Source organism: Enhydra lutris, unplaced genomic scaffold (assembly GCF_002288905.1).
Source record: "Enhydra lutris kenyoni isolate GAN:26980312 unplaced genomic scaffold, ASM228890v2 scaffoldscaffold43, whole genome shotgun sequence".
In the NCBI taxonomy this organism is placed as follows: Eukaryota; Metazoa; Chordata; class Mammalia; order Carnivora; family Mustelidae; genus Enhydra; species Enhydra lutris.
In genome coordinates, this window is record NW_019154127.1 from 7,877,739 (window position 1) to 7,949,827 (window position 72,089).

Below are 72,089 nucleotides of genomic sequence, written 5' to 3' on the forward strand. Positions count from 1 at the left end.
CCTACCTTCAGACAATTTCAGGCAAAGCAGAAGAAACGGCCCCCCTTACCTGTCCTCCCCGCTAGGCTGAGAGGCTTCCTGTGGACATAGGCTCTCCTGCCTGGTGTGGACTGGACCAGTGGTTACAGGTTTAGGGGCAATGGCCTAGGCCTAGGCACTGGAGGGCTATCCTTGAGTCCCCCCAAGGGCTCTCAGGGGTGAATAATCTGGGTTGGGTTTTTTTTTTTTGAGTCTCACTCATTTTTCTTGCTCTTTGTTTTTTAAGTGCTCTCTGAGCCTTTACCCCATTTTTTAAAAAATTAATTATTTTGAGAGAGAGAGGGTGAGCAGGGGGGAGAGCACAGGGAGAGGGACAAGCAGACTCCGTGCTGAGCACGGAGCCCAATACGGGGCTTGATCCCATGACTTTGAGGTCATGACCTGAGTCAAACCCAAGAGCTGAACGCTTGACTGAGGCACCCCTACTCCATTTCCTCATGTTTCAGTTTTATGTACATCCCAGGAAGAACTGTGTATGTTGGTAAAGACTTAATTTCCTCTGTAATGTGAACACTATCACAGCGTACTTTCTTTACCTTAAACAAATTTTTGGGCGTCTCCATTGGGTAACAGTCTGCCTTCGGCTCAGGTCATGATACCAGGGATCAAGCCCCACAAAACGCTCCCTGCTCAGCGGGAAACCGGCTTCCCCCTCCTTCCCTTCCTCTCCGCCCCTGCTCCTGCTGTCTCTCTCTTGCTATTTCAATCTCTCTCAAATAAATAAAATCTTTAAAAAATTTTTCTGGAGGTTTTTTTTTTTTTTTCCTTAATCTGTGTCATATACATATTTGCATTTCTGTGTACATATATGTACATATACATACACCAATTTACAGTCCCACCAGCAGGGCGTGAGAACACATCATATATTTAAAATGTTTTAATTGAGTTTGTTTTAAAAATTTTTAAAAATCTGGGTAAGGAAAACTTCAAATACTACAGAAAGTAAGACAACTAAAAGTAAGAATCTGTTCTTCCATCTCTCTACCCTGAACCCCTGTCCAGGGAATCCACTACCAAAAGTTTATTGTGGCTACTTCCATATCCGTTTCACAGAAGATAATGTGCACCGTTTTCAAAGCTACACAAATGGGACAATTCTATACCTACTATTGTATACCTTGCTTCTCTCACTTTATAATATATATGATTTTTCCAAATATAGATACATACAAATTACCTTATCCAATTTAACAACTCTAGCGTTATTATCAATATCGATGTAACAAAATCTATTGAACTACTTCAATATTCATCAACTTTGGAAATTTTTCAGTCATTATTCAGGCAAACATTTTTCTGCAGTCAACCCTTTTTTCCAGAATTTCAGTGATAAGCAGGATATCCCACTTGACATCATCCTACAGGTCATGAGGGTCCTTCTTCATTTCCTTTCCCTCTGTTTCTTCCTTTTTCTTTTCTTTCCTTTTTTTTCCCTTTTCTTTCTTTCTTTTTCCTGAAGATGTAACTTCAGAAGTAGTTTTCAGTTATTCAGTACTTTTCCAGTTTTTTCAATGTATTTTTCCAGTATTTCCAGTTTATTCAATGATCCACAAATCAGACAGCCTCCTTTCTAGTAAACAGGTAGGTGCTCCCCATTTGATTCTTTTTTTTTTTTTTTTAAGATTTTATTTAGTTATTTGACAGAGAGAGAGAGCGAGCAAGTGCACAAACAGGGGGAGGAGCAGAGGGGAAAGGAGAAGCAGGCTCCCCACTGAGCGGGGAGCCTGGTGGGGGCTCAATCCCAGGACCCTGGGATCATCACCTGAGCCAAAGGCAGATGCTCAAAAGACTGAGTCACCCAAGAACCCCCATTTGATTCTTTTTTATGTCTTCAATTTCTTTTCTCATGTTATATTTCTCATAAATGTTCCAGCATATTTTAAATAGCTATTTAAAATTCCTTATCTACTGGACACTTGGGTGGCTCAGTCATTAAGCATCTGCATTTGGCTCAGGTCCTGGTCCCAGGGTCTTGGGATTGAGTCCCACATCGGGCTCCCTGCTCACTGGGGAGCCTGCTTCTCCCTCACCCTCTGTCTGCGGCTCACCCTGTTTTTGTGCTCTCTTTCTCTGTCAAATAAATAAAATCTTAAAAAAATAAATTTCTTGTTTGCTAATTTGACCTTTTCTGCCAATTCTAGATCTCTGGATTTTGACCATGTTTTCTCTTGTTTATGGATCCCATTCTTCTGCTTCTTGGAGTGTCTAGTAATTTTGATTGGGTACTAGATATTGTGTATCATACGACTGAGGGTCTAGAGTCTGTGGCTTCCTTTAAAGAGTGTTGAGTTTGTTTTGGCTGACAGTTAAACTGCTTGAATATCAACTTGAACTCTTTAAGACTCATTTTTAAGCTTTGTTGGGATGGGTTTAGAGTAGCCCTGCTAATGATGCATGACTCTTCTGGAATCTTTACTCTGGCTGGTTGGAATTCACATACACTGTGTCAGCTCTGGAAACATTTTTACATACAGATACCTGGTATTTCCTTGCCTTTCGGAGTTTCACTGTACATGCATATGGTTAAGTTTCAGCAACAGATTCAAGGGGACTCTTCAGATTTCTAGAGTTCTTTCTCTATGTATCTTTCTCCTCTCCAATATTCTAAATCTCATATTCCAGCCAATTTTATTTTGTTCAATTTTCTATTTGTTTATGAAAGGAAGGCAAGTCTGGTACCAATTGCCCCCTTCATGGATACGAGTAGAAGTTCCTAAACACTATTTTAAAAATTTGCATCTTTCATTATCTGTAATTATAAACCCTATGAGGACATACATGTTGATCTGTAAACAAAAATCTGAGATATGTTTAGGCTTAATGTGTAAAACACTTTAATTTCTTTTTTTTTAAAAAGATTATTTATTTATTTGAGAGAGAGAAAACACGAGTTGGGAGGGGAGGGGCAGAAGAAGAGGGAGAACCAGACTCCTGGCTGAACAGGGTTTGTTGTTCAATACAGGGTTTGATCCCAAGACCCTCAGATCATGACCTGAGCTGAAGGCAGGTAGACGCTTAACCAAGTGGGCCACCCAGGCACCCCTACAACACTTTAATTTCTTTATAATATGTCTATTATACTTTAGAAAAAGGGAGATGATAAATCACGGAAACGATCACAGAAAAATGGAAGCTTAATGGAGACCAAAGAAAGCATGAGAAAAAATGTGATTTCATTTATAATTGAGGTGAAAATAACAAACATACAGGGGCACCTGGATGGCTCAGTTGGTTAAGTGTCTGCCTCTGGCTCAGGTCATTATCCCAGAGTCCTGGGATCGAGCCCCACATTGGGCTCCCTGTTCAGTGTGGAGTCGGCTTCTCTCTCTCCCTCTGCCCCTCCCCCCCACTCATATTCTTTCTCTCTTTCTCTAATAAATAAATAAAATCTTTAGAAAAAGAAAATAACGAACATACAATTCACAAATGAACACTACCTTATTTATATTTTCTTAAATTTAAAATGTGAAAAAAACAAATTTTCTTATGTCAAGCAATTGATTTAAGTCAAGAGGTTAAAGAATACATGGCAGGTGTTTAAAGATTATTTGTTATTTTGTAATACTGCTTAGCAAAAAGGCGCACCACAGAAAATTTAGTTATGATGGAGCCAAGCCAGGTTTTAGGCTTACTTAGTGTTCCTTGCTTGTTTCAACCTGATTCATGGACAACAAGTTCTTTGTTTATCTTCCTGAGTCATAAATATTTTGTATCCTTAGCTTCTATTGCGAGGAAAGAACAGAAATTGGTAACATGGAGCCTGAACAAGCAAAGGATTATTAGACCATGTGATTGGCATTACCGTTTTTCTTTAAATGAAAAGATTCCCACATATCTGATTTCATTCATTTCTGAATCATAGAAAACTTATATAATTTTGTTCCCACATTTCTCCTTTTTTAGATTTGTATTTTATTGCTTTTCTGTTTTCTTATTTTTTTTATTTTTTAGTTTTTTTCTGTGCTCCCAGATTCATTGTTTATAGACCACAATTCTCTTAATACAGAGAACTTAAGACCCTTTAGCTTTCATAGACGCTATGCTTTTTACCCTTTTCACTACGTATCTTAAAACAATGGCTTATAAGTAGTATTTCTTAATAGAAATGTTTCATAAATGAAGAAACTAAGGAGGCTGACTTTTTTTTTTTTTTTTTTTCCATGAGTTTACTGGCTACATGCTTTTTTTCCTTTGGTGAATTGTCTATTCAGATGACCTATTTTCTTTTGGGGTGTTCATATTTTTTTTTTTTTTACTGATCTGTAGGAGTATTCTATATGTTAATGATATTAATACATTTCAAGTCACTATGTCATAAATATTTTTCCTAATCTGTCTTTTCTCTTTTAACTTTCAGAAAATTTTTATGTACTGAAGGTTTTTATCATTAATATTTTTCCTGATGACTTTTGTCCCTGCTGTTATATTGTAAAAGTTTCACCATATGCAAGTTCTATTTTATCTATATCTCCTTTTTTAAAGGTTTTAACTTAAATTTCAGTGAATTAACATACAGTGTGGTAGTAGTTTCATGTGTGGGTTTTTCACTTAGTATATCTTGTGGTATTATTAGGTCATTATTTACTTTCACATTTTTATACCTTTGGAATTTACTTCCCTTTGAGGCGACTAGTGGCAATATAATCTTTAACACAACGTAAAATTTTCATTTCTTTTGCATCCGGTTTGAAGTGACATTTTTACTTAGTGTTCCTTGCTTATCTCATAAACTAAATTATTTATACACCTGAGTCCAATTATGGCTTTTATATTTGTTAAATTGACTCTTAAAAATTATTTATTTGATTTTAAAGATTTTATTTATTTATTTGAGACAGAGAGATACATAGAAAAGATGAGCAAGGGAGGGGAGGGAAAGGGAGAAACAGACTCCCTGCTGAACTGGGAGCCCGACATGGGGCTTGATTCCAGGACCTGGAGAACATGACCTGAGCCAAAGGCAGACGTTTAACCACCTGAGCCAACCAGGTGCCCAGACCTGTCATTTTTGACATAACTACCGTGCTGTTATAAGTTTTATACTTTTATTTTTTTAAGATTTTATTTATTTATTTGACAGACAGAGATCACAAGTAGGCAGAGAGGCAGACAGAGAGAGAGGGAAGCACGCTCCCTGCTGAGCAGAGAGCCCGATGTGGGGCTCAATCCCAGGACCCTGAGATCATGACCTGAGCCGAAGGCAGAGGCCCAACCCACTGAGCCACCCTGGTGCCCCAGTTTTATACTTTTGAATACGATTTATTATCTGGTTTGGTATTACCTTTTATTTTTTCCTTCATTTAAAAAATGTTACTGAATATTCTAGCATACTTATTCTTCCATATGAACTTAAGAGCCAAAGAAAATATTACATTAAGATTTATATTAGAATAATGGGATGCCTGGGTGGCTCAGTTGGTTAAACATCTGCCTTAGGCCCAGGTCGTGATCCAGGATCATGATGCTGAGAAGGAGTCCTGCTTCGAGCTCCTTGCTCAGTGGGGAGCCTGCTTCTCCCTCTGCCTGCTGCTCCTGCTGCTTGTGCACTCTCTCTCTCTCACACAAATAACTAAATAAAATATTAAAAACATTGTATTAGAATAAGGTTGAGTATTAAAATTTTTAAATTAATTTGGTAGCTGATATTTTTACAACTGAGACTTTCTATATGTTATAATTTTAAGAAGTATTCCTAAATAATGTTCCATAGATTTCTTTAAAAATGTCTTACATGTGTCTTATTAATAATTTAATTTTGTCAATGTTTACCTCTATTTTTTTGGAAAGCTATCTTTGTCTATTTGTAATGGGCTATCTTATTGAATTGCCTTTACAATTATAATCTTTTTAAATTCAGTTGATCTTCTGGGATTTCCAGGGTTTTTTAAAATAATGTCTGCTAATAATGATAACTTTATTTTTCCTTTGCAGTGTTCATACCTAGTGCAAGGAACAGAAACTCAGATTAGCCCAAGTAGAAAACAAAGTAATTTTTTAAAAAGATTTTATTTATTTATTTGACAGAGAGAGAGAGAGAGTACAAGTAGGCAGAGTGGAAGGCAGCGGAAGAGGGAGAAGCAGGCTCCCTGCCAAGCAGGGAACCCGACATGGGGCTTGATCCCAGGACCCTGGGATCATGACCCAAACTGAAGGCAGCCACTCAACTGACTGAGCCATCCAGGCACCCCAAAAACAAAGTAATTTGTAAGAATACATTCAGACAGGAAGGCAAAAGCTATTTGGATCCAAGGAAGTCTAGAGACTCCTATCTTCTGTGCCCACTCCCTCAGTCCCCTTGGTCTCCTGTGGGCTGTGCAAATGTGTCTACATCCCTTTCCCTAAGCATGAACCTACAGAAGGGCTCTGGCATTAACTTAATACCAAGTCACCTGGAACTGCCCTCCTGGGCTTTCCTAGTTCAAGTACCTGGTCCAATCAGTTCAATCCAGATTAAAAGGGGTTGTTTTGTTATAAGCACATATAACCATCACTAAGAGGCTTCCTAGTCTATCTAGTGAACAACTCCTTTTTAAAAAAATCTTACTGCATTGGCCAAAACTTCAACAGAAAATTTGAATAATTACTTGGAAAAAAGATACCCTCTTGCTCTAAAAATTATCAAGATATCCCCAACACTTTGTTATACAGAGTATTTCCTATTCATTTTTATAAATCAATTTAATTACATTTTTAGAATTCTATATTTCCCTAGTTTAAAAAGTTTTAAAAATCAAAATAGATGTCTTGAACAACTGGTCTTTTGAATATATGAATATAGACACAAAAATCCTGAGCAGAATACTATCAAACCAAATCCAGCAACATATGAAAAGGATTGTACACCTCTGACAAGTGAAACTTGTCCCAAGGCTGGCTTAATATTTGAAAATCAATTAATGTAATATACTTTAGTAATAGAATAAAGGGCATTTCCCACAAGATCATTTAAACAGATGCATAAAAATCATCAGACAAAATACAACACCCTTGCATAATAAAAATACTCAACAAACTAGCTTTATCAGGGAACTTCCTCAAGCCCATGAGAGTATCTATGAAAACCCCACATTTTAACATCATACTTAATGGTGAAAGACTGAAATGTTTCTCCCAAGATCAGGAACAAGACAAGGATGTCTACTCTCATTATGTGTATTCAACATTTACTAGAGGAGCTAGCCAAGGCAATTAGGTAAGAAAAAGAAATAAAAAGACAAAATTTGAAAGGAAAAAGTAAAACTATTTGCAGATGTCATGATCTTGTATCTAGAAAATCCCAGGGAATCTACAAAAAAAAAAAAAACCAAAAACAAAAACCTCACAAACGTATTAGCATTTAATTAGCCTATTTTAGTAATTAACCTATTAGTAAATAATGTCAGCAAGGTTGCTGGATACAAAACAATATATAGAAACCAACCATATTCTATACATTAGTAATGAACAACCTGATATTAGGAAAACAATTCCACTTACAATAGCATCAAACATAATGAAATATTGGGGAACCTGTGTAACTCATTTGGTTGGGTGTCTGACTCTTGATTTCAGCTCAGATCATGATCTCAGGGTGGTGAGATCAAATCCTGTGTCAGGCTTCCTACCCTCAGCAGAGAGTCTTTTTCCCTCCTTTGCCTCTCCCTTTGGCCCTCCCTGCACTCACACTCTCTCTAAAATAAATAAATAAAATTTTTAAAAAAGATTTTTATTTATTTATTTATTTGACAGAGAGAGAGAGAGAGAGAGAGAGATCGCAAGTAGGCAGAGAGGCAGGCCGGGGGGGGGGGGGGGGGGGGGGGGGGGGGGGGAAGCAGGCTCCCCGATGAGCAGAGAGCCCAATGCGGGGCTAGATCCCAGGACCCTGGGATCATGACCTGAGCTGAAGGCAGAGGCTTTAACCCACTGAGCCACCCAGGCACCCCAATAAATAAATCTTTAAAAAATAATGAAATACTTAGAAATAAATTTAACAAAAGAAAAGGAAGACTTGTATAATGAAAAGTATAAAGCATTGTTGAAAGAAAAACGGGGTCTAAATCAATGCAAACACATCTCATGGTCATGGATAGGAAAACTTGATATTATTATGACGATAATACTCCCAAAACTGATCTACAGATTCAATGTAATTCTTACCAAAAAAATTAACTCAAAATTGTTCAGAGACATAAATCTAACAGCTAAAACTATACGTGTCTTGGGGAAAAAAGCCACTGGAGTAAATCTTCATGGCCTTTGGATCCCAGGCAGTAGGTAGGTCCTTAGATATGACACAAAAAACTCAAGCAAGAGAAGAAAAAACAAACTGGACTACGTCAAATTTTAAAACTTTAATGCTGCAAATTATGTATTAAGATGGTGAAAACACAACCCACAGAATGGGGGAAAATACTTGCAAACCATATATCTGAAAAGGGATTTGTAAACAATGTACAAAGAACTCTCATAACTCAATAAGAAATATAATCCAATTAAAAATGGGCAAAAGATCTGAATAGACATTTCTCCAAAGATGACATACAAATGAACACTAAGCACATGAAAAGATGCTCAATATCATTTGTCTTTAGGGAAATGAAAACCAACATCAAAATGAGATACCACTTCACACCCACTTGGATGAGTACAATAAAAGAGACATACCATAGTGAGTGGTGATGAAGATGTGGAGAAATCAGAACCCTGATGGGATTACTGGTGGGAATGTAAGATGGTGCAGCTGCTTGGGAAACAGTCTGGCAGTTCCTCAAAAGATTAAACAGAGTCATATGACCCTGAACTTCTATCCCTGGACGATCTAAGAAGAGTAGAAACACATGTCCACACAGAAGTATGCATGCATATGAGTGTTCATAGAAGCATTTTTCTTAACTGCCAGAAAGTAGAAACAGTTCAAATGCTTGTCAACCGATGAATAAACACAATATGGTATAGCCATGCAATAAAATGATATTGGGCAATAAAAAGTAATGAGCTACTGACCCACATTGCAATATGGATGGACCTCAACTACATTATGTGAAGTCCAAGAAGTCAGTCATGAAAGGCCACATAATAAATGATTCTATTTATACGAAATGTCCAGAATAGGCAAACATATGGAGACAGAAGGTAGATTACTGGCTTCACGGGGCTGAAATTGACTGACTGCTCATAGGTTCAGGGTTTCTACTTAGATTGAAGCAATGTCCTGAATTTAGATTGTGGTGATGGTTCCACAATTCTGTGAGTATACTAACAACTGTGAAATCGTACAGTGTGAATGGATCAATTTTATGGTAAATTATATCTCAATAAAGATGTTAACAAAAAGAATACATATCTTTTGGATATGACATAATCTATGTGATTCTCTCCTTTTGTATTTGTTGGAAATTTCCAAAATAAAAAGTTAAAATATATGCCCTATGGCATCCATCAAGATGGTTTCCTTCAGGGAGCCTGGGTGGTTCAGCATCTGTGGCTCAGGTCATGGTCTCAATGTCCTGGAATTGAGTCCCGCATTGGGCTCTCTGCTCAGTAGAGAGCCTGATTCCCCCGCACCCCCGCCTGCCTCTCTGCCTACTTGGATCTCTCTCTGTCAAATAATGGTTTCCTTCAACCCACTAATGTGATAAGATTTCCTAGCGTTGAACTGCCTTTTCTTACCCCGCTTTCCACCACTTTATGGTCATGATATGTTGGTTTTTTAATATAATGAGAAATCAACTTGTATTGGTAAGTGATATAGGTTTATGGGCTTTTTCCTGCTGTTAATGTTCAGTTTTCCCTTCTTGTAAAACTTCTGGTATTTCTCAGTTAGCTACATGACCACACAGAATAATATTTCTTGTTTCTCTGCCGCTATTTGTGGCCACATGTTTCTGATTATCAGATATAGGCAGAAGTGTCATATGGCAGTTCTAGAAACCATACTTAATAGAGCTAGCACCTGGCCTTTGCCTTTTCTCACCCTTCCCTCCATCCTGCTTGCTGGGATACAGAATAATGGCTGCAGCTAGCTGTTGCTGCTTTACACGGTGAAGACATGGTAGCATCACAAGCCAGAAGTAGCCCGGATCATTGAGGCCATCATGGCTCTGTGCTGACCTGCCAGCTCTGGGCTACCTGCCTGCGGACATTTACGAGTCTTATTTAAGTCCCTTCAACCGTGGGTCTCCCTCCCTCACAGCTAAATCTAATTCCACCTGCTAGGTTGGATTTTGATATTAGGGCTACACTGGCTTCATAAGATACACTGGGAGCTTTTCAACTTTAGCAGCAACAAAGAGCAGAACTATTCGATCCTTGAAGCTGGGATAGAAACCCAGTATACAACCATCTCAGCCCGGCACCTTTTTAGTGCCATTTCTTTGCCAACTTTTTCTCAGTTTCTTCCCAAGGCTGTCGTTTTATTCAGGTAGCCTATATTTTCTGGAGCCACTTTGCATTTTAAAAAAGTTTGCAAATTTTTTAACACGGGAGGTACATACTGCAATATAACTTATCAGGCTTTTTATCTGACATAGTTCCTGGTGTTATGTATTTCTTTTTCTCTCCTTGTGTTTAGTTTGTTCTATTAAAGATGTGTCAACTGATGGGGTCCCTGGATGGCTCAGTGGGTTGAAGCCTCTGCCTTCGGCTCGGGTCATGGTCTCGGGGTCCTGGGATCGAGCCCCGCATCAGGCTCTCTGCTCGGTGGGGAGACTGCTTCCCCCTCTCCCTCTCTGCCTGCCTCTCTGCCTACTTGTGATCTCTCTCTGTGTGTGTCAAATAAATAAAATCTTAAAAAAAAAAAAAAAAGATGTGTCAACTGAACCAGTCTTTTCAAAGTACCAACTCATGGACTTACAAATTTTCCAACAGTTTTGCTTTCATATCAGTTAATTACTGATTTTATCGTCATTCTTATTTTGTTATACTTTTCTAGACATTTGGGGTGCCCAGCTCATTAGTTTTCATTCTCTCCAGTATGGTAATAAAAACACGTAAGACTATGAATTAGCCTCTGACTGCAGTACTGGCCACAGCACAAAGCTCTTTGCCATATATGTTCATTTTCATCAAATTTTAAAAGGTCTGCAATGAAGTTTTGGTTTCCTTTTTGAAGAATGTTATAAAATTTAAGTGGGCAGGGGGCACCTGGGTGGCTCAGTCAGTTAAACGTCTGCCTTCAGCTCAGGTCATGATCCCAGGGTCCTGGGATTCAGTCCCATTTTGGGCTCCCTGCTCTGTGGTGGGGAGTCTGCTTCTCCCTCTGCCTCTCTCTCTCTCATGAATAAATAAAAGCTTTAAAAAAAAACTTACAAGTGGTTATACTGAATTTGATTTTCCCTTTGGTATTAATTTCTTATCTTATTGCAATATGGTAGACTCTGTGGCTTGGGCAGTTTCTACTTGTTAAAATTTTACTGAGATTGTCTTTCTTTTTCAGAAGAACATATAACTGATTTTTGCAAATTTTCCATGGATTAAAAAATATATGTATTTTCTATAAGATATAAAGGAAGACGGTGGTAAACACTTTAGGAAGTAAATGCTCATCTCTTAACATGTTTCTGTTTTTATGTACTGGGTTTTAAATTTGGGTTTTAATACACACTGAAAACTATTTTAAAACCGAAATGAATACTTGATTTTATTTTTCTGCTTTTTTCCTACCATCTTCCCACAACTAAGCATAAGCCCATCCTTTTCTCAGTGCATCAGGATACAGTATGTCGAGGGTGCTGGCCCAGCCTCCAAGTGGCCCAGTCAGTGGTTGCTCATCTGAAAAAGGAAGCTGGTCCCATCCCATCACTTAAGACCCAGAGGTGATGGTTTCAAAGCTCCAGTCCTTGTCCACCAAATGGCAACCCCCAAGAAAAGAAGTGACTACATCTCACCTCGTGGGGCCCTCACTGAACAAACCCTGCGTCAGGGAACTCCAGCTTCCTGCCCCGTCTAGACATTGTCAAGGGAACCAAACGGAGGCGTCACTGGAGGAAGTGACAGTGGACGCTGATCAAAGGCAAACCAGATGTTTTGGTGTTTTCTGCTCCTTTCGTCTTGGTCAAGCAGGTGCTCCTCCAGATCCAACAAGAGTTTCACGGACCCAGGTGCAATGTCTTCATACTTTTCTAAGTACTCACAACCTCCAGAGTATTTCTTGTATGTTGCATGCAATGTTTTGGAAGGACTGGCTGGTATGAAAACCCTCACACTTAGAATCCTGTCTACCCGCATGGGGGTGAAAGGTGTCCCCATCTTACCAGCAACATTTACAGGAAAGCACAGTAGGTATCAGGGGTCCTCCCTGAGTCTTCATTCCCGCTTGCCTTTACTCCCTCTCTCATTTGACTGTCATTATGTTAAGTGTAGTTGGATCAACTTTGAGTCTACAAATTGGGGGCCCTTAGGTTTCCTAGTGAGGTCACGTTCCCTGGATTATTTCAGCCTCTCGGACAGTCCTGACTATGAATAGTCTTTGGTGGTCACAGTGGAGAAGACACTGACCCAGGAGACTCAGTCTCACCTCCACTTTGTAGACCCACAGGTGTAACTTTTTTCTACTCATGCCTTCCCTCCACAGAGCCTTTCCCCAAGCAGTTGTGCTACTTTGTGGTTTTTCACCTCCACACCCCGAGCCCCGACATCCATAGCTTGGATGAGCCTTACCGTGTTTTCACACAAAACGTTCTCCGAGCTCAGGAATGACCGGTGGGAATTATGAAGACCCGCTCTGACAGCAGTGGTTCCTGAGGGAGCGTGGCTGCCCCAGGAACAAGATCACGCGCACCTTGGGCAATGGCTGTCTATTCCAACTCTCCCCTGGTATGGGAAGTTGGGGCTGTTCGGGGGGTATCGGGCCACGGAGTCAGCAGAGCAATGTGGCTTGGGCAGGTCACGGCTTCCCTGTGCCTCAGCTTGCCTAGCTGTGAAGTGGGGATAACAAAACCCCCTCAGAAGGCTACTGTGAGGTCATTACTAAAGGACATTATAGTGGTCTGAGTTGGTCTAGAACATTCCCTGATATTTTCACTTTCCATAAAGGAATATAGGATTAGACTATGATTTACCTTGGACTTTTGGGCCTTTAAACACTCACCTCGTTCCTAGGCTGCATTCAGCTGCAAACGATTTCCTGTCCCATGATTTCGTCTTCCTGCGATTCACCTCACCAAAGCCGAGGCAGTCGCTGTGAACAGAGGTGGCCCTGGGCTCCCAACAGCTCCCTGAGAGTCTCGAAGTCCCTTCTCGGCCCAGGGGATGGTCATGAAGATGGGAGTAGTTCCCTGTTCTACACACACGTGTACGTCAGGCTCTACGAGGCACTAGGCCCTGGTTTGGGGCTGGGCTGCCAAGACCCCCAGCAATCCGGTGGCTGAAGACAAGTCCCTTCCCTTCTCTCTCCTGTGACAACCCAGGGCGGGAGGTGACCTGTTCTGCTTACACATTGTGGGAGTGGGGACGGGGGTGTCCTGATGCTCTGCCATCCCTGATGGCACCGAGCTCCGGCGCCGGCCAGGCCGGGATGCAGGCCTCCTCCTGGTCCAGCCGTGCAAAGGGGCCTCTGTCCTTGTCACAGGACCACACCCAGCCCCAAAGGAGTCGGAAGTAAGTCCCTAGCAGGGGGGCCATGGGTCACGGAAGCCTCATTTGGGAAAAAGAAGGGGTCATCTGAAAGGGATCGTGGGACCCCAGGTTGTTGCGATCTGTCACAGCCCAAATCCCTGCCAGCACGCGGACGTAATCCCATCCCCCAAAGTTTTAAGAGGACAATTCAGACTCGGACTCCAGACCCCGAGACAGCAGTGAGGCGGCAGAAGTGAGGCCGGGGTTCCACTCCCCACCAGCCACGGGAGCAGGCAGGCTCAGGCCACCAACTGGGCGAATTCCGGCACAAACTCTTCGGCTTTTCTACATCTGATTTCTGATTTCCCTCTTGCCTTTACTCCGGAACTGACAGCACGGCCGAGCGTGGGAGCCAGGCCCCACTTCTGCGGGAGCTCTGACAGCCCAAGGGGGCGGCTGCCTACGGGGCATTTCCCGAACAGGATACGGTCACGGATTCACGCTTCAGACCCCTTCCTTCCCCTCCCCTCCCCGTCCTCTTGCTCACATGGGAGAACCCGACAACCCCGAGCCTCCGATGGCGGATGGTCCCCACCCCCGGCCACACAGCCGGACATCTGTGCTCTCCTTAACCCCCGACGGGAGGTGCTGGCCAAGAAGGGGCAGGAAATGGCAGCCTGAGGCCCTTGTCTGGGCCACTCAGGATCGAATGAAATGAAAACGAGAGCACCACGGCGCTGGCGGGTCTCCAGTTAACAGCTGCGCCCTAAGAGCACTTGTCCTATTTATATCCGTAAAAGCGCTTTACTGAAGAAGTGATACAGCAATGTACCTCCCAAACCTTTGCTCAAAATTCTTATTTAGTTTTTTTTAATCATTAAAACTGATTTCTACCTTTGTAATGTCCCAGAGAGTACGGACTCTCTGTTTCCCGATACTCTGAACACATCATCAAAGACAGATCACTGCTGACGTCCGGGGAGCATAAAAGGAGATTTATAGACGAGGAACGTATTCTCCGGGAGCCAGACTAGAAATGACCCCGTGAGTAAGTTGTATCGGTTTCACTGGTGAAGCCCCGGGACAAAGCAGGGCCTGAGTCAGGTCAGTTTGCCCTCCGCGTCCCATGTCACCAGATGCGGTCCCAGGGCGATGGCAACGCGGCCGGGCGTGGGGGCGCAGGAGGGACATCGGCCCGGCCACCTTGCTCAGGGCTGCCCGGAGGCAGGGACTGTCGGGGAAGGCCGTGTGGCCTGTAAAGCTCACAGCTTATTCCTGAGGCCGCGGCCACCATGGACCAACCGGATCAGACGGAGGAAACGCGCTGCAACAGGCTCTCCGCGCACCGTGAGCCCCGCTGGCTTCACCTCGGGGGCAGGCCGCGCCACTCAGAACCCACCCACCAGCAACAGGTCCTCCTGTGACAGCCAGGAACGCTCTGTTCCGGTTCCCTCAAGTCCTGGAGTCATCGCGAGAGCCGTGGGAGAACTACAGAACAGATTGGAAAATGCCACACGGTTCCAGCGGACGCCGCCCGGCAGCCCTCCTCGGACGGTGCCCACAGACGTCATCGACAACCGTCGGCTTGTCACCGTCCCCGCGCAGCCACTTTCTGCCAGGGCCTCAGCTACACCCACTGGCCAGGTGGGGAGGGTTCCCTTTGCCCCCAGACCCTCACCTCCCAGCCAAGTGCTGCCGCGGTCACAGTTTTACTGCTCCTTAACAGGCCCTGTGAGCCGGGAGCCCGAGGAAATCGTGCTTTCTGTGAACCGATCTCGCCGCCCCCAGTTAGGAGGTCCTGATGCACTGTAGGGACCAGGTCTGATGAGACGTGCCCCACCGGAAGCGGAAGCCTCGGGGAGATGAGGAACAACAGTGATTGTACTGAGGGGTCGGATTCATTTCTGATACAGAATCACCTTGAAAATAAGCCTATGCTGCTGGCTTCGGCTCCCGTGAGCACCGCCTACCCACGGCATGTCCGCTCGGCCTCGCTGGCCGTCCACACCGCCTGCTCCCGGGCTACACCCTGCAGAGCTTCAGCGGAAAGTTCTCCGTGATGAGGTGATCCGCGTGAAGCAGCACGACGATGTTGACCTCAAATTCTGACAAGAGAAAGAACAGGCGTTAGGCTGACCCGGCCCGGCGGCCGACACCCCGTGCCCACTGCACCGCGGGGGCTCTGAGAGGGGGGGGCACTGGGTGCTGAGGGGCATCTCTGGCCGCATCCCAGGTCCGTCACCCCACGCTTCCAGGGGAACCAGCGAGGGCGGCGACATCGGCCTCTGAGCGCCCTTGGTGCGCTTTCTCTGAGGAAATGTGTCTCCTTGCCTTGGGAGAGGAAGGGGGTCTGCTTCCCAAGCACACCTCATTGTCCTCTGTCTTTACTAGAATCTTCTAAAATTCCTTCTGTTCTTTCATACTCTTGCTTTATTTTTCCACTTGTGACTTTCTTTTTTTTTTTAAGATTTTATTTATTTATTTGACAGAGAGACACACAGCAAGAGAGGGAGGACAAGCAGGGGGAGTGGGAGAGGGAGGAGGAGGTTTCCCACTTAGCAGGGAGCCCGATGTGGGGCTCGATCCCAGGACCCCGGGATCATGACCTGAGCCGAAGGCAAGGCAGAGGCTTAACGACTGAGCCACCCAGGTGCCCCCAGCTGTGACAGTTCTTATCGGAAGAACCTCTCCCTCTCCCCCTGCTTGTGCTCTCTTTCCCTGTCAAATAAGTAAGTAAAATCTTTAAGAAAAAAAAAGAAAGAAAAGAAAATGACCAAGACATCCTAAGCTGGTGGAACGGCGGCCTTCACGATGATCCGCGCCGCCCTGGACTGTCCCGCTGCGTCTCTGCTCAGATGCCCCCTGTCCGAGGAGCCTCCCTGACCCGCACGCTGCCCGCTGCCTCGCTCCGCAGCGTTACTGTCCCTGCCCGAGCCGCGCCGACAGGGTGGCGCTGTCTCCGGCGGCTTCTCGGGGAGCTTCTGTTGCGCGACCGGGGGACCGAGTGCCCTGCGCTGAGCCGGCCCCAAGCAGACCGGCCTGAACGCCTCGGGGACGCTTGGGGGCCCCACGCTCCCGGGCGAATCGGGCGGGCCCGCGGGCGCGGGGCGCTGGCGCGCTTACCCACTTTGAAGTTGGTGGTCTCCAGCGTGGGGCAGGTGAAGAGCCGGGGGAACACCATGTGGATGGGCACGGAGAGGCCCCGACACACATCCCCGTCGGCGATCTGGATGTTCTGAATCTCCGTGGCGTCCCGGGCGTAGCCTTCTGCACACCCTGCGGGAGGCCGCGCGCGGTGCGGTTGGAGAACACGGGCCCTCCCCACGGCCCGTCGATCAACAGGCCGCTGGTCACACTTCTGCCACCTGCTCCACAGGATCTAGGGCTCCCTCCCCTCCACGTCTCACTTTCTCAGACGCTTCTTGGGATCAAGCGGCGCGCCCCTCCTTCGGCCCCCACCCCCGCCCCCCCACGGGCCACCCTTACCGCAGGTCTCCACGCGGACCAGCTGCAGCTCTATGCTCTTGATGGCGGCCTCCGAGCTCTCGACCACCAGCTCCCCCGTCAGCGGCTGCGTGATGACACAGTTGGTGGAGTTGAGGTGCCCTCTGATGAGAAATTTGGGGAGCAAGGCTCTCTGGAAGGAGACAAGGGGCGGCGGGAATGGAAGGTGCCAAGGGAACTCACTCCAGAGGCAGTCACCGGGTACAAAGAAAAACTAAAAACAAAATTGGGCAATTTTTATAAAACCCGCTGGGCCCCTGTTTTACAAAATGGGAAAAAGGTACAATAGTCCTTATATCTCCTGTCAAGTCGATGAACAGACTGAATTATTCAACAACCGCCTGCAGACACCCGGCGCCGACGCTGCCTGGCCGACCCGCCAGCTCCCCCAGAGCCGTCCCGACTGCCTGGGTCAGATCTGGAAGCTCCTTCTCACCAAGCAACACGACCTAGAAACTCCTGAGCAAGCTGCCAGCAGTGTTTACAGGGAACCGGTCACACACACCCCAAAAATGTTTTAAAAGAGAATCAACTGAAAAACGCTCCCAATTATACAATTCTGAAAAGCCAAGATTCTTCCTTTTATTTCAAGGACATTTAAAGAGAACAATTTTCATCAGTGCTTGACTAAGACCTTCTGGACCTTTCCCCTGTACACCTAGGAACCTGGTCACGGTTAGACGATGATGTTTTTGTGGGACGCGGATCTGAGGCGTCAGAGGCAACTGTTCTAGCACACGTCACCCAGCTGGTCCCAGGTGCCAAAGGTATGTCAGAGTTTAGAACACCACCGTCTCACAGAAGCAAAATGTGGCCACACATGTGAGCCACAGATGTAATTTAAAATTTTCTAATAGCTGTATTTTTTTAAAGATTTTTATTTTTTTATTTATTTGACAGAGAGATCGAGATCACAAGTAGGCAGAGAGGCAGGCAGAGAGAGAAAGTGGGAAGCAGGCTCCCTGCTAAGCAGAGAGCCCGATTCAGGGCTTGATCCCAGGACCCTGAGATCATGACCTGAGCCAAAGGCAGACGCTCAATCCACTGAGCCACCCAGGTACCCCTAGTAGCTGTATTTTAGAAAGTAAAAGGAAACAGCTAAAATCAACCAATATATCCTAAACACCACTTCCACATGTGATCAGTATTAAAACATTACACTTATATTCTCTTCCTCTTTGAAATCCAGTCAGCACCTTACACCTACGGCTCAGCTCGGCTCCGACCAGCCACACCTTGAGGGCCAGTGGTCACTGTGGCTGGTGTTTGCCCATCATCGGCGCTGGAAATGGAGAGCAGGGAGCTCTGTACCTCATGGCCCCAGAGGCAGAGAGGTCTTGATTCAAGTCAAAGAGAAAAGTCTTGATTCAAGACAAAGTTCTAACAACAACGAAAAAGTAAAGTAGCTATTTGTTTAGAAAAATAAAAAGCAGTTGCAATCTATATTAAAATTCTTTTAAGACAACTGGTGAGAAAAAACTTTCAATATCCGGCCAAAGATCCTGACTGAACATTCAATTCACCCTCCCCTCCCAGGGCAAAATGTTAACATAGACAAATAAAATAAACTACGCCAAGAAAGTCCATGTGGGACGCCACGAGGAAACACCCCAGTGAAGAGTTTCTGTGCATGAAAGTGCTCAGGGAGGCTCCCAAGAGCTCAGGGGATCATGCCCTGAGGTCCGGGGCACAAGAGTGTCCCCAGCAGGGGGCAGCCCTGAGATCAGGAGTGGCGCCCACCCAGGGAAGGAGCAGTCAGTGAGGGGGGCATGAGTGGCCTCTGGAGTCAGCATGTGCCCAGGCTGCCACCACAGCTTTCCTCAAGGCAACTCCCCCACTAGGACACTCCCAAAGCAGGTTGGGCAAGGCAGGGCAAGTGTCCGCAGTCATTTACAGCCACAACGCAGGATGACGCCCTCACCCCAGAAGATGAGCTACCAGCACACCCCGAAGAAAGCCCACAAAGTCAAACACGTGTTCCCCAGCAGCAAAGCTCCTGTCAGAGTGCGTTCATAACCAGAAGGACAGACTGTCATTCGGGCTAAGGACAGACACTCTAGTCAACAAGGCCATACGTATTCGATCTTCATCTATAATTATAAGCTGACAACCAAGAATCAACAAACAGCTGAGGAAAATAAAAGCAAGAAAGATGCACACCCTCTGCAAACAGAATAACCAGCCCTAGAGAGAGATGAAGGGCCGTGCATCTGCAGTAAAGGAAGGGGCTATCTTGGAAAAGAAACCGCTCGGAGATGAACGATGCTCTCGCTGAGGGAAACATGTCAACAGTTGGGCGACATACCAACCGAAGAGTAAACAAGTGAGCTCAAAGACCGTGCCAAGATTCTCCTTGATGCCTCTAAGAAACACCAAGAGAAGTTCACAGAGCTGAAGGAAAGATGGCAGGCACACTAATTAAAAACCCAAATCTGGCAAGGGCTTTGAAATTCCAGAATGGTAAGGATGGGGGGGGTGCTGGAATTTTCCGGGCTGGGGGGAAGGGAGAAGGAGGAGAAACAGAGGAGCTCACAAATATTTGGGGATCAGATCGTCAGTATCACAAGGTACCAGAAAACCAGGGAGCTCCTCTCCCAAGTTCAATGGGCAAATGAAATTGAAGCCCAGAAGCTTCCATCTACCTAAACAAACTAGGGTTCAGTGTGAGAGCAAAGGCAGGTGTCTATTAGACACTCAAGGATGTAAGTTCACTCCTCATCCTTTCAGAAAGAATGATTCTAGGATGTGCTCCAGAGGCACAAAAAAATACACTGAAGAAAGAAAAGAAGGTGAGAGAAAGCAGAGGAGAGCAATGACCACGGTGAAACTTCCAGTAATTCAGTGTTGGCTAAATCATGACTGTTTACTTCAGGCAACTACGAAAAATCATTTCTAAGCCAACAGAGGCTTCATACTGGGAAAAATAAAACAGATAAACTGGAACTTATATTTCAGACCATTTCAACAAAGGAGAGGGGTATGGTGGGAGGAAAATGCAAAAATGTTACAAACCTTCTGGCAGAAGGTTCTCGTTCTCAGTGTTGTTACTTAAACTCATGAGTGTCTCTGTATGTTCGAACGTTTGGGGGTGACTATTAGGAAAACAGAAAAAGTACGTGAGAGGAAAAAGAAGCAACCATAGGATAACAGACCTTAATCAATCAGAGTAAGGGGGGGGGGGACAAAGAAGAAGAAAACCAGTAAAGTAAAGCAGAGACAAGATATAGGGAACAAAACAAACTGTACAAAGTCCCGCCAGGAGGTCTTTATAAGACACACTTGATCTGTTCCACTCTCTTCCTCACTCCAGCTCTGTCACTAGTTTTTGTGTTACTGAGATTCTTGGGAAGGAAGAAACACAAACCCACTTAGGGGCATGAGCACTTATGGCGGAGCTAAGAGCCGAGGCACAGGCGACCACCTGTGCTCCCTGGGTGTTTCCAGTCCCATTCAAATCTCTGCGAGAGACCAAGCTGACTGGCCCACAGGGGACTTGTCCCCTCCGGTAGATGGACTTTCAGAGATGCCCCCCAGGCCACACCCGTCTCAGCTGTGCCTCCCCAGGCAGCGAGAGGCCTTCCCCACTTGCCGGTCAACATGGTCTGGAGAGCAGGGGGAGAGGCTGCGGCCTCCATGACTAGAGCAGGCAGCCAACTGCGAAGTAACGGGCTGCGGCTCCAAGGACGGGTGGTGGGGGCAGCCAGGGCTCAGGGAGAAGGGCTCTGAGCCCCACGTGTTGGGCCGGGGAGAATGGCGGGGGGCGGGGGGCGCGGAGCACAGCAGGCAAGTAGCCTCCCCGAGCAGCTTTTCAGAAGCATTCTCCCCCTCAGAACTTATGGAGTTTAAAAAGAAATCAGAATTGAAAATCCAGACTACTTTGGGTATCAACAATAATCCGAAATTTCATCTCAATGACTTGATACCCAAGGGGAGAACTAGGCCACGGGGCGTCTGCGGGAGGCAGCGGCTAAGCGGATACCCCAGCCCGCAGAGCCGAGGGGCGCCGTACCTCTTTGACGTTCTGCAGGGTTTCAGGTGTAATGGTGAAGTCCACGGGACTCGGGGTCAACTTCCCCTTCTGAGGCTAAAACAGGAGGCAAAATCCAAATCAGCTGCTTGAAGCCAAGAGCCCCACAGGCCAAACTCCCCTTTCCCCTTCTAGAGAAACAAAGGGTAGTATAATGAACTGGGAAGGACTTAGTACTCAGACGCAGGTCGTGTGGGATCCAAACACACAGTTTTGCCAAAAATCTACATTGTGTTCTTTGTCAAATTTCTTCATCCCCTGTGACTCAGTTTCCTCATCTGTAAAATGAGGGGACTGCTAAAAAAAAAAAATAATAATAATAAAATAAAAAAATAAAAATAAAATGAGGGGACTGCTTTCTTAAAAATCTCTTGGGGCCCTTTTGGGTCCAGAAATGAAAAATTAGACCTAAGAACTGAGAGTAGCATTCATGGAAGGTATTTATTTTAAACCCCTCTCTTAGAACAAGAGCTGACACCGAACTAGCATGATGACCGAATCGGGTGCTGTCCCTGTCACTGGTCCCATTTCATAGACACAGACAGTGAGGCGCGGTGAGTTCCCATGGCTTTCTCCAGTGGCCGAGCCGAGATTCAAACCCAGATGGTCCAGCTCCAACGCCCGTGTGGTTAGCCACTCAGCAGTCCACCTGGAAGGCCCGCTCCTCTAAACTAGAACTGTTACCATAATTACGAACGATGGTCCTCACCACATCACGTAACCGCAGAAGCCACCTGGGCGGCCAAGCGTCACCAGGGCCTGCCTGGTGCGGCGCGCTCGGGTGCCGGGACCCACAGGCCGGGGGGCTGCGGTGGAGAAAAGGCACTGGCCAACCCACCAAGTTTACTCATTTACCAAAGCACATTCTACAGTATTCTTCTTAACAGGTTCGTGAACACAAGCTTTGGGGAACACATTCTTCCTTACAGCATTTAAAGGAATATTTGAGTTGGCAACTGGAGATCACACGTGGTCTGGCCTTCTCTGAAATCATTCACAAAGAACAGGCTTCTTGGGAGGCTGTGTGACGGTAAGCTGTTGAGAGGGGGCCCCGGGACCTCTGCCCCGCTACGTACCCTGAGCTGGCCCTGGGGTGCGGAGCCTACAATCCTGAGTGGGCTGTGGGCCCTGGGTCGGGGGCCATGGGGTGTCCTCAGCTGTGCCTCCCCAGGGAGCGAGAGGCCTCCCCCACTTGCTGGTCAACAGGATCCAGAAATGAAAAATTAGTCCTAAGAACCGAGAGTAGCATTCTCGGAAGGTATTTATTTTAAACCCCTCTCTTAGAACAAGAACCTGGAGCCCAGCTCTGGACAGGGAGCTGAATTTGGGCTCACTCTCCTTTACAAAGTTAGAGGCTCTTTTTGCTGAAAACCTAAAAGGGTGTGTCTCTTCTCGGGACTAATCCACATGAAAAAAATTTTTTTTCCTTCAGTTTCAAGACCCTTCATAAAAAAAGGAAAATACCTAAATCACATCATTTCCAAAAAAGATAATTATTTTTAATATTTTGTATGTCACTAAAAGAAACAATGAAATACAGTAATTATTATTAGTAAGAGGAAAACTATAAATGTTGGAAGTCCCAAAAAGTCACAAAAATGATGCAAATAAAGGACATCAGTGATTTTGCCAATCTCATACACAGGAGACATAAGTCTCCCGTTTTTCCTGAACCATTACTAAAAGACACCCACGGACATTTCGTAACAGTGTAAAAGAAATGCAACTGCAAATGTTCTATAAACACCAACCTACCTCACCAGGGAGCTCTGGAGAAGCCCCACTTCCTAAGGCCCGTGGCAAAGACTATGGGACCCGTGTGGGGTCCCCAGGTCGCTGAGCCCCGCTCAGTGCCAACAAAGCTGTAGGCCACACCGGGTACGTGACCCAAGGAAAGCCAGTGGCTCTTGTGTCTGTCCAATCTGGGTGGCACCTCGGACACAGCCTGCAGCCCCAAGGCATCCATACACACATCCAGTCCCTGTTCACCTGGGCACCTCCAGGAACCCCAATCTGGCTCTCTCCTGTCCCCACACTGCTCAGAATTAAATCAAAGGCAGATGGACCACGTTCTGAGTCCAGGTGGCTCTTCAAGGAGGGAACCAGGCTGCAGCCCAAGAAAGAGGGGGCGGGCCAGCCCCGAACCAGAGGTGTGGGCACACAGCCCCGGGAGGGCAGGGCAAGGCCCAGCAGCTGCTCTGACACCGGACCTGGAAAGCCCGGGGACACAAAACAGGGGAATCCAGTGCGGTGGACATCTGTCACCACGTGTCACACCTGGGGCAGGTGCTGCCCGTCACTGCTAAGTTCTGCACGATGACCGAGTTGTCGAGCAGATGGGCTGCAGAATGAGGTCTCTGCCTTGAATTTACCCAGGGTCGCCTACAGCCGTGGGGAGGGGGGTCCAGTTCAGCTGACACGTGAAAGTGATTTTTTAAGAACATTCTGTCACGGTAAGATGTGAGCAGAAGGTGTTGGGGAAGGCAACCCACCCTGGCCCCAGGTGTCCCTGCTGTCCTTGTCGGGCAGAACAGGACTGTGGGGCTCTGACCATTCTTTATCTGGGCCGGGCCACGGCTCTGGGCTGTGTTTGCCGCAGCAGCAACCATGAGGAGGGGTGTGTCTCTCTGAAGCAGACTTGCTCACTGCTCACTTGCTCTGAGGGGGGCTCCCCGTGTGGTGCTTCCTGGCTGAGGCATGAGCCCCCCCGGGGGGGTTCTGGGCCTGGGGGAACGAGGCACACACCGATGCTGGTACTCTGACCCGGCCCGGAGAAACAAGGTCCCTCATGTCCCACCCGGGAGTCTCTTTCCCCAGCAGCCACGACACGGCACCAGGCTGACGTATCAGCTTCGAATTGGGGTAAGATACCAGACCCTACAGAAGATTCCTGTGGCCAAGCACGGAGCCCCCCAAATACAGCTTACAGCAGAGTGAACGATGAATTCGCAGGTCTTGGTCAAGTCCTTGGCCAGCAGAGACCGCCGCATGTCACAGCGTAGGGTGTACTGCAGGGAGAAGTTGGAGAAGAAGACGCCACGTTAGTGTGATCTGCTTTCATCGTGGAATTATATTCGGAGAGACAAAGAAGTCAATGTACTTTAGGGAAACTTGGTCCAATTACCGTGTTGTTTGAAATTAATATATTTAATAGGGGGAGCCAATGCTCACAGTGAAGGCATTTCTACAAAAAGACCAAAACTAAGAACACTTAAGGTGGTTCCACAGCCTAGTCCCACAGTTGGACCCACCAGTACAAAGGCACAGTCTTAGCTGTAACACAGGGAGAGACTCGGGGGGCAGGGACCTGATGGGGGCACAGAGCAGAAAGAAGACGCCCGCAGAAGCGAAAGCCAGCTCCAATCCGGTGACCTGTCTCACTGCGTGAGCTCTGGCAGATGAGGCAACTCGCCTGGGCTTCGGCCTCCTGCCCTGTAGAAGGGGGATGTTATGCTTCAGGAAGAGCCAAGCGAGATGCTCGCTGTGTGCTGGGCACTCAGCACGGGGTCTGGCGGAGAGCAAGCAGCTCTCGGTAAAGCAGCAGCTACTTTGTCATTAGGAGGAGAAAGCGCTCAGGAAGGACCGGGAGCTCCAGGACTGCATCCGGCATTCCACGGAGCAAGGTAAGGCAGGCAGCACCACACTAGCTTCTAAACTAGCTGTGTTCAGTCTCTCTGCCATCCCCGTGCTCGTTTTCTGAACAAGCCACTGCGGGTGTACCACCCACCGCCGCCCCAGGAAGAGCCGGCTCCCTGCCAAGCCGGCCCCAGAGCTAAGGGCTCTGACCCAGGACGCTTCTTCACACTCCTGTCTATGGACGGACAGACTGATTGGTAACAAAATTCTACAGGGCCATCACGGTCTTAATGCTAACCTTCAAAAAAAAAAAAAAATCACATAACACATACTGAATAAAGTTAGCTGTTTTTTTAACCATCCAGGTAAAATTTCAGAATTCTGTTAAAAATGATTTGTGTATCTCGGACTAAATGCATGGTTGAATCAAGAAGCTACATTATTATGAACAAACTAATACATTATGTGAGAGGTTACTAGACATTCAAGGTACCATCAGGAGATTAAAACACATTTTTAAAAAAATTATTTATTTATTTATTTTGGAAAACACTTTTTAAACAGAAACATCCCTTGTCTGCAAGGACCTTTTCATATATACACACACACACATATATACACATATATGCATACATACATACACATACATATATACACACACACACACCTACACACACACCGATATATATATATACACACACACACACACACCTTTCTGGGATTTCTACCTGGTCTCCCCAACCCAACAGGCTCAGTGAGGCCTGGTGCTGTCAGATCCGTACAGGCATGTGTGCATACAGGTGTGTGTACACGCAGGTGTGTGCACGCGGAGTACATCTATGTAGGTGTGTATGCCCGGACGTGTTTCGTCGTTCTCCTGCACAGCTCACACGCTGTCTGGCACGGGCGACATTCTGTTCAGGCTTGCCTGGTGTCTCGGAATCTTGTCCCAGTGGGAACTTCCCCTTCCTCGTTCTCCAGTCTCAGGGGTTTGGCGGGGCTGACCCCCCCCCACCACACCCCGAGCCCTCCTGGGGAGAGCTGCTCCAGGTACTGTTGGGAAGGGTTCTCTCTGCCGGGGGAGCCGGCCCAGGAGATGGTAAGCCCGAGGCGGCTTAACCCAACCATGGCCAGGAAGAGGTCTAGAAGGAGAGCCCTAGAATGAAAGAGGTCTCCACAGAAAGCTGAGCTGGACCCAGACCCAGCTTCCGCTTCCCCTTCCCTGGAGCTGCTGGCTCTGTGGTCCGTGATACTCTTTTTAGGCTAAGGCAGTTTGAGCCGGATTTCTACAACTTGCGAAGGAGTGAGAACAGGAATCAACTTGTGGTTACAAAATGTTTCTGAGCACGGAGGCCACCATCAGTCATCCAGGGCAGCTGCTAAGTGACGGTGGGGAGAAAGGTGGCCAGAGAGGAACACGCTGGCGTTCCGTTCCGCGAGTGATGTGAATTCTCTCGCATGTACCATCTCAGTGGATTCTAAGAACTCACTGATGCAGCCACTTGGCAAATACATCCTCGGGGCGTTCTACATGCCTGGCACTGTGCTAACGAAGCGTTCAAGCCAAGATCTCATTCATCTCCTAGGAGGAGAGGTCATGAAGGGTGGTCGGGGTCACAGAGGTGGGATTTCAACTGACACCTGCCGGTTGCCAAAACCAGGCTCTGAATCCTTATGCAATGCTGGGACTCAGGCCCGGATCTGCCTGCTGTGAAGTCCTAGATCTTTCCATTTTATCGTGATCTTGCCCAGTGGCTAAGGAGGATCTGGGGGGTGGGAGGTCAGAGGGGGTCAGGACGGTCAGACTGAGCGGGCGCCAGGAGGAGGTACAGACAGGATTGGATCTTAGGACCGTCCGCAAACACAAGGCCAACAGAAAGAAGGAAGAAGCACGTCAGCAGACGTGAAGCAGACTTCTAGAAAGGATATTCGCAACTGTGACGAAGAATGACTAGCATCCGGACACATTAACTCTGAAATGCGATTCTGCAGACAAGTTGCGACTGCTGTAATGTTGGGTTACAGTATAAAACCTTGCTACTATGGCCGCAAGAGTAGAACAAACTAAGAAAATTTGCCTCCGATTTACATAACTTGTAAAAGAAAAGGTATTTGCACAAAGGGCAACTGGGAGAAGCGGGCTGCTTCTGGTATACGCGATCTAATCACAAAGGTAAGAAACAAACACAACGTGCCCGGGAAGAACACGACCAAACAGCACCAAGCCTCCACCTACAGAGCGACAAGGAAACCCAGACCCTGTGAGCTGGAAATGTAATACTCACTACGCCTTAGACCCTTTATTCTGTCGTACGGTTTTTACCATTTTTACCTTATGTTACTACAATACAATTCAAATCATCCATGTAAAATGTCTTAGCGCTCACATCATTTGAGGAAGAGGATGTTACTGGGTTTAGCAACACTTTCTGTCCCAAGTAATGCACCCGTGAATCTTCAGGGAAAGCACGGCAAGCAAGGGTGGGGGGAGGGCAATGCCCCGTGGGACCCCTGCCGAGGCCAGCCCTATGACCCCAGCAGTCACCGTCTGTTCTAAAACAAGGAGGCTAGCAAAAGACCCTTCTAGAAACTGAATGAATGAATCAATGAACAAAACATAGATTTTTAAAAAACCACCATCCTGGTTTCTCTCTAGAGGTATATTTTCAAGGAGCCCCTGGCTGGCTCAGCAGGTGGAGCACGTGACTCTTGGTCTCGGGGTTATGAGTTCGAGCCCCATACTGGGTGCAGAGATTACTTAAAAATAAAATCCTTGAAAAAGAAGCATGTTTTCTCAAAAGGAGCAATAACAAATGTGAATACAATTGGGAATGAGAAGGTATTTGAGAATTTTTGTTAATCTGGATAGGCGTGCAAGTGCCAGCATTGACTACACAGGAGCGTGTCCCCACTTTCTGGAGACAGATACTGACATAGCTCACATGATTCTGTAACTGACTTTGAAATGACTCAGGAAAGATAAACACAGATGAAACAAAAATGGTGAAATTCTAATAAATGCTGAATCTAGGTGATAAGCTCTTCTAAATCGGAGGTTAGGATGAGAAGAAATCTCTTCATTTTTAGGAATCTGTGAGATATCCTGGGGGGTGGGTAGAGAATTCTAGGTTATAGCACTCTGAATTAACCCTACTGGGGTGAAACCTGATGACCAAAACAAAGGTTGGGTCTGGGTGACCATACACTGTACCGAAGAATTCGCCACCTGCTAACGTTCTAACAGCATTGTAATGAGTTTCCAATTTACCCACAACCAGGCAGGACGCAAGTATACGGTTTTTTATGCACAGCTGATTCTTAACAATGTGGGGTGAGAGGTGCTGATCCCCGCAAGTCAAAAATCCATGTACCACTTGTGACTTCCCAAAAACTAACTACTGAGAGCCTGTTGTTGCCCAGAAGCCTGACGGGTAACACCAACAGTCGATTACCAGGTATTTTGGATGTTGTATGTGTCACATACAGTATCCTTCCAATAAAGTAAGCTAGAGAGAAGAAAACCACAAGGAAGAGAAAATACATTTGCACTCTAAAAGATCCAAGGAAAAGGGACCCGCACAGTTCAAACCCATGTTGTTCAAGGGTCAACTGTACATCTGCATGCCCTTCTTGGGCAATATTTGGAAAAGGATGAGATTTCCAATTTGATTTTTTTTTCAAGATTTTATTTATTTATTTGACAGAGAGAGATCATGAGTAGGCAGAGAGGCAGGCAGAGAGAGAGGGGGGGAAGCAGGCTCCCTGCTGAGCAGAGAGCCTGATGCAGGGCTTAATCCCAGGACCCTGTGATCATGACCTGAGCCGAACACAGAGGCTTTAACCCACTGAGCCACCCAGGCGCCCCCCAATTTGATTTTTTAAAGACTTTTTTTTTTTAAGTAATCTCTGCACCCAGCGTGGGGCTGGAACCCACAACTCTAAGATCAAGAGTCACGGGCTCTGCTGACTAAGCCAGCCAGATGCCCCTCCAATTTGATTTGAAACAAAGTAATTTTTTTTTAAAGACTTTATTTGACAGAGAGAGAGAGAGAGAGAGATCACAAGTAGGCAGGCAGGCAGAGAGAGAGGAGGAAGCAGGCTCCCCGCTGAGCAGAGAGACTGATGCGGGACTCGATCCCAGGACCCTGGGATCATGACTCGAGCCGAAGCAGAGGCTTTAACCCACTGAGCCACCCAGGCGCCCCGAAACAAATTAATTTCTTAACGAGAACAATGAGCACAGGAGGAAGGCACAAGGAGTATGACCAGTGAAACCCCAATGTTAGTCTCATCGGTTTCTCATGAACGGACGCTCATGTTATTAAATAAACAGTATTAAAGAGCTACGGTGTCGGGAAAGCAAGGCGATGCTGATTCTGGAGAGAGAATAAATATGATGTTCAATTGAGACGTTTGAGATGCCGTCAGTCTTGCTAAGAAGGCATGCTGCGGGTAAGGACTGCGCTGAGAGTACTGGGAAGTAGTTGGACCTGGGAAGCTGGTCGTTCCTGTCACTTCCTGGGCACTGTCCAAAGCCCTCAGTGTCCTGATTGCCTGAAACAGGTGCACCCAGGATGCAGGACTAGACGCGCTTTTTCGGGCCAGAAAGACAGCGCCTGCCGTGCGAGATGTCACGCGGCATGTGCTTCTGCTCACCCCATCTTTCCGGCGCCGCGCAGCCCTCGCACGCACACAAACCTTGAGTTGAAACTCTCACAAGTGTTTCGGGGATCCGTATTTTTGGAGGCAGGGGAATGGTCTCCTGCCGAGACCAAATTATCAGCGACAACTTCATAAATCAGGAAACTTCCCAACTTTCCGCCCTGCTGCACGTACGCAAGACAAAATGGTTTTGTCTCGCGCGGCAAGGGGAACCCTGAAAAGCTGGTATCACAAAAGTCCCTTTCTTTCCACTGAATAGAGGAGAGGCTCTCTCTCGCCCGCTCGCTCTGAGTCATGACTCCGAACTGCGGTGGAGACAATAGTGGCTGTGAAAGGCGGCCTGGGCCGGCGGAGGTAGACAGGAAGTCATAAATTCACTTCCCCTCATTTACAAGGTTTGTTCAATAAAGAATACAAGCCTATGTCAGAGTAGTAGCCTTTGGATATCTAACAAAGAGATATTTATACGTTTAAAATAGTGCGGGTGCCCTAGAGGAGCGCGGGCCTAGCTGTCACCGAACACTAACAGCACCCCTCGCGGTGTCAACGTGGCCAGAACAGGGGCCCCAAGGAAACAACAGAATTTTTTAGAAGAAGCTATAGCCAGGGTCCTCCGGGGTTCCTATCCAAAATAATGGCCACACATAAAATGCATTCTGCGAAGCAAAATGAGAAATCAAAACAGAAAATGCACGGGCGGTCTTGGCATAATTACAGTATTAAACTCTTGGGTCCATCTATTAATTCTGCCGCCAAAGAAAGACGGAGCCGTTTTTGCAGAAGCCAAGCCAGGAGATCCACGGCACGGGATTGGGAAACTCTCACCTGAATGTTGACAAACACGCCGTGGTAAGTCTCGTACAGAACTTTGTTGCCCTTCACGTGCAGAGGAAATTCAAAAGGAATTTCTGTTTTGCCGCTGGGAAATTTCCCTGGCTTCACCATTTCGATGGTGCTGTTGATAATCTGGATAGGCTGTGAAGAAAAAGCAATTCGATCTATCAGCATGCACTTTGGATGCATTGCCCAATTACCATGTCTATTAACGATCTCCCGAAAGACACGAGCCTCGGGCCCTCGGAGCCGACCCTCCCCATGCCCTGGCTGGCCCAGGGCTGAGTCTGCAGCTCAGGACCCAGTGGGCTCGAGTTTCTGGCACAACTACGGTTTGTTCACAGTACCAGATGCTTAGGTGTTTGGTGCACATCCAAAGCCATATTTCCTATCCTTTCCCCCAAAAGCTCATTTGCTGTCCTAACAATCCTCCTGCCAGGCACCCCGCACTGCAGGATGAAGCAGCAGAGGCTGCACAGTCAAGGTGCTGGGCCAGGAGGGCCACCGCCAGAACCCAGGGGTCCTCACCAGCCCGTGGGTGCTTTGGACCCCATCCACGGGGAGGAGCGGGCCCGTCCCCGGCCCTGTGCGCCTCCGGGGTCCACTGGGACCCACCCAAAGGCAGGTCTCACCCCTTAACTAGTTCACGTACTCAAAGCCTTGGTTTGGCATCACTCAGAAAATCTACCACTTCTGAAGTGAGCCTCTGAGAGCTTCTGGAAGAAAACAGGGAGACGGGGAAGGCCCTGAATCTGAATGTGGTTCCTGAGAACCCTTCTTTCCTCTGACCTCCTTCCCCCTCGAAGCTCACAGTTAATACGTCCCTCCGGAAAAGGAAACGCTAAGTATAGAAAAAGAGTTTATATTCTGGAACACATACCTCTACCCAAAATGACAAAAAGGAGGGAATGGCCACAGCTCTATCCGCGTCTTACCGGAGCGTCAACTCCAAGAGCTACCGCGTGCACCGTCCTAGCAATGGTTTTGGATTTGGAAGGGCAGTGCCAGGAGCCACAGGCACTTCTCAGGAGGGCTCTGTTCTCTTTAAAGGCTGAATTTAGTGCACTTACAGTTCTCCTAATCCTATCTTATAGGAATAAAAACAGGCAGACTTGCAACAGAATATATTCAGAGGGAAAATATCTGAATATTTCTGCAGTTTGATCAGCAAGTATTATAAGCAGGACCACCACTAGGCCTTGCAAAACATCCACAGGTAAAAATGAAGCCAGAAAACAAGTAAAAACCACCACACGCATCGGGATAACGAACTAAAAATGTGCAACGTCAGCGCTCTTACCTTAACGGAATTATAGAAAGCCTCAAACACTCCCACGCTCTTGGCACTGAGCTGGAGGTTCACACTCCCCTCCACTGTCAAGGACACTCCCTGGTGCTGGATTGAATCCTTCCCAGATATGACCACCACGCCTGAGAGCACTTCCTAGGAGAGCAGAGAGAGCCACCCAGTCAAATTAAGACGTTTTTGCATTCACCTTGTTTATGAGCAGAAGTAGGTCGCCTTAACGAGCAATTTGTTCAAAGGCGCAGACAGTCACTGAGCCACATAGTACAGACCAGAGACCTGGATGCTGGGATGGAACAGCCTCAGGGAGGAACTGAGGGTGCAGGGCGGGGCCAGACTGTGGGGGAGCACTAGGGGGAGTGGGCAGCGGATCTCAGGCCATCGCCACCTGCCCCACAAATGATTCCGCAAAGGGCAAGGAGCTGGGTCAGAGGCAATTGGCAGATTCATAGCCCCACTGCACACAACTATGTATAATGACCTCTTCAGAAAGAATACAATAAAATCCTTTCCTTTGGGTTCTTTCTCAGTTATGCTAAAATGACTAAGGATTTTCTTTTTTTATTTTTTATTTTAAAGATCTTATTTATTTATCTGACAAAGAGAGAGAGAGACAGTGAGAGAGGGAACACAAGCAGGGGGAGCAGGGAGCCCGGTGCAGGGCTCGATCCCAGAACCCTGGGATCATGACCTGAGCCACCCAGGAGTCCCATGACTACGTGTTTTCAAGTGCATAACGTACCCCAACTACTGGCCTGGTCCTCTCTCTGCCAAGGAAGCCTCACTGAGGAGGGGTCTAGAGCTTGTCCACGGAACACATGAGGGCACCCCACCACTTTTGCTAAGTCTTCCCTGTCTCTCCACAGCCCGGGTCACTCTGCAGACACTCAAGCCCAGATTTCCCCGGATCATAAGTCATTTAGGAAAGATTTCACAACAGATCATCTATTCATCTATCTGAAGATAATTACAGAGTGACAGAATATGGACATTATCCTCTCTCCTGGATGGCAGTCTCTTCCTGTCACCAATTGGCTATGGGGGTTTTGGGTGGAGAAGGAAGTTCAGGAAGATGACAGTGTCCTCCGGAGCAGAAAGAGAATCCATAGTAAATTCAAACAACATGTTTGTGAAAATGACCTTCAGAAATGTAGCACGACTGCTGTCAAATGGTAATATGATGGCAGAAAATTACTGACAACCAAACCAAAACCAGAAAAACAGCAAAATTAAAAGGGGCCTGCAGATCAAAGCATTAAAAACCATCTGTCCTATTGTTGTTTAAATCTTTTTATTTCCTCTAGTCATCCAGTGAAAAAACTTTTACCAAGTTCTCACAGTATGAGGAATTTGGGGAGCAGGGAGTAGTCTATGTCCCTTAAATGTGCTAAGTATTTTGTCTTTGTTTCCTACTCCCCTATAAAAAGTGCATAAACAAATTTAAATGAAAATTCCTCTGAAATAATTTGACTTTTAAACTTAATTAAAATTAATTCCATTACTTCTTGTACAACCCAAATTAAATAGAAGTCTAAGTTTTAAAAATTTAAATTCACTAGTATATTTTTACGAATTTACTTGACCAGTGTGTCCCAGAATAAAATGAGCCAAAACAATTGCCACGAACTTTATCACTTGTGCAACACAGCAGCACTCGGGACACTCTGCTCCTATCTAATCACATTTTCAGTTAATCTCATGGGAACAGGATCCAGGCTGACCACCGACTGGCATATTATAGTCGTGACATCAATACCACCTTTCCTTCCCTGCTCCCCATGTTATAAGAAGGAAGCAGAGTACCCTGGAAGGAAGCAGAGTAAATACTTTATGACTCAGGGGACTCTTTTGTCATTCTTTGATTCAATTAAGAAAGAGTAAGTAGAGGGGCGCCTGGGTGGCTCAGTCAGTTAAGCATCTGCCTTTGGCTCAGGTCATGATCCTGGGGTCCTGGGATCGAGCCCCGCATCGGGCTCCCCCTGCTTCTCCCTCTCCCTCTGCCCGCCACTCCCCCTGCTTGTGCATGCTCTCTCTCTCTTACTCTGTCAAATAAATAAGTTAAATATTTAAAAAAGAAAGAATATAGCAGAAATACAACATTAATAAAGTATTTGTTGGTAAGTTTGGCAGGTCTGTTCAATCCCCACCGACACAAGAGGGATATGGAATTTGTCCCAAGTGTAGCCCAAGGAGCCAAGGTACAGAATTTCTTCTTCTTATTTATTTACTTATTTATTTTTAAGAAACAGAAGATAGTTCAACAAAGAGGTAAGGCTCATAGTGACAGGAACCAATTCTTTTATTTGTTTTTCATGGAAAGGTAATTGACATATAACACCTTATTAGTTGTAGGCACCCCAGACAATGCTTGATTAATTCTGGCAAAGGAGCACAGAATGAGCTTGAATAATTAAAACTAGGGGGAAATTCAAGGCCTCGCCAAGAACGTGCCCCTCCCCCTGACTTATGTCCAGAACTCTCAACAGGGAGAAGGATGATGCTGATATATCACCCAATGTCACTAGCAGTGGTCGCTCATAGACTCAGGGACGGGAGCAAACCCCAAAAACGATGCACAAAATCACATGCACAGGTGCTAATTTTTAGAAGAGGCCTGGCTGTCGTCACAGCATCAAAGGGGCCCTGGGCCTGAGAAAGGCCAAGAAATGCAGGCTTGAGTGATGCAGGCCCCACACTTGCACACGTGGAGAAGACTCAAGGGGAGAGACCCTGCCTTGGCTGGCACAGCTCCGCTGACGGGGACTCATGGCCGTGCCATCTGTCACAGCAGCACAGCACAGATGTCCACGGCCACTGCAGGCCGGACACCTGCCCCTCTGTGAAGTGACATGCTGCACCCCAGCTCGACTCTGGCCCAGAGAAGCCAGGTCTGGAGAAAGGCCTAGAACAGCTGTCTTGGGCCGCACACGAAAGCTCAGGCCAGATCAAGCTCCGAGAAGGTAGTGACCACACCCATCTCAGCCACACCGGATTTCTGGGCAGAAACTACCCCAAGCCCATTCAGACACCTCATTCTTCTCGAAGGGAAAAAGGCCACTACCAAACAACACAAACTTTTTCTTTTGTGTTCCCCGGAATGAAATACCAAACCCGTAATTTGGACTCTGGGTTTGAAGATGGTGGCGTCAAGTCAGCATCCCCGCTCCAGCTTCCTGGAAGTCACCCAAAAGAATAAGAACTAAAACCCACAGACTCCATTTTTGGTGAAGCAAGGAGACAGGGGAGGACCATGCCAAGGAGGAAGGGCTGCTGAGGAGCGAAGACCCCGCAGGGCATGCGGTAGAAGCCGAAACAAGGCCCCTTGGCTGTGGAACTCCGCTTCTGGAGGGTGAGGGCACACCTGGGAGCAGCAGCCCTGGTCGCCAGCTTGGCTGGAGCTGTCGGGAGGTCTATGCGGGAAGCAGGCAGGCCATCCCACTGTGAAACCTTCCCCAGCGGATGAATGGTAAAGGATGAAGAAACTCACACATCAAACTCAGCCAGCCTGGTCGAGGGATAAATTCAAGGCCTACAAGAAGAGACATAATCGATGTAAATGTGAGCAAGGGAGGGATGAGAGAAAAATCCAACCAGCAGATGATGAATCCACACAAGACAGATCATGTCGCTCTTCTACTTCAAGGGACTTTATGGCGCTCCCCATCTCACTCAGGGTAAAGGCAAAGTCATTTCAATGGCCTACAAAGGGGTTCCGTCCCTCCTTTGACCAGTCTGTCCTCATCTCTTAACCTTCTCCCTCAGTCACTTCATTTCACTCCTTCCTTCCTCCCTGGCACCCCTCCTAGTTTCTTCGGTGCCTGCAAATTCCAGCCTCAGGGCATTTGCACATTTCTTCCCTCAACCTGGATGCTCGTCCTGCAGGTACCCACATGGCGTGTGACAAAAATTCTCCTCCTAGAGCCTTCCTAGAGCTCTTTTTCAACCAGGCCTTGACTTCTGGACTTCCACGTTCATCTCTGCATGGTCCAACTGTAGCAAGAATTCTGCTAGTTGCTTTAGCTGGCCCCCATATCTGATCACCCTTGCTTGGGTTTCTCATCCTCCCCCAGTGCCCCATTTGAGGTTGTCACCCTGGCCTGCCTTCAGCAAGAATCCTGTTGGGTTGGTTTAGCCAGAATCGCTCTTAGACTTTGAGCCCAATGTCCCCTCTCTGTAATTTTCCACACACTGATGCCTCCTTGCCTGTACTCAGAGTTAAGACTCCCTGCTCAGTGGGGAGTCTGCTTCTCCCTCTCCCTCTGCCCCTACCCCCAATTCATGCTCGCTCTCTCTCTCTCTTTCTAATAAATAAAATCTTAAATACTGAAAGGGTAAATGAATCAGGAATGGTCAAGAAAAGGACAGATTTTAGTAAAATTATTCTACCTCGTAAAAGAAAAGAATCCTTTAGGAGTCAGGCCAAAAGATAAAGTCACTCCCAGAGGGGAGAAAAACCAGACATTTCCATAGCAAGACGCAATTCAAAATGAAGGTACAGTAATGCCCATTATGCTCAACGAACACAGCGTGATCATAGAATTTTATACCCACCTAAACAGTCACTCCACTATAAAGGAGTTTTAAATGTGCAGAAATAAACCCCAAGCAGTAGTGTGTGAAAATCCTCCTCGAGGAATTTACTATATAGTGGACTATAAGCATCCATGGGATGGCTAGAAAAACTGTTTAAAAAACAAAACAAAACCACTTGTAAAGACTGAATCCATTTAATAAGACAAGGAGATATGTGATGATGATGGTAGGAGAAAAGAATGCAAAATACAAGGCCCAACAGTGTAGAAATGACTTAAGTAATAACGCTAGCTGGGAGAGGAAGGGCGCAAGAATGTGGGAGGTAGCATAATGTACATGCTTCCCCCCAACACACACTCACAGCTGGGGCTGACAAATACTCCATGAAAACCATGCTCTCCAGGGTGCCTGGCTGGCTCGGTTGGAGGAGCATGAGATTCTTGATTCTGGGGTCATGAGTTCGAGCCTCATACGGGTGTACAGATTACTTAAATAAATAAACTTAAAAAGAAAAAAGACAACCCATGCTCCCCAATACGGTAGCCACTAGCCATATGTGGTTATTTAAACTCAATTTTATATTAAATAAAATTTAAGTTCAGCCCCTCAGTTGTACCAGCCACATATTCAAGTGCTTAAAAGCCACTTTCTCGCCAGTGTCTATCACAACAGACGGCAGATAAATAGGACCCGCACATCACCGTGGAGAGCTGTACTGGACAGTCCTGATCTAAAGTTAACAAATCAAATCACAGAGTTCAAATAAACTTCACAAAGGTAAATACCAGTAAAGGTGGTGTTTGTAAGGAACTAAGACGAGTTGGGAGAAGAGAAGAAAGGAGGAAGGAAAGAAGAGGAAATACAGTAATTTCATCAGTGCTCTCAGGAGGAGATTAATAACATCTAAAACAGCAGATGTAGGGCATAATAAAAAGTTGTAAGGGTAACAATTATAACAAATAAAACTCCAAAGTATTAGAAAATCATATAAACAACATAAAGCCAAGCAAAGAAGGCCGGAGAGAGGAAGAAGTTTTAAAAGCTACTTAAAAAAACCATCCCCTCAAGTGACACCAAAGCAGCAGCGACAGAACTAATGCCAAACACATGTCATATAAATAAATGGGCTAAATTAACATCTATTAGAAACAGACATTGAGATTCTATCTCAAAGCAAAACGCAGTTTTCTGTTGTATGACAGAGAAGCACCTACAAGAAGAAGAAAGGCTAAGCAAAGGACCAGGAAGCGAGAGCGAAGAAATCAATCACAGGCTGTAATCTTCACATCGGACAAGGCTGAGTTCAGAGCAGGAAGGACCAAACGAGACAAAGAAGGGCACTGTGCTGTTCCCAGCACTCGGCTCGTGGTGAGGACCCGCGGCACGATTCCCTGTGATCGAGGAACCCACGTGGCACTGACATCTGAATGCAGAAACCACAGGGGACACCAGGAGAAACTGAGGAAAACACATCCGGTGCACGAGATGTTAATTTACCCCCTTAGCTCAGGACAGATAAAAGGACAAGAAGCAGCAAAGATATAAAGGACCTCCGTGACATGTCAATAAGGTATGACTAATTGGCACAGGTGGAACCCCCCCACCCTGGGGGGGGCTACACTCTTTTTTGTGTCCATAGTTCATGCACAAAAATTGACCAGGCTAGCCCATAAATAAGTTCAACAGGTTTTGTTTGTTTGTTTGTTTGTTTTAGGGAAAAAAAATACCAAGCAAATTATTCCACTAATCAAGAATAAAGAAAGAGGAAAGCACACATAAATTTCCAAAATAAGAAATAAGGGGAAATATCAGAGATCTAGAGGAAATTAAAAGAATAAGAGAATGTGTTGTTCGGCTGCATGTGAGTCAATGTGAAAAGTTGAAGGAGTGAGTTATTCTAAGAAAATATAATTAACCTAAACTAACCATAAAGGAATCATGAAACCTAAGCAAATCGGTCACTGAAGAAAAAATAGAGAAATCTGAAAGTGAGTCCTTCACCATACCCAGAGGGCTTCAGAGATCATCCCCAAATGTATAAAGAACAGAAAATTCCAATATTAAACTACTCTAAAACAGACAAGGAAGGAACTTCTTTAAAAAAAAAATAAAGCAAATATAGGGGCACCTGGGTGGCTCAGCTTTAACCAGTGTCTGCCTTCAGCTCAGGTCATGATCCCGGAGCCCCAGGATTGAGCCCCATGTTGGGCTCCCTGCTCAGTGGGAGGCTGCTTCTCCCTCTCCTTCTGCTCCCCTGCTCCTGCTCTCTCATTCTCTATCTCAAATAAATAATAATCAAATCTTTTTTAAAAAATTAAAATTAGGGGCACCCGGGTGGCTCAGTGGGTTAAGTGTCTGCCTTCGGCTCAGGTCATGCTCTCAGGGTCCTGGGATTGAGCCCCGCATCGGGCTCTCTGCTCAGTGGGGAGCCTGCTTCCCTTCCTCTCTCTCTGCCTGCCTCTCTGCCTACTTGTGATCTCTGTCTGTCAAATAAATAAATAAAATCTTTTTAAAAAATTTAAAAAAAATTAAAAATTAAAATTAAAAATTAAAAGTTAAAAAATAAAGCAAATATAATAATGACACTAAAAGACAAAATCTATACACATACCCATTTCCACAGAAAGCTAGACTTTTCTCACTTATAAATATCAATGCAAAGGTCCTATATAAAATATTAACACATACAACCTAGGAACAACTTAAAGGAATAGCACACCATAATCCCATGGGATTTAGTCCAGGAAAGAATGGATAGCTCAATTATTAAGAAACACTATTAATACAACTCACTATATTAATAGCTCTCCAGAGAAAAATCATAGTCGTCTCTAGAGATGCTGAAAAGTCAGTTGCTAAAATGTAATATCCATTCTTCGTAAAATTCTCAGTAACATAAGGATACTTCCTCAACGCAACAAAACAGATCAATTTTTCCCAAAAGCCAGCATCAAACTTGATGGGAAATGAGATATGCTACATTTAAATCAAGAATAAGGATGAACCCAGTCACCACTATTAATGGACTGTAAGTACTCGTTAATGTAATGAAACTAGAGAAATAGTAAGAAAATTGAAAAGGAGAAAGTAAAATGGTCATTATCTGCAGATAATACGACTGTATGCCTGAAAGAACCCATGAGAGTTCACTGAAGACTATCAACATGAAGGGGATAGCAGGAAGACAGTTGGTACGAAATTAATGCATAAAAATTAATAAGGCATCATGTACAAAACAATGAGAAAACAGATTGGAAGAAAAGTCTTAATTTTCAAAAGCAATTGAAAGTTAAATTAACAGGAAATGACCAAAACACTGATAAGACAAAAAATTTTAAAACACAGCTGAGGGGTACAAAACAAATGGAAAGCCATACCATGTTTTGTTTTGTTTCTTTTAAAGATTTTATTTATTTATTTGAGAGAGAATGAGTGAGAGAGAGCATGAGAGAGGAGAAGGTCAGAGGGAGAAGCAGACCTCCCAAGGAGCTGGGAGCCCGATGTGGGACTCGATCCTGGAAGTCCGGGATCATGACCTGAGCCGAAGGCAGTCGCTCAACCAACTGAGCCACCCAGGTGCCCCCATACCATGTTTTTTAATACAGGTTTTTTTTTGTTTTTTTTGTTTTTTGTTTTAGATTTTACTTATTTGAGAGTGAGAGAGAGAGAACGAGAAAGCATGGTGCGGGGAGAGGCAGGCTCCCCACTGAGCAGGGAACCCAAGGAAGGGCTCCATCCCAGGACCCTAAGATCATGACCTGAGCTGAATTAACCAACTGAGCCACCCAGGCGTCCCTGAATACAAAGTTTTAACACCCTCAGCGTGTCTACCTTCCTTAAGTTAAGTCTATAAAGATAATAGAATCCTAAAGAAAATAATTCTTTTGGGGGCTATGTGGAGGGATGATATAGACCAGATAAGTGGATCTGAAAATTCTTATAGAATAGGCAATGAATGTTGAAGAGAAGAGGAAGGAGACTAGCTCTATGAGATATGACATCACCACGATAATTTACAACGTGTGGTACAGGCAAATATGAAAATATGCCCAATGTCAACAATAATATGAAAAATAACAACTAAAACTATCATACCTATCAGATTACCAAAGACTAAAATATTTGAGGATATTATGTTAGGGGAGGTGGCAACGGCACTCTGAGATGTTTCCGGCGGGAGTCTGGAATACCATGACCTTGTAAAGAACATCTGGCAATACCAAAGACATTTTACAAACACCTGGACCCAGCAATTCCATTTTAGGAATTTTCCTCAGAAATACTGGTACAGGTGAAACGACTTATGAACATGGTTATTCAGGGCAATGCTGTTTGTAGTAACAAGACTGTAAACGACCTAAATTCCAACAATGGAAAATGGTGGTTTTTCCCTTGAACGATTTCCTGAAGATCATTCACATTAGTACATACATGTTCTTTTTTTTTTTAAATTTTACTTATTTATTTGACAGAGAGAGAGATCACAAGTGGGCAGAGAGGCAGGCAGAGAGAGTGGGAGAAGCAGGCTCCCCGCTGAGGGGAGAGCCCGAAGCGGGGCTCGATCCCAGGACCCTGAGATCGTGACCTGAGCTGAAGGCAGAGGCTTTAACCCACTGAGCCACCCAGGTGCTCCCACGTTCTTTTTTTTTTTAAGGCTGCATATTACAACACTGTGGGAAAAAAATGTTGCCATTTGTACATACTTAATACTTACACATGCATAAAATATCTTTGGCAGAAATCACAAGAAACTGATAGCTTTTGGTTACCCCATGGAGAGGACCATGATGGATGGTGAAGGGTAGATGCGTCTATCTTAAAGCTCATGAATTTAAGCCATGTGAACTGATTAACTATTAACATAATACATAATAAATCAATTATAAAGTAAGATCAATTCCAGAATGGGTGGCCTCTGGACCTCAATGTACAAGGATCTAAGTGTTTTAAATTCTGATAACCCAAGGGCATATTGCTCGCCTTGGGAAAAGATCTAAAGACTGTGCTAGAAAGTCCCATTTCCGGGGATTATCTCTTGCTTTGGACTTGAACACAACTGCTGAAGAAGCAAAAGCCTCTTACTTAATGCCTCAGCCGTTCTCTCTCCAACGTCTCTCCTTTCTGATGGTCCCAGCAGCACGAGAGCTATCAGTGTTCCCAAGAATCCCCTGCATACCCAAACAAGTCCCTCCTTCCTAACACTGGGGCAGTACTCAGAATCACCTGGGATCCTCCCATAGTTGGTCTGGAGATCTTGTACACCAAGAGTGGGGTGCCCCTTCATTTACCCACAGAGAAATCAAATGCACAACAAAATCACAAGATAAATCAGTGATCTGGGTAGGCAACCAAAAGTTAGACAACTAATTGCTAAGACAACTGTTGAAACACTAGTCTTAGTAGCACTCAAAAGATCCGATTTGGTTGGAAAACAGAAATCAGAAACATTAGAGGGATTTCAACTTGTTAGGTAGGTACCCCCATCCATCTCCACAATTCTGTATCACAACTGTTTTCCATCTTGTTTGAAAAAGAGAACAAATCACCACCAGATATTTTTCCACATAGTAATGGCCAATAGTATGTGGTGTTTACTGAAACTTCCAGAAAGGAGAATTTTGAAGAGACTGTGTCATCTCCAATCTGTCATTAAAACCCATAATGATCCTTAACAATCCCATTCCTAGATTTTACTCAAGTGAAATGAAAGATTATGTGCACACAAAAAATCTGTACACAAATGTTTCTAGTAGCTTTATTCCATATCACCCGAATGTCCTTCAAGAGGTGCATGGCCGAACACACAGTGGTATATTCATACCGGAGAAGACAACTCAGCAGAACGGAACAAACCAGTGATACGCGCAACAATCTGAGAGTCTCAAAGGCATTATGCTATGTGGTAAGGCCAGATTCAAAAGGCTTCCTATTATATAATCACAGTTATGCTACTCACAAGATATGGAAAAGGACAACCAGACAGACTGAAAGTCGATCGGAAATTGCCAGTGGCTGGGAGCGGCGGGTGATGGGGGGAGAAGCGGACTATAGGGGACACAGGGAATTCGGGAGGGCTAGAACTGTTCCACATCTGGATTGTGGTGGTGGTTATGGTCTCAAAAGAGCTCTACACTGGGGAGTAATCTATTGTGTGTGATAGCCTCGATTAAGAAACCTACAGAGATAATCAAGTATGGAAGGAAATACGGTCAACCTACTTTCTTGGCGACAGGGTCATAGTCTGAAAGTGGTTAATATTTAAGTAATAATCTATGAAAAGCAATCAGTTCGCTAGCAATGGAACTGTAACAAAATACTGAGATACTGATTTTGTTTGGCTTATGTATGCATACTGCCAAAACAGCAGGCATAATATCAACACTGTTCCAGGTACTAGGGACAAGGCAGGGGACAAAAGAGACAAAGCTGCTGCTCTCAGGGGCTTCCATTTTATTTTATTTATTTATTTATTTATTTAGGGAGAGAATGAGCACGATTGGGGATGGGGGAAGAAGGACAGAGAGAGAATCCCAAGCAGGCCTTGTGCTGAGTGTGAAGGCCGACGTGGGGCTCATTCTCACAACCCTGAGATCATGACCTGAGCTGAAACCAAGAGTCAGACGCTTAACCGCCTAAGGCCCCCCAGGTGCCCCAGGGGCTCACATTCCAGTCCTGCATTCTGACGCTGTTCTACTATGGTGAAAGACAGCAGGTTTCTTCTAGGTATAGCACAGTATAAGTACAGGTGTAAATACTAAGTAAAACGAGCCAACAAAATTCATGGCAATTGTCCGATGTAGGTATCTCTGAAATTTCTAGTTCTGAAACTTTCTTCAGAGTCTGGAAAAGAAATCTGAGCCCTGAGTGAAAGTTTAGAAGGGGCAAAATAAGATTGCCCAATACTAGTCACAAAAAGTTAAACTGGTTTTTTTTTTAAGATTTTATTTATTTGGCAGACAGAGATCACAAGTAGGCAGAGAGGCAGGCAGAGAGAGAGAGAGAGGAAGAAGCAGGCTCCCTCCTAAGCAGAGAGCCTGATGCAGGGCTCGATCCCAGGACGCTGGGATCTTGACCTGAACCGAAGGCAGAGGCTTTAGCCCACTGAGCCACCCAGGCGCCCCTGTTTTTGTTTTTTTTTTTTAAGACTTACTTATTTGAGATATAATGAGCAAGACAACACAAGCGGTTGTGGGGTTGGGGGAGGGGAGGGAGGGCAGAGGAAGAAGCAGACGACGCCCTGCTGAGCAGGGAGCCCAATCCTAGGACTTCAGGATCGTGACCTGAGCGGAAGGCAGACACTTTACCGACTGAGCCACCCAGGCGCCCCAAAAGTAAAGCTTTTTAAAAAGTAAATATGGAGTCTTTTGCGTGGGAGTGTTACATTAGGTTCCTGGTGTGCTGTGTGGTTGAAGGGCTTGGATACTGCCTATTAGTAAAACTGTGAGTTAACAGAGATTACTGGATTTCAGATTTTAATAACATAAAACTCGCGGAAAGTTTGGAACGCTGACATTTGTTTGAACTACTGGTGTAAGTGAATGTGAGGACTCGGGGCTATAAACCAAGATTTTCGGAGAGCTCCGATTACAGGAGGCTGGGAGCTGCCCTAATTATATGCCAAAGTAATGACCGTGGAATACAGGGAGTTGGCCAAAGAAAATGCTTTGAATAGCCAGCCCACTTACATAATGAACAACTCCAACAGCTACCGAACTGAATCCTGGTCAGAGTGAGCTCACGTATGAAAAACCGCAGATCACCAAGTCCAAGGCACAGCCAGGAGGAGGAGACCAGAGGTGAGTGAAGCAAGGCCCATGGGGCTGCTGACAGGGAGGAGCGGGACCAGAGAGCACAGGGCCGACCGTGCTCCCCAGCACGGCAGCGGTCTCTGCTCCAGGCGGCCCAGTGGCGCCCGGGCACCCTGCCCAAGGCGGGCATCCTGCCCATGGACCCCAGGACCACACTGTGGGAGGCTGGGAATGTCCAGTGCTAATTTTCAGGCGCACTCATGGAGCAGTGAAGGAGGGGGACACTCCTTCCTATTACTCGAATTCTCTCGCAAGTGAAAACATGTAAATTTTTTAAATCTGAAAAGTATGGTCAAATTAACACTACCAGATCATTTTTTTAAAAAGATTTTATTTATTTATTTGACAGAGATCACAAGTAGGCAGAGAGGCAGGCAGAGAGAGAGGGGGAAGCAGGCTCCCTGCTGAGCAGAGAGCCCAATGTGGGGCTTGATCCCAGAACCCTGAGATCATGACCTGAGCCAAAGGCAGAGGGTTAACCCACTGAGGCACCCAGGCGCCCCCCCTCCCCGCTTTTTTTTTTAAAGAACACTACCAGATCGTTTTAAAATTTAAGTGTTTCTTTCCTGATTATTTTTTTGAGAAAAAAAAAACTTTTTAAAGATTTTATTTATTTGAGAGAGAATGAGTGAGAGAGAGCATGAGAGAGGAGACAGAGGGAGAAGCAGACTCCCCAAGGAGCTAGGAGCCTGATGTGGGACTCAATCCTGGAAGTCCGGGATCATGACCTGAGCCGAAGGCAGTCGCTCAACCAACTGAGCCACCCAGGTGCCCTCTTTCCTGATTATGATTGAAGAGAGCAATTTCTGCCCTTTTATCCCTTACTTTTCATTGATGGGACTTCTCTTCCTTTCCCAAAGATGGCAATTTGGGTTTTTGAGTATAGTCTTAAATGACTTTTTTTAAAGTTTTTATTAATTTATTTGAGATTAATTTATTTGAATTTATTTACTAATTTATTTGAGAGAGAGAGCACAAGCACGGGGAAGGGTAGAGGGAGAGGGAGAAAGGGAGCCCAACAGGGACTCGATTCCAGACCCTGGGATCGTGACCTAAGCCCAAGGCAGACACTTAACTGACTGAGCCACCCACATCCTTAAATGATCTTTTCTGATAAAACAAAGGCAGACCAATTTTTTGCTGCCATCATGCCAGGTGTGTGACAGAAAACCATAAGCACAGAGAAGAATGTCAGCACAGAGGACACACATGGTGATGGGGACAAACAGAACCCAGTCATCATTAGAAAGCACATGTGTCCGAGTCACAAACCAGGAGATCCTGCCCAACAGCCAGGAGGACAGCCCGTGTAAGCCCTCGGTTTCTCAGAGGCACACTCTTTCCAAGCTTCAGCATCTGGGGTCAGAAGAGTATGAACGGGTACAGTATCTAGCAAGAATCAAAGGCTACTGACAACCTCAAATTGTCCTTCCCAAGGCAAGTTTAAACACCAATAAGGAAACCAACAACAAGGGTGGCCAGATCCCACTGGCTTCTGCTGGGACTTCCGGCCCAAGTGAGCAGGTTGTCAAGGAGGAACTTGGCAGAAGACGAAGTGACAATGGTGGGTCTGTAATCTGTATGGAGCAGAGGCCCATGTTCTTCGATTTAAATCCTCCAGTGAATAAAAGCAGCCACTGCATTATACCCGGAAGTTAATAGAGCTTTTAAATTTTGGCATAAGACAAAAGAAAATGGGACGGTATGAAGAACTCCAACCTTGTTGGCTCTAGCCGGTCACTACATCGTACAACCAGTACTTCTCAAACTGTGAGCCCCCGGGCCCCAGGCCTGTGCAGACACCTCAGCAGCCACTTTGGGATTTGAGGATGAGTTGGGGAAGGCAGGGAGTTGGGGGGAGGGAGTCCCTTCAAATGGAAAAGCTCTCATTTTATATGCCTATAAAACAAACTACTTTGAGGGGGCTCCTGGGTGGCTCAGTGGGTTAAGCCTCTGCCTTCAGCTCAGGTCATGATCTCAGGGTCCTGGGATCAAGCCCTGCATCGGGCTCTCTGCTCAGCAGGGAGCCTGCTTCCCCCTCTCTCTACCTGCCTCTCTGCCTACTTGTGGTGTCTGTCTGTCAAATAAATAAATAAAATCTTTAAAAAAACAAAACAAAACAAAAAACTACTTTGATATTATAAAAATTGGTGTATTAGAATTCTATATAAGATTTCATTTACTAAGAAGAGTTCCACTGCTTACATTTCTGGGGGAAAATCTTTATCCTAAACAATGCTGTTCATCTTCTCGAGCTGTTTATAAGGAAACACCCACTTTGCTTTTCGAAGTGAAAGGTAATATATATTTTCCATCACCTGGAGAAAGGCACCATTGCTCTGAGCCTGAATGTTCTTCTGCCTGTGAGTGAGAAAGTAGACTTTCTCTTCAATATAGACAATGAAAGACCAGGACAGTCTTTTGAAGAGTTGCTCAGCATACAGATGTGTCCAGAAAGTCTTGTGTGCAGGTGGAAGACAATAATCGAAATTGATAGGCATTCTTCACTCTACAAAAGTATTTTCACAACAGTTGGCTCTTTACCTGTTGTGTCTGTATGGAAAGCATCTCAAAGGACCCACACCCCACGGCCAGAGAGCAGCAGTACCCACACACCACAGAGCCCCACACCCTGGATCTCCCACCACGTACTGGGAATGCGGGTGGCTCTGAAACCAGCCACTGTGCTAACTTAAGGCTCCTCAAACTCTCCATCCAGACAAAACAAAGTTTATTTCGGAGCTTCAGAACACTGTGCTCTTCTTGTTGGCATGATACTCTCGGGCATGATGCTCTTCTGAAATTTCCACTTCTTCCTCTGCTCACAAGGAGGGGAAATGGGTCAGCCCACCTGCCCAGTGGCTACCAAGTAACTGTTTTCTGAACAAAAGCTGAAGCTAAGAAAAGGAAGCAGGGGTGGGGGTGAGGTCATAGGTCTGTCTACGAAAAGAACTCCATTCATGCCATGACTACTTGATTAAAAAGAACACTGAATGAGATGAAGAGATATTTGGAGCTAGGGGGTTAAAAACTCCCCAAGTGTGGCTGAAATGACAGTGGAAAGCTAATGGAAAACTGACTTGAACTTACAACCTTTCCAGAATACACCTGTGCTAAGAGGGCAGAGAACAAGCAGGGTGAGCAGAGGTGCAGGAAGAACATTGGAAGCAGGAGGGGGCCAAGGACAGAGGGGAGGGACAGTCAGGGAGTCAGGTCAGCTCGGCTCAAAGCTGGGAGAGTGAGTGAGGCACGGTTCACAGGAGCCAGAGAACCAGGAGAACCAGGAGAACCAGGAGCCAGGGAGGTAAGGGAGGCACAGCAGGGACCATCTGTAGGGAGGGCGAGCACGCCTGGAAGTCTGTAGAATAGACCAGCGGGGCTGTCTGACAATCAGGTTGGAGCAGTAGTGGAGAAGGAGTCAAGAGGGGGAACAAGAGAAGAGAGGTGCCATCTCCCTAAAACCTGCCTGTGTCACTGGCTCTCCAGACCGGGAGCAGCACCGCTGGGAGGTCAGCGCTGGGGGACAATCACCGCTGGAAGCAGGCTGGGCTAAGGGCAGCGCGAGCCCACCGGGAGGGTGTGGCTGGCTCCACCCGCAGATCCAGGATGCTGCAAGGTCAGGAGATCCACACCCGGAACTCAAGGTCAGGAGGTCTGAACTGGGGACTAGCATCAAGAGGAAGGCAGAGGAAACCTAACCAGCCTGCTGGAGTCAGAGCAGCTTGCTGGGAGTCAGGGGTGTCCCCGGTGTCCCCCTGCTGCAGTCTAGAAACCCCCCACCCACAGCAGCCAGGCAGGCTTTACTAATGCTTGGGCCAGTACAAAACGCACTGTCACAAACACCAAATGAAGAACTACATGAATCATTTTACTGCACCCAGTTTTCAAACACACTTGGGTAATTCTGAAAATGCCTCCCTTGCAGGGCACCAGGGTTAGGTTATGATTTAGAAGACAGGCCTTTTCAGGAGCATTCGATTATTCAAGAGAGAAGAGACCCAACTCAAGGTTGAGATGACAGCAATTCCTAAAAGGTTCATAGCTCCCCCGGATTATCCTGGGATCCCTGCTGGCTCATTTTTGTACCCTAAGTACTTCCAACAGCGTTCACCGGGAATGACCGGTGTCACGTGTCAAGAATCCAGCAGAACAAGGCACAATAGTTATTCTTTTTTTCCATACCATTCTAGTTTTGCAATTTTTCTTCCTAATGATGAACTGTTACGTAGAGGATTTTTCCTCTATAATTTTTTTTTAAAGATCTTACTTCTTTGAGAGAGAGGGAACACAAGTTGGGGGAGGGACAGTGGGAAAGGGAGAAGCAGACTCCCCACTGAGTAGGGACCCGCACCCCCCTCCCCGCCGCCAGGTGGGGCTCAATCCCAGGACCCCAGGATCATGACCTGGGCTGAAGGCAGACGCTTAACCAACTGAGCCATCCAGGCACCCCTCCTCTTTAACTTTTCAACAGGAAATTACACACAAGCTAAAGAAGACAAAATCTAGAGGTTCTTGTAACAGTAACCAGCCCGCTGTGCACAGATCCCTTATCACTGTCACTGGGCTACGCTGGATAGCAAAGCTCTTATTTATGGTTTTCAGAAGCACAATATTTAACGGTGTCACTTTCACAAGTACATGTGTCAGGATTTTAGAAAGCAAAACATTCCGAATTTGTAAAAACAAATGAATCATATTTACATTACAGTAAGATTTACTGCAGGGTTCTTTCAACCAATACGCACCTCTGGTGAACTGAAAACATCACATAATGTCCAACGCTGTTGAGTCAAACTGTGTGATCTGGAGCACCTCTCCTGCACCGCGGGGGAAGCATAAAAGCATACCCGAACCACAGTCAGCTCTCAGTGCCCAAACCTGCCATGCTCCCTAGCAGGGATCCTAGAGCACTAGCCCTCCTTCCTCCAAGTCGGCCGTGGGCAGACGTCCAACGAGCTGAGAAGCATCTGATACACACTCACTTGGATAGTGTACTAACTTCCAGATCCACATTGTGGCAGACACAGCAATTCTGAGTGACTAGACATTACCGAAAGGCACACGGTTACCAATGCTCACCATCTGAGGCCCTGCTAAGGGTCAGAACCTATAATAAAATGTCTTAAAGCATCATCTCATTTAATCTCACAACAAAACCTTTGCATAGGTATCAGCTCCATCCTACAGATGACCAAAATTAAGGCCTGGGGAAGGCATACAGAAGCATGATTTCAAGTATTTACTCTTCTCCGTGCCCTTGGCATGTCACTGAGTTCTTGGAGTCTCAGTCTCCTGAACCATAAAATGGGGGGAGATCTTTCAGTGTTAGTGGGGATTAAAGACGTCTGAGATTGGAAACGGGCATACTATTATATGTTGTTATAAAACAGTATTACTGGGCGCCTGGGTGGCTCAGTCGGTTAAGCATCTGCCTTCAGGTCAGGTCATGATCCTAGGGTCCTGGGATTGAGCCCCTCATCGGGCTCCCTGCTCAGAGGGAAGCCTGCTTCTCCCTCTCCCACTCTCCCTGCTCCTGTTCCCTTTCTCCCTTTCTGTCAAATAAATAAAATCTTAAAAAAAAAACAACTCACCAGTATTAGTTGTTTTCATGGAATGTTAAAACATTCACTAGAAATACGGAATTAGGACATTTTTTAAAAATCACATATTCCTGATGATCTTGTACCATAAATGGGTCTTTGGAAACATGGGTCAAGTTTCTGGACTCAATGAGAAGGACTCTCAGAGTGGAAGGGCAAGGATGCTTCAAGCTCTGAGGAAGGTCTACTCACTCTGAGCTATATAAATTATGATGGAAAATGCCAGGAATTAAATTCTATTATTTTCTATTTCTGAATTTGAAGAGAATCACACTGACAGTAATTTGGAAGTCCACATTTCCATATTTATTTGAATCATTCTCTTAAAAATGATTGTGCTAGAGCAAATACAAGTAATGGGAAGTTCACGTGTAGCTGTGGGGCTACGCCAAAATAAGAATCTTACCATTACCTTCTGGAATTTATGCCTGGAATATTATTTGTAATTACAAAGGAAAATCTATAGTGTACCTATAAGACCTAGCTTTCCCTTTCTGATCAATGCATTTGTAAAACTAGTAGCTTTATGCATTTTGTTTAAATGTTTTAAGGCTTCGACTATCAATTAATAAAGTTTTTGAGTGCCTACCAAGCGGGCAGTTACTGACAGGCCTAGGTATGTAAATATAAGCAGAACAGTATTTTAGTTAGGCAGACTCAAAGAACAAATTAATTACAAGTTTAATCAGCACAATGGCAGAGGAATATATAAAATGTGCTGCTGACGTATTACAGGTTACTACTAAATTACTGAAAACTCTCCGTGATATTGAGTCTTTTCCTGACCACTGCACCTAACACTTCTGGTCTCCACCATGACCTCACATTCTAGTTCCAGGTACTCATCTCATAAGGAATTTCCTAAAATTTATATTTAAATGTAAGCATTATTTTAAGTCTATGAGTAAGAGTTGTTTTTAAGATTTATTTATTTGAGGGACAGTGCAGGAGAGAGCGAGTGCGCAAGTTGGGGGAGGGGAGGAGGGACAAGCAGACTCCCCACTGAGCAGGGAGCCTGATGTGGGGGCTCCATCCCATGACCCTGAGATCATGGCCTGAGCTGAAATCCAGAGTCGGTGGCTTAATCTGAGCCACCCAGGCGCCTGAGAGTTGTTTTTGTAACAGAAATGAAAACACACACTTCTAAACAATTCAGGTGTCAAACAAAAAACCTTAATGTTAACTGGAAGATATTTTAGTACAATTATAAAAATGCCACAAGTCATATCTCATGAGAAAGGGCAGCAGCGCATTATTTTGGGGTCTTCCCATGTCTAGACTGTGAGGCTCCTGTGCCAGGAGGCCTCAGCAGGATCCCCGGGAGCAGCGAAATGCCAATTTTAAACCCAAGTATAACTTAGGTTCTCTGGTATCCACAGAATGAAAGCCATTTTCGAATGCTTTCATGACAGCTAAAACACTGAAAAGCACAGTAACAGAATCAGTACATTTTCTGAGTAGAAGTCATAGTTTTTAATTTTTTAATTTTCTTAAGAGATTTTATTTATTTATTTGTCAGAGAGAGCCGGTGCAAGCACACAAGCAGGGGGAGCATGAGGCAGAGGGAGAAGCAGGCTCCCCACTGAGCAAGGAACCCAATGCGGACTCAACCTGGGATCAGGACCTGAGCCAAAGGCGGACACTTCACTGACTGAGCCACCCAGATGTCCTGAGAAGACTGCTTTATGCAGCTATACAGGCAATTGTATTTCGCAAGAAAGACACTCATCTACCACCTGAAGATCAGGCTACCATAGATGGCGGCCACATCGAACAAACTACGACAATTACAGGTACCAGCTGAGAAGTCAGATCCTTCGTAAAGGAATCTTCTCCAGTGCTGTTGACATGTACAGAGAACATGGAAAATGTGGACTAGTTCCGCTTGCACCACAAGCACTGAGCCCATCAAGCAACTGGCCAGCTACAGTCCTGCCCCTGGAGTTTAGGAAGCAGCCACGGCGGCACTGGCCACCTACTCCCCCTATCCTGAGCCACAGATCACAGAGTCTAAAACCTGACTCATAGGCACATGGGTCCAAATATATACTTGCTGATTGATTAGACTTACCTGTCTAGTAACCTTCCTTTTTGGGGGGTGGGGGGAACTCCGAAATAATACATAGGAACCATCTGTTTAGGAGAAGTTACGCTGATTTTTTTTTTTTTTCATAATTGCCGCATAAGGTTCCCTGACACAAGATTAAGAAACACCGCCAGAAGCCAGCCACTGCAGATTCTGTTCCCATTAATGGCACCAAGGGATGCGCGCTGGTTACGCAAAGCTTCGCCACCTTCAACTCTGCCGGCCAGGAGGACTTATAGCTGGGTCAGCTTTACGATTTCAGTTCTTGCAGCTTTTCTAAAGGTACTTTCCGTTACTTGTGCCATTATTTAAAACCACGGAAAACATCTCAGCCGGAACATCTCTGAATAGAATGTGTTGAGTTTTTGATGAAATAATAATTATTAGAGCAAAATGTATAGAGTCTCCTATCACTGCCTCCACCAATTCTTACTTTGAATTTCCAAGCTACAAAAAAGTTATGAGAATACAAAGTAGAAAGAAAACCTGAGCCCTCACACGCTGTTGGGGGAATGTACAAGAGTACAGGTACTTTGGAAAACAGCTTGGTGGGCCTTCAAAAAGATAAAGACAGTAGGGCGCCTGGGTGGCTCAGTCAGTTAAGTGTCTGACTCTTGATTTCCGCCCAGGTCATGATCTGAGGGTCATGAGACAGAGCCTTCTGTTGGGTTCCGTGCTGGGCGTGGAGATACTCTCCACATGCTTAAGATACTCTCTTTCCCTTTGCCCTCCCCACCCCTCCAGCTCATGCATGTGCCGGCTCTCTTAAAAAAAAAAAAAAAAAAAAAAAAGTTGGGGCGCCTGGGTGGCTCAGTGGGTTAGGCCTCTGCCTTTGGCTCGGGTCATGATTTTGGGGTCCTGGGATCAAGCCCCGCATCAGGCTCTCTGCTCAGCAAGGAGCCTGCTTCCCCCCCTCTCTCTGCCTGCCTCTCTGCTTACTTGTGATCTCTCTCTGTCAAATAAATGGATGAAATCTTAAAAAAAAAAAAAAAGTTAAATATAAAGTGTCATATCACCCAGCAATTTCACTCCTCTGTATGTATCCAAGAGAAATGAAAACATATGTTTACAAAAACACTCATACTAGAATGTTCATAGTAGCATTATTCATATAAGCCAAAAAGTGAAAACTACCCAAATAAATGTCCATCAACAGATGAATGGGTAAATAAAAGATGGTCTGGAATGGAATACTACTCAGGCCTAAAAAGGAACCAAGAACTGATACATGCTACAGGTATGAAAACTGAAAACATAATGCTAAGTGAAAGAAGCCAGTCACAAAAGACCACATATATGAAATTTCCAGAACAGGCAAATCCATGGAGACTGAAAGCACATCTGTGATGCCAGGAATATCTGCTAACGGTACAAGGTTTCTTCTTGGGTGGATCAAAATGTTCTAAAATTAGATGGTGGTGATTATTTGAGCAACTCTGTGACTATATTAAAACCACTGAATTCTATACCTTAAATGGGTAAATTTTATGGTATCTGAATTACATCTCAATAAAACTGCTATTAAAAAAGAATACAAGGGTGCCTGGGTGGCTCAGTTAGTTGAGCGTCTGCCTTCGGCTCAGGTCATGATCCCAGGGTCCTGGGAGAGAGTCCCACATCAGGATCCCTGCTCAGTGGGGAGCCTGCTTCTTCTTTTCTGTCCCCCACTTGTGCTTGACTCTCCAGTGCTAATAAATAAATAAAATCTTAAAAAAAAAAATACAAAGTAGACTCATATAGCTTTCCATTAGAGTCGTCAATTATTAACACTTTGCCCTGTTTGCTCTCTCTTCATCTCACATGCGCATTCACACACAATCTGTGGTTGAACTATTCAAAATTTAGTTATTGCCATATTTTACTCCTGAATACTTCAGTATGTGGCGTATACTCCTACATAGCCAAAATACAAATATCACACTAGGGAAATTTAACACCAAAACAAAGCTATTATTTAATATATAGTCCATACCCAAATTTGTCAAAAATTATGCACAGTATTGGCTATCTATCCCTTTAGTTTCTTTTAATCTAGAAAACTTCCCCTTTTTTCATGACATTCACATTTTTTAAAAATGCAGGCCAGTTATTTCAGAGTGTTCCTTCATTTGGAAATGTCTGATTGCTTCCTTATGAGTTGATTTAAGTTGAACCTTTGTGGTAGGAATACTACATAGAAGAGTTGTTCCCTCTTCCGCGCATCAGGCCAGACCCTCTGTGATCATGCTAGAACATTATGTCAGCAGTATCATCAACAGTGATAGTGACGTGATGCCGCCAGCCGTGGCCAGACTGGTGATGACCCGATTCCTCCATTATGAAGGCAGCTTTTTCCCTCTGAAATTAGTAATTTGGGAGGTGACCCTCTGAAGCTGTGTAAACATCAGGTTTCCCCTGTAATGTTGCACTCAGAAGGGTTTAGCATCTGTTCATGATCTTTGCCCCGTATTCAATCCCTTTTGAGACTGCTCCGCCTGTGTGGGGCCAGCCACTCCTCTCAGTTTTATTCCAGTGTGAGCCAGCTGTGATTTCAACACTGGCTGCACAGTACAATCAGTGATATCTCTGGAAGTGGGACCCGGGCAATCACACTTTAAAATTCCCAGGGTGACTGATTCTGATGTAAAATAGGGAACCTTGAATCAACCGCGTTTTGCAAATAAGGAAACTGAGGCCAGAGGAGGTTAAATGATAGACGAGTGGCACAAAATCTGTTAATGCCATCATTACGATTTTTATTTTTTTTTTGTACTTGCATTTTAATATACCATGCGTTCTGAAAATCAGAGAACAACAACAAAAAGAGTAACTTCTGCATGGCGTTAGAGCTGGCCGGACCCTGAAGTGCCTAGTTCTGTTTTCGAGGCGAATTCTGCCTTTCATTCATTAAGACCTCTGCAGTCGCTTGGGGAGTGAGGGAAGGGGGCATGTGCACACCAAGCTCCCCAACCCTCAACAGACAGCTCAAGCTCTGGACCCAAGGCCGAGCGGACGTTCCGAGGGCCAAACGGTTAACACTGCAGCCCAGGCGCCGGCCCCTCGGCCCCCACCCCTGAGGACGTGGCGGGCACTCCGCCCGGGGTCCTGTAGGGCTGCGGGCCGCGCGCGGGGCACACCTGGCGGGGACGCACCTGGCAGAGCGCTCTGCCCGGCCCAGGGACACCCAGGAATGCGCGGGGCCCTGACGACGACCGAACCCGCAGGACCGCCCACCCTACTTACCCCGGCGTGATAAACCTTGTTCGCTCTCTTAATCTTAATGTCCAGGGAGGTCCCCATTTTCGATTACTCCGCTGAGGGAGCGACTTCCTGACGCGCGTGACCCGAGGGGAAGGCGAGTCGCCCCGCCCCTCCGAGCCGGCCCCGCCCCTTTCTCCGAGCCGGCTGCAGCCGTTTCTGGAGACCTCGCTCGCTATTCCGGATCGACTCCCCCGCCTTCCTTTTTCCGGTGCAGGGGCGGGCCTTAGAGCGAGCTGAAGATCTGTCACTCTTCGCCCCGCCCCTGCCGGACGTGAGGGGCGGGACCAGGCCAGCCCCACCCTTTCCGTAAAGACGCTCTTAACACCGGAAATGCCCCCTCCCTGGTTTACTGAGGGGGGGGGAGGGGAAAAGAAAACGGCTACCTCCCGGCATGCCCCGCGGTAGTGGGAGGTTGCGTGTCTTCGGCGCGGGCCCTGCCTGTGCCGGAGAGGTGAGGCTCCCGTCAGACTGGGCGGCGCACAGGCGCCGGGCTAAGGAGTGGGCATTAAGGTCGTGATAGCTTGGGAGTGCGTTCCTGCCCCAGTTTCCTTCCTCTCGTCGTCTCTAGTCCTTCCCCGGTCTCTCCCGGGGGTTCTGAGGGCCGGCGTCCTCGGCTCTGCGGCGCTGCCTCCCCTCCCCGCGACCCCCGCTCACGCTGGGCCGGGAGCCAAGATCTCGGGGAAGCGCCGGATGGCCTCGCCCGGCTCCGAGCCGCAGCGCCGGGTACCCGGGAGCCGGGGCTGCGGGGGCTTGTGGGTACTCCCCCGGCGCGCGCCCTGCAACGGTGCTGAATATTCATGGCGGTGCGCAGAGAGCTGGAAGGCGCGGCCCGCAGGCCCTCGTCCCGGCGGCGCGTGGACCGACCGGACCTGCCGGGTCTCCTTTTTATTCCCGGCCAGAGCTGTCTGAACCAGACACGAGACACAGATTGGTTTGGGGGCAGAGGTGCCTCCAGGCAGGGCAGCAGTACAGGCAACACACTGCTTTGACTGAAATAAAATTCCCTGTAGGTGTTTTAAACCAGGACTTTTCCAGTAAGCCCAGAGGTAACATTTCGTTATTTTGGTAACAGGCAGTGCGGTGGAGAACTGCTTTTTGTTTTTAAATTCCTTATTCTGATGTCCGTGTTTTCAAATGCATCACATTTAAGATTACATTCGAAATTTTCAGTAAAACAATTTCATGAGTCAGTTTCACCGGCGCCTCCCTCTTGAGAATTTAAGGCATTTTATAGGACGACAGGGATGGTGCTGTTGCTACAATTGCTTTTGAAGGGTGATACAAGGTGGTATTTCCCAATACTCAGGTCTCCGGTTTCAGCTCTTCTCTACCCCCAGGGCTTCAGTCTCTTGGATGTCTTCCTGCGACTCAAACTCAGCAATTCTAAGAACAATTCATTAGGGATTAAATAATCACAGTCTAGTCTCCTTGCAATTCAGGAAATGAATCCCTCTCCACTAGACACCCATCATTTCCAACTGGTAAAATACCAATCTCTGTAGACAGTGCACGGAAGCAGGAAAATAAACAAGGATCCCCGTTCTAGACTTGGCTCAGCAAACCTGCTTTATACTTAGTTTACAACAGAACATTTCTTGTTCCTGGAGGTCAGTATGCCATGTTTTACTCATCTTCGTAGGTTGTACACTATCTTTATGGAATGCTAGTGCAGGGCAAAGAGCTTTTGTTCCAGCAATTACCAGTGTAATCAGTTTTTGAGCCCTCTCTGTGTGATGGCTTCCAAACAGGAAACAGTCCAGTTTTCTCCAATCACTGCTCTTTTGAATCTTTCCATCCCTTAACCACACCTTAGGCCATATCCCTAACTTCCTAGTCAATTTCAGTTAGTAAAAATCAGACCATGTCAAAGGGCCAATCTCATGACTCGAGTGGGACGCCAGATCCTTAGTGGAGGTGGGAGGGTGCGAGTCATGGTCCTGGCTCTTGGACACTACTTCAACGTCCTCTTCAGGCCTGGCTTCCGTGTTGAGGCAAGCATTGGGTAACTGGCCTCTGCCCAAAGTTCTCTCTTGATTGGTTCCTGCTTGCATGGATAACTGGCCCTTGCTGGACACTTTCAGGGGACACCTATGAGGAGGTCTTGTGGGCTTTTTCCCTTCCATACATTTCCATGGGAGGTTGATCTCCAGCCTGACCTTTTCCATCACCCCCCTGCCAGCACCCACTAGTGCACTCAGCCTTTTGGTGAGGGTTCAGCAAGACAGCTCAAGACAGTCTATCTTCCACAGAATCCACATGACTCATAAGAAATACACATCCTTACCACACAAAAGGGCTGGACTGGAAGCTGACCGAAGGCCTCTCCTCTCCACTCTGCTCTCTCTCTTCAGTTTCCTTGCTCCCTTTTGAAATGCAGACAGGAATAACTCAGTGAGAATGCTGACTAGACAGATTCGCAAGGAGGGAATGGAAGACCAGCCTTGCCTTCCAGTAGGCCCAACCAATACCAAAGGGAGATTACCTTGCAGCCTCCCACTCTGCATCACTTCCCAGGAGAAACATTGCACTCTCCACAAGGCCAACTGCCTCCTTTCATTCTTTCCTCTCCCTCCCTATGTAGAATGAGATGGAGAGGCTTGGAGAAGTATTCAGTGGAAGCAGGGGTTAATCCCTGGGGGAGCGTCCAGCTCCAATTGTAGAGATCTTTTGCTAGAAGGTAGGGCACTATGCTTGTTTCAGCTGTGAGCCTAAATCCCATTTCAGGACAGTAGGAGAGGTCCCACTAAACATCTTTCAGTGGAGGCTGTGATGCTCCACTCAGACCTTTTGGGACTGAGGGACATGTTCCCGAGCTGCTGAGAATTCTGCTCTCAAGAGCTGTCAGCTCAGCCACTCTTCACAACTTGTCCTTAGGTAAAGATAACTGCTTTGCCCAAAGTCATGGTCTTTTGGTTGGAGGGGGAAGGTTTGGGGGACAGCCCACATCTAATGGCTAGTCTATTTAGGGTATAAGGACCTCTTCCAGTTTGGAACAACTCTGAAGGACAGGTCAGCTCCCTATATTAGTTATCTACTGCTGTGTAAAAAATTACCTTCAACAGTTAATAGTTTAACACAACAGACATGTTTGATCTCATAGTATCTGTGAGTCAGGAAATCAGGAGCAGCTTCCCTGGGTAGTTTTGGCTCAAAGGCTCAGGTGGTCACAGCCAACATGTTAGACAAGGGCACAGTCATCCAAGGCCGGATTGGGCTGGAGAGCCGACGGAATTCCAAGATGGCGCCCTTATGTGGCTATGGGCTGGAGCCCTCAGTTCCTCACCACCGGAGACTGCCCAGAGGCTGCATGAGAGTCCTCACAGCATGGCACTCTGCTCCCAGTGGCTGGGGAGCCTTGGCTGTGATTGCATCACAATTAAACTTCTTCCTCTGCCCAACCCAGTCCTGCCTGCCTCATGTCCACCCCCACACCTGTTGATCTGGAGAGAACCCCCTAATATGTTTCCTGCACATTAATCTCCATCTCAGGGCCTGCCCCTTGGCAGCCCAGCCTTTAACAATCCTGTCACACGAGCTTCCTGACTTAACTCCTCTGAGCCTCTGTAAAATGATCTCTACCTTCATTATAAAGTTGACAGAATTCATAATGACTCACATATATGTTAAGTACTTGTGGTGGGCCAGGCACTGTTGTAAGCACTTGAAATATTTTAATTTGTTCTATCCTTACAGGGACAATTACATTTCCCTCACCTTACAAAAGGGAAAAAAACTGAGGCATGGAAGGATTAACAGACTCGCCCAAAGCCATGTAGCGACTAAATGGCGGCCGCTCATTTGGATCCAGAGCTCCCATGTGCCATCACCAATCACCATGCTCCATATGTGCATGTGACAAATGTCTGGGCTGTGCAAGGGGACACAGCGTCTTAATGAAAAGCCCAGTTTGCCAATCAAATGTGAAAAATCAAGCAGGGGTGCAACTTACAGGCAAAGGCGATTTTGCAGAAACTGATAGTGAAGATACACGTTAAGAGCCATAGGAGAGTTGTATGGTGTATTAGCTTACTGGGGCCGCCGTCACAAAGTAGTGCAGATGAGCAGCTCAGAGCAACAAACATGGTTCTTTCACTTGGTTCTGGAGACTGAGGTCTGGAAATAAGGCGTCAGCAGGGTCAGTTCCTTTCAAGAGCTGCGAGGGAAAATCCTGCTCCTACCTCCTCTCCCTGGCTTGCATATGGGTGTCTCCTGCGGCTCTTTACTTTGCCGTTTACGGGTCTTCATCTTCGCATCACTTTATCCCTGCATCGGCATCTCTGTCCAAGTGCTCCCTTTTTGTAAGGACACACTCATGTTGGAGTAGGGCTCGCAGTAATGACCTCGTTTTGACTTGATTGCCTCTGTAAAGACCCTGTTTCCAATGACAGTCATGCTGTGAGGTACTGGGGATTAGGAGTTCACTAAATGAATTGAACCTGTAACGTATAACAACAATATATATACAGCGAAAATAGTTAGATAAATGGACAGTTAGTAGAAGATTTTATTTTATTTTTTAAAGATTTTATTTATTTATATGACAGAGAGAGAGATCACAAGTAGGCAGAGAGGCAGGCAGAGAGAGAGGAGGAAGCAGACTCCCTGCTGAGCAGATAGCCCCATGTGGGGCTCGATCCCAGGACCCTGAGATCATGACCTGAGCTGAAGGCAGAGGCTTAACCCATTGAGCCATGCAGGCGCCCCGTTAGTAGAAGATTTTAACACAACTCACTCTGTCAAAGATTGAGTACATGAGCAATAAAGGGATAGAGGATTTTAACAAAGTAATTAAGAAGTACAATTAAATATAATGGGATCACAGGGGATTCACCTTTTCAAGTGTCTGTATGAATTTATAAGCATTGATTATATACTGTGCCACAAAGAAAATCTCATATTCAATTAACTAAGTACAGTCCGGATCCTTTAACCACCCCAATTTTAACTATTTCAAAATTTAGACAAACTCCCCCAAATATATTAGGTCAAGGAGCAAATAAAAATAAGGTAACCAAATAAAAATAAGAAAGTGTGAATGCTTCATGCCAAAGCCTGTGGGAAACACCAAAGAAAGAAACCTCTGAAAAATTATTAGAAAATACTTTAAATATTTGGCCACAGTGAAATGACATGATATGTGGAATTTATTTTAAATTAATTCCAGGGGGAAGGGAAGAAAAAAGGAGAGAGGAGCTGTGGTTGGGGTAGGGCATAGGTGAGAGATGTTGATAATTACTGAGGCTGAGTGATAGGGACATGAAGCTTTACTATACAATTCTCTGTGCTTTTCTGTACGTTTGAATTCCATGGTAGAAGCAGACAATATTGTTGAAATATTAGCCAAGGTATTTTTTTTATCCCTTGTAATTTCTGGTAGGCTCCCCGCTGCCCCCAACTCTCCCTCCATCAAATTTATGCCCCGGGTCATGAAATGTTTGATAAAGAGCACTTTGCCAAAGACACGCCCTGTGTCTGATCTAGAAGAAAAGGCACAAAAAGAGAACATAACGAAGGACATCTTGGGGCAGGGTCTGGCTGCCTGCCCGTCATCTGGAGTTGCCATCCCAGCTGAGGATGGGAATGGGCCAGGTTAGAGAAAAGGACAGAAAAAAGCAGAGCCTGAGAGAAAGAGCCCAGGATTAGAAGACCCTGCAAGAGTGAGTTGCAGGTTGAGTCAGCATTGGCTTATTCTAAGAACCCCTCAGATGGTTCTTAGCATAATGTTGCCTATGCTGGGATGGGACTGCACACTACTCCTGCTGGGATATTGGCCAAGATGTATGGCATTTTTGAACCATATACCTTCCCCATGCCGGATAGAGTGTTTCAGGGAGAAGGCAAGAAGGAGAATGGGGCTGGGCAAAGAGAATGTAATACACTATCAACTGATTTCCAACTAAATAGTAACATTGATTTTTTTCCCCCACCCTCAGCAGAAATGGTTGCTGGAGAGCTAAATTGGGTTAATCTACAGAGAAATGAAGACTGTTATTTTTTTTGACCGGTTATGTGTTATGCCTGCAGATTTTAAAACAGCTACGTATACAAAAATTAATAGGCATTTCTATTTAACAGCAGTAACCAGTTGGAGAATAAAATGAAAATAAGGATTGCATGTTCAATAACAATAAAAATATAAAATACTCAGAGTAATTTGAATGTAATATATGATTGAGTTACATGAATAAAACTATAATGCTGAATTAAGAAATACAAAATATGAAAAATGGAGAAATGTATAGCATTTCTGAAGAGGAAATCTAAATTTTTAAAAATGTCCAGTCTTATAAAATTAATTTTTAGGCTTAACTAATTCCTCTCAATATAATTTTTAATGAGTAAACTTAATGAAAATTTTCTAAAAAATAATGGAATTGATGTATCTTTTTAAAAAGTTAATTATAGGGAAAAGAGCTTTACTAGGCATAAAACATAGTAAAGCTAAAAGAGAACAACATCATTTTGGCATAAGATCAATTGGACAGAGAAGCTCAGAACAGATTCCAATTTGTTAGTATATGAGATTTTAATATATGGTAAAAGATATCATAAATCTGTAGAGAACAGAAGAGAAAAAATTGGTAATATATACCAAAGCCTGTAAAATGTTTATATTCTTCGACCCAGTAATTTATCTCAAGAAAATAATCCTAAATTTGGAAAAGAAAAAAAAAAAAGGTCTTTAAACTCCATGACATTCACAGCCAATTATTAATACTAAAAAAGTAGAAACAACTTAATTGACAAAATGGGCATGGTTTGGTAAACTATAACTCCAATTCAATGAGATATTATCTGTCACTAAAAACATGACTATACTGAAAGACATACAATAAATTATAAATTGATGGAGTATAAGACTCAATATTATTAAAATGTCCATTCTTCCACCCAGTGCAATCCCATTCAACAAGCCCAGTAGCCTTTTGTTAAAAATGTACAAACTAATTTAAAAATTTATATGATAATGCAAATCACCTAGAATAGCAAGCATAATTTTGAAAAAGAAGAACAAATTTGGAGGATTTATACTGCCTGACTTTAAGACCTAATATAAAATAATGGTAAAAAAAATTAAAAATAAAATCAATGGTCAAGCCTTAAAGATCAACAAATACATCAATGGAATGGAGTAGGAAGCCCAGAAATAAACTCAATAAATAGGTAGTCAACAAAATCTTGTGAGTTTTAACAAAAGTGCCAGGGTAATTTTGATGGGGAAAGGGAAACCTTTTCAACATTCAGTTTGGAACAATTAGATATTTGCAAAATGATGAAAAATTGATTAAAAAAATTAATCTCAGTCCTTACCTCACACCATATACAAAAACTAACTTGGAATAGATCATAGACCTAAATGTTAAAAGGTTAGATTTTCTGAAAGAACACATAGGAGATGATTTTCCTGACATTGGAGTAGACAAAGTCTTAGACTAAACATAAAAATCCTGAATTATGAAAGAAAAAAATGGTAAATTATACTTCAGCTGTTCCAGATATACCACTAATAAAACCAAAAGGCAAGCAACACATTGGGAGAAAATATTAACAGTACACATATCTAAGTATGCATATCTGACTAATATATAAGGATATATTTAAAAACCTCCTGAAACCCAGTGAGACAAACAGCCTAATTAATAAATGGCTCACATGTTCACTTCCAGGGCTTACCCAAGAAAATGAAAACATATGTCCACACAAAGACTTCCACTTGCATGTTCATAGAAGCATTATTTATAATTGAGAAAAACTGGAAACAACCCATGATGAAAGGATAAACAAACTGTAGTCACGTCCATACACTAAAGTACTACTTATACATCCAAAGAAGCAAGCTACTGATACACACAATAGCATGGATGGGTCCCCAAGACACACTGAGTAGAGGAAGACAGCCGCAAAAATGATATACTTAGTGTAGGTTCCAAGTTGGCAAAACTAATGGATCATAATGTACACCAGATGAATGGATGTCTGAGAGGTGGCAGCAGGGAGTGGGAGGCTGTGGTGGTGCAGACTGCAGAGGGTCAGGAGGGTACATTTAAGGGGGTAGAAAAATCCGTTTCTTGAATAGGGAGGTACTTGCACAGGTATTCCATGTGTTAAAACTCATTAAAAAAATATATGTATGGGGGCGCCTGGGTGGCTCAGTGGGTTAAAGCCTCTGCCTTCGACTCAGGTCATGATCCTGGGGTCCTGGGATCGAGCCCCACATTGGGCTCTCTGCTCAGCAGGGAGCCTGCTTCCTCCTCTCTCTCTCTGCCTACTTGTAAAAAAAAAAAAAAAGAAAGAAAGAAAAATATATATGTATATATATATATATATGGTTTTAAAACTGTATATGTGTGTGTGGTTTTAAAACTGTATACACACACACACACACAGTGGATGTGTTTAATTTTCTTATTTTTACAAAATATTTTATTTTTGGGGTGCCTGGGTGGCTCAGTGGATTAAAGCATCTGCCTTCGGCTCAGGTCATGATCCCAGGGCCTGAGATCGAGCCCTGCATCGGGCTCTCTGCTCAGCAGGGAGCCTGCTTCCCCCTCTCTCTCTGCCTCTCTGCCTACTTGTGATCTCTCTCTCTCTCCCTGTCAAATAAATAAATAAAATCTTTTTAAAAATATTTTATTTATTTATTTGACAGAGAGTCAGAGAGAGAGCAGGGCAGAGGGGAAAAGGGAGAGAGAGTCTCAAGCAGATTCTGAGCTGAGCTCGGAGTCCAATGCAGACTGAGATCATGACCTGAGCTGAAACCAAGAGTTAGACGCTTAACCGACTGAGCCACCCAGGTGCCCTGGCTGTGTTTTATTTTATATAAGTTATACTTTCATATAAACTATACTTCCATAAGTTGACTTCAAAACTAAATTGTATAGTTATGAAGATCATATCCTAACATTAGAAAATGATTGTGTTAAAATCAAAGATTAAAAGGAATACAGAATTTTATCTGTATGTTTACGCTATGAAAAACAGGCAAACAAAAATTAAACAAAACACATGCAACGTAAGTCTCTGACTTAAACAAAAAGCACAGAATCTAGCAGAAAAACAAATGCCCTGGACTATCAACAGTGCCTGTACTGGGATATTTAGGACATGGGTACCTTTTGTTTTTCTTTGCTCTTCTCACAAATATGCATGATTTCAAAATTATTTGCCATCAGATTTAAAGTATTTATTGTTAAGGTTAAGAGCACCCAGCTGGCTCAGTTAGTGGAGAGAGACTAATGAGATCTAGTCTAGAGAGAGAGTTAGTGGAGAGATCAAGAGAGAGACTCTTGATCTCAGGGTTGTGAGTTCGAGCACCATGCTGGGCATAGCGATTACTTTAAAAAATAAAATCTTTGAAGAATTTACTATTAATGTTAAATATATATATGTAACTAAAGTTTAAGAAAGGAAGGAGGAATTCATTGATAAGGGCAGAGTGAGGATTCTTACAACTGCCAAGAGTCAGAAACCAATTTAAATGATCTGAAACAAACCATGGATATATTGGCTCTCCTAACTGCAGTCATGGACTTGTTTTCAGTTACATACAAGATTAATTTACTCATTGCTGGATGTTCTTCCTTACGAGAGATCCTCACCATTTATAGGGGAGACATTTTAAATTTCTCTCCTATTAATAGGCAAATCAGTGAATACTACATGATAAGCACTTTCGGCATTAAAAAGGCAGCATGGGTAGGGAAACTTGTTAAAACCACATATTTTATCTCTTACGTTAATTTCGTTTTCACAGCCCTGGAATAATTCAGTTTTGGTAAAGTGAAGATGTGGTGCCACCTGGGGTCTTTTCCTGGGTTGTGTTGTTGGCTTCTATTCATCTGCAGTGATGCGGGGTATCATTTCCCACGGAGACACTGCCCATGCGTCAGCTGTAAACTTCCTACAGCAAAGCCACCATGCGCCACCATGTGCCCTGAGAGTTTGTGTACTGGAGTCACCCAAAACTCTAAAGTGTAAATCCACTAAAAAAAAAAAAAAAAAAAAAAGTTTTTTTTTTTTTTTTTAAATAACAAATGTAGCCAGAACTTATGCAGAAGAAGCCCCCCAGAATGTGTACTGTGGAGTAAAGCTAATAGCTCTAGAAAGAGTAGAGCAAGATGATGTCAGGGAAGAAATCACAGAAATTGACTTGGTTTCCTGCCATTGCTCATGAAGGTCTAGGGCACATCAGGGATGGGGCTCACTACGGTTTAGACATGATGGTGGCCCCCTTCCCATGCTGTCTCCATTATCAGCTGCAGGAGTGTCCTACTGGATTTTCCTGGAATCTCACGAGGGCTGGGGTGGTCAGGAGGGATCAGGTGCTACCACAACCCGGGAGGGAAGTTCCACAATTTGGTTCACCCTCTCTGACCCCGACTGAGCAGGACAATGGCGGCACCCCCCAGATGAGGTGTCCTCTGTTCCATTTCAGTTATGGACCCATTGATTTAGCTTCTCAGCCATCACAGAGCTCTTCTTGGTTTACCTGGGCAGTATCTATATTAATCTTAAATATACACCTAATCTGAAAATAGGTAAGGATCGAGAATCAGGGAAATACTTGATATTTCTACAGAACTCCACCTTTAAATTCCAGTTATAAATCCATATGATCATGGCATTAGCACAAAGGACTAAGGATATAGTTTCAGGAATATTTGTAGTCTGCTGCCCTGGGGATATCTACTAAACTGAACATGCATGTTTCCCAGGGACCTTGGGGCATCTATGACTTGAAACTCATAGTCAAATAAGAGATATTGGTGGGTGGAGAGGCCTGTGATAAAACAAACATAGCCAAGCATTAATTCTACAATCTAGGTGTTTCATATATGTCTGTTCACCCTATAATTTTTTCGACTTCATTCTGTGTTTGAAAACTTTAAAACAAAAGTTGGGGTAAACATGGAAATAGAAATACACAATTTACACGGAAAATATATCATTCATTCATTTGACCAGTTGTCCCACATCCATTTATGGGTGCCAAGTATACATCATGCTAAATCTCAAGGACTTACTGGGGAACAGCAGACAAGGTTTTTCCCTTCCTATAATGGACAGCCTAGAAGGGAAAAGAGGACTGAGGAACTAATTCCAGCAGCGTGAAGAGTTATTATTGTAGGGCCTCTAATGATCTTGTCTTACTTTGACCACCTCTGTAAAGTCTCTATCTCCAAATAAAGTCACATTCTGAGCACCTGGAATTAGGACTCTACCACAATTTTTTTGCAGAGACGCAATTTAAACTATAACATGAGATGATCAGCTTTGCATTCTAGAAAGATCCTTCTGGATGTAATGTGCAAAATGTATTGAAGAGTAGCATCTCACCAAACATCTCAGTTTTGTAGAAATCTTTGTAGAAATCTTAGCAAGAGACAATAGTGACTGGATGATAATCATGGCAATAATGTAGGAATAAAGAAGTGGGCCAAGAGAGGACATCTCAGGGGCTATCCCTGATGTGATTTGATTAGTAAGAGGTGTGAGTTAGGAGAGCAAGAGGGCTTCTACCTGTAGATGAGAGGGCAGGATCCCCAATGGGGCCTCACCCAAAGCCCATTCCCAAGAGGTATGCCCATGCAGCCTTCATGAATCTTATGGGAAGCTCAGGGAAGCATCCCCATCTCCTGCTTCTCCATCCCCTGGTGCATTACTTCTACTCTGAGATGCACCTCCTCCAGCCACCACACCCTCATTCAGTAAGAACTCAAATTACCCACTTACTGGTAATCGGTAGATCACTCAGTACACTCGAAGTTCTGGAGGAAAAGCTCTTTTATTTATTTCTGAAATCATCGAACTTCCATTTTATGTTCTCTCCTGGAAGGTATTTATATGAATGTTTCTCTTCCTTCCTTCCTTCCTTCCTTCCTTCCTTCCTTCCTTCCTTCCTTCCTTCCTTTGGGAACATTGGTCTCAGGGCTACACAGAGAACTTGCTACATTACTCCAAAGATCAGCATGAGACTAGTAGCTTTTAGGTAAAATCCATCTGCTTCTGGAATTTAGCACACTTGCAAGTGAATTAAATTCATTTTCCACCCAAAATGTACATACAATTTTAGAAAGTTAGAAACACTGTAGGGACTACTGGATGTCCCCCCAAAGATATCCTCCTTTTCCCTTGTAGTGGTAGAAACCCCAATTTCTAAAAAGATTTTATTTATTTATTTTAGAGAGGTGAAGGGGGGAGCAGCAGAAGGTGAGGGAGAGAGAGAGAGAGAGAATCTCAAGCAGACTCTCTACTGAGCACAGAACCCGATGCAGGGCTTGACCTCATGATCCTGAGGTCATGATCTGAGTTGAAACCAAGAGTCAGATGTTCAACCAACTGAGCCACCACGTGCCTGAGCCCCCCCCCCCCCTTTTTAAGCTGGGCATGGGTCTGTCCAGAATAATGTCTATACTTCTCAGTCACACTTTTCACTAGGTGTGGCCGTATGACCAAGTTTTGGCCAAAAGGATGTTCATGGAAGCCAAGAGTACAACTCTCAAGAAATATGTTTGAAAAGAGGTTGCAAGTCCTTCTTTTTCCCCTTGCTTGTCCTGCTGGTTAGAATTTGGATGCTCTGTCTACAGTCTGAGGGGTCTTCCTGGATCATGCAGTGGAGGCTGCCTCCAGAGGATGGAAGCAGGACAAGGCAAAAGCAGCCTGAGCTCCTCATGATCATTGCCTCCCCTGTACTGATAATGATGGCCTCCATTTAACTGAGAGAAAAATAAACTTCCTTGTTGTAATAGATAGAGTAGTATTCCTTCCCTACTTCCCCTCAAAAGGGAAGTTCACATCCTAATTCCTGGAAACTGTGAATATGTTATCTTACAAAAGGGATGTTGCAGATAAGTTGAGAACATTGAGAGAGGAAATGATCTGGGTGGGTCCCATGTCAACAAAAGGGGGCTTGTAAGAAGGAGGTAGGAATGTCAGAGACGGAGATATTAGCAGCTGAGTTTAGAGGGATTCACCTTGAAAACAGAAAGAAGGGACATAATAAACCAAGGAGCATGAGTGACCTTGAGGAACTGGAAAAGTCAAGGAAACAGATTCTCCCCTAGTTGCTCCAGAAGGAACCAGCTTTGCAGGTCCTTGGCTTTAGTTCCAGAAATCTCATTTCTGATGTTAGACCTCTAAAACTATAAGAGAATAAATGTGCATTGTTTTAAGCCACTAAGTTTGTGGGAATTTGTTAGAGTAACAAAAGGAAACTAATATAACCTGCTTCAGTGACTATTATTTTGTGACTTCTGATGCCCGCACCTGACTCCAGTCCTAACAGAACCGAAGATGGTGCACTGATCAAGCAGCTGAACGCCAAGGACTCCGTAGGCAGGTAGGAAAAATTATGAACTTTAGGACATGGCCATGAGACATTGGGTAGCACATTCCCATTGCTACCTTAGAAGGCGTACTGCCTACTGACCGAGGCAGAGCATCCGGAAAAAATGGCTGGAAAATTTCAGAACCTGGGTCACATTCAGCTGCTTCCTGCCACTTCCTGAAAAGTCTAAAAGAGAGGTGAGCTTGAGGGGAAAAGCCAGGCAGCCTGGAAGCAGAATGAAGAATTTGTTCTGCCAAGGAAGCCCTTTCTGTCTGGAGTCTCCAATGTAATTTGACTCACAACCTGATAATTTGGAGTCTTTCTGAATTAAAAAACCGAAGCCCCTACACTCCATGCAAAGGCAGCCTGGGTAGGCAGTTTTACTGGGGCCTCGTGGTTTCACAAAGCTTCCTGTCTCAGTTTTTCTGTCTGTAGACGGTGAGAGCCAGTCAAGAGGCAAACATCAGTGTACGGGCGTTGTCTTCCTGTCTGAGGGCAATGGTCATTAGATTGAAGACAAGCAGGTAGGAGAGCAGAGCGAATAATTTTTTAGGGTAAGGCTGTCTCAAATATTTTACCTCTAAAGTACCGCTGAATTCAGGCTTCACTGGGAATCCTGTTTTCTTAGGGTTTACTAAATCTGGCAATCCTGAAGAGGAACAGACCAGAAACAAGCATATCAGAAACCGAGAGGTTTGTGAAGATATTAATCATATTGATAAGAAAACTGCAAACTAGCCCCAAATTGCAGGGGACTGACCAGTCCCTTAAGCAACTCCCAGGACCCTATATCTGTTCAGTTCCCAGGCAGCAAATATTCTCTAATGCTCACTTCTGATGGGGCTTTTAAACGTGAGGGACAAGGAAGACCTCCTCTAGGGCAGGGACAGGAGGATACTGGGCAAGAAGAATTGTTCCAGAGCCAGAGATATTCACATGGGCCAACCAAATAACTTACTCTGTTGCCAGCGAAGGGGGTCCTCACCATTCCTGTTCCCATAGGATTTGATCACTGCTGTGGGCCAAGGACAGCTGGGTGTTCTTCTTGACTCCCCTTTCCAAATGGGGGTTTTTGCTATAACTATTTTTCCTACTGAACCTTTGTATATTGCTCATTTTGAAGCAGAGCTTTTCTTTAGGTGAATGGGTTTCCAAACCACCAGGAGCCCCTCCACACTGATGAATAGCTCTGGACACCATCCACGAAGCAGGCTTTGGAGCTGAAGGGTGTGCTTGAATGGGACTTTGAGGTCGTTGCTTTTGCAAAAGGGATGAATCAGTACTACATGTTGGAAGATAGGTGTATAGATATTTGGGTGGTTGAAAGGGCAAGTTCGATTTTGTGATGGCTTACTTTTCTCTTCCAACGTTCTCCCCTTCCTTGATAGCAGATGTCTTTTGTTGCAGTATGTTGGGATGTCCTGACTGAATTACAAGCTTATTCAGATACTAGAACCTTTATTTTCGGGTCAGACAGTGAGGCCTGGCGCGCATAGAGCCTCTGGCCAGAAGCAGGCCAGCCCTTTCGTTCCATTGTGCCTTTACCAGGGAACGGTTGCGAAGCTATGCAGGTAGCATGAACACAGTCCACGTCAAACCACTCTCACTTCTGAGACCAATTACAAGTTTGTGGGATTCCCCAAAGCATCCCCAGTTTCAGTCATTCACTGGAGAGTCTCACAGAACTCAGTAAAAGCTGTTGTACTCGCAGTTACAGTTAATTAAAACAAAAGGATACAGATTAAAATCAGCCAAGGATAGAAGTACAGAGGGCAGAGTCCAGGAAAGTACCCAAAGTGGAGCTTCCATTGTCCTCTCCCTGTGGAGTCACGGCAGTGTACTCTCTTGGCATCAATGAATGGCAACATCCATGGAGTGCTGCTAACCAGGAAAGCCCGTCCAAGCTGAAACCAGAGTTCATAGGTCCTGCTGGTTTCCCATAAATTGATTCTCAGTCCCGAGCCCTCCTTGAAGCTGTACTACTACCTCATGACCCAAAGACCCCACCCTAAATGACCTTAAATCACATGGACTTGCTGACATGACAGCACCCAGTCTAGACACTCCAGTCGAGCTTGACAATCTATCGGAAGTAGAAGGCAAGGGCCAGAATGCTCTCGGGGCAGGGTTAAAGCCTTTGGCACACAGAGGTACTCTTCTGTGACAATAGAACCCGAATTTTTAACTGAGCACCAAGTACCCAGAATCAAGAAACCCAACCTCCACCAGAATCCCAACCTCCCATGCATTTGGTTGTGACCATGTGACTTAATTCTAGGCAGTGGGATGTAAGAGTTGGTATTTGCCACTTCCAGGAAGTATCCTTAAATAGAGAAGCTTGTTCTCTTCCCCCTTCATTCATTTTGCTGCCTAGATGGGACTTGAAGAGCTGTCTTGGCCCATAAGGTGAAGCTTCACATTAAGGATGTGAGCAACCAGGTAGAAGGAACCTGGGCTCCTGTTGGTTGGGGCACCTTTCACACAACTGTTTAGAGAAAACATTTGAATCGTGTTTAAGCCACTGGACTTTGGGTTTTCTGTCATTTGCAGCAGGACCTAATTTGCTTGAAACTTACTCTTTTTTTTTAAAAAACTTACTTTTATATTGTGTACATCTAGCCTTGTAAAACTCTATGCCCACTCGTTACTATCTAAATCACCCGCGTGCTATCAGATCCTTCCTGGTCATTGCCTCTCTGTGTCTGAACTAGCTCCTGCCTCCCCACAATTCTGGCCTTTCATCCCAAGCCTGTATCACATGCAGGCACTTTATTTTCCATTTTCAGCTGAGGACAGGAAGGAACTGTTTTCTGATTATATGATCATCATACTTTCCACGACTAACGAAATTGGAGACTTGACTTAACACCTAAACTTTACCTAAATTTTGAGGTTGATTTTCTTGATACGCTTTTTTAAAGTTGAAGAACAGATTATTTGTTTCATGAGAATGAAGACTTACAGATCTTTCTAAGACCTGATATTTGAATTTTATCAAAATGTACCAGGGTTCCCTATGCCCAGTTGCTTCACATCATGTTTCCAGAAAGCAGGAAAAACACCGAATCTTCAATTTTTATGTTTTTGGTGTTCTGTGGTTCTTTGTTATGAAGAACATCCTTTGTTCTTCACGAAGACTGTATCACAGCTTTTTCAGATAACTGAGAAGTAATCCTTAAAACTTAAAAGATGAACAAATACTACTTTTTACATTATAAAAACAGGGACTTTATCCTTTTTATTTAAGAATGTGGGACATTGGGATGCGGGTGTCATATGACCTCTGTCACCATCTTCATGGTTTATCAGTCTTGGAATTGGAGGTTGGAGGAGGACAGGAGAGATAACACTAAAACTCCAAAATCTGACTTCTAATTTGCCTACATTAATGATTTGATTTTCTCATTTTCGTGGTAGAAAGGGTGTGTGTGTGTGTGTGTGTGTGTATCTATATAACACAAAAGTTTGGGATGCCTGGGTGGCACAGTCAGTTACGAATTTGACTTGATTTCAGCTCAGGTCCTGATCTCAGGACTATGGGATCGCGTCTGTGTGGGGCTCCAAGCTCAGTGCAGAGTCTGCTTAAGACTCTCCCTCTCTGCCGCTCCTCAAATAAATCAATCTTTAAAGGGGGTTGGGTCAATAAACCCAAACCAAAAAAGACAAAAACAAAAACAGAAAACACAAAAGTTAATTTTCTCATTACTATTCAGGCAAAAATCAATGTTTAAAACCTCAATACATATCAGTAACATGTTTCTTGACTTTGCTCCATTATAAACCTAAGGAAAGAAAAAATGTGCACCACCTGCAGACTGGAAAAGTCATAAAGCCTTAGGAGGGTTACCTAACAGTAATTATTAGACAAGGGCTTGCCAGGGATTTGTTTCCTCAGTGAAAAAAGCCTCATGGAATTTTCTTGCTGAAAGGGACCTAAAAACTTATCCCCACGAGTGCCCTCCTTTTCTAGCTTAAACAACCAAGACCCTGGGGAAGTCAACGTTAATGCCA

General features: G+C 45.1%; 1 protein-coding gene across 2 annotated transcripts; it reads right to left on the minus strand.

The window, feature by feature from the left end:
• Positions 1-14,549: 14,549 nt before the first annotated feature.
• LOC111155718 (DSCR3 arrestin fold containing) lies at positions 14,550-54,869 on the minus strand. Of its 2 annotated transcripts, XM_022516052.1 has the most exons (8): positions 54,734-54,869; positions 31,479-31,622; positions 30,170-30,319; positions 24,034-24,114; positions 21,089-21,163; positions 17,062-17,212; positions 16,699-16,851; positions 14,550-15,680 (listed from the first exon to the last, which is right to left on the minus strand). In XM_022516052.1, the coding sequence occupies exons 1-8, from the start codon at positions 54,788-54,790 to the stop codon at positions 15,598-15,600; spliced, it is 894 nt and encodes a 297-aa protein (XP_022371760.1). In that variant the 5' UTR covers positions 54,791-54,869; the 3' UTR covers positions 14,550-15,597. The 2 variants fall into 2 exon arrangements, with proteins under 2 accessions (XP_022371760.1, XP_022371761.1); XM_022516053.1 differs by lacking the exons at positions 24,034-24,114; positions 30,170-30,319; positions 31,479-31,622 and having other exon boundaries at positions 54,734-54,824.
• Positions 54,870-72,089: the final 17,220 nt, after the last annotated feature.

Coding starts and splice junctions, on each gene's coding strand:
- LOC111155718 (XM_022516052.1), bottom strand. CDS start 54,790: ATGGGGACCTCCCTGGACATTAAGATTAAGAGAGCGAACAAGGTTTAT. Junction 24,115..30,169: donor GCGTGTTTGTCAACATTCAG/GTGAGAGTTTCC, acceptor TTCTCCCTGCAG/TACACCCTACGCTGTGACAT. Junction 16,852..17,061: donor GGTCCGCGTGGAGACCTGCG/GTAAGGGTGGCC, acceptor GGCCTCCCGCAG/GGTGTGCAGAAGGCTACGCC.